The sequence below is a fragment of the Falco rusticolus genome, chromosome 5, assembly GCF_015220075.1.
Source record: "Falco rusticolus isolate bFalRus1 chromosome 5, bFalRus1.pri, whole genome shotgun sequence".
Taxonomy (NCBI): Eukaryota; Metazoa; Chordata; class Aves; order Falconiformes; family Falconidae; genus Falco; species Falco rusticolus.
Window position 1 is genome coordinate 1,566,748 of NC_051191.1, and position 69,566 is coordinate 1,636,313.

General features: G+C 41.6%; 4 protein-coding genes and 1 long non-coding RNA gene across 14 annotated transcripts; 3 read left to right on the top strand and 2 right to left on the bottom strand.

Moving 5' to 3' along the window:
- Positions 1-15,339: 15,339 nt before the first annotated feature.
- LOC119148639 (putative Dol-P-Glc:Glc(2)Man(9)GlcNAc(2)-PP-Dol alpha-1,2-glucosyltransferase) lies at positions 15,340-20,708 on the bottom strand. Of its 2 annotated transcripts, XM_037389091.1 has the most exons (4): positions 20,495-20,708; positions 19,451-19,648; positions 17,853-17,965; positions 16,925-17,022 (listed from the first exon to the last, which is right to left on the bottom strand). In XM_037389091.1, exons 1-3 carry the CDS (start codon positions 20,657-20,659, stop codon positions 17,948-17,950), a joined length of 381 nt encoding a protein of 126 aa, XP_037244988.1. In that variant the 5' UTR covers positions 20,660-20,708; the 3' UTR covers positions 16,925-17,022; positions 17,853-17,947. The 2 variants fall into 2 exon arrangements, with proteins under 2 accessions (XP_037244987.1, XP_037244988.1); XM_037389090.1 differs by lacking the exon at positions 17,853-17,965 and having other exon boundaries at positions 15,340-17,022; positions 20,495-20,706.
- A 36-nt stretch (positions 20,709-20,744) lies between these two features.
- On the top strand, positions 20,745-25,169 carry TPRKB (TP53RK binding protein). Its single transcript, XM_037389092.1, has 5 exons — positions 20,745-20,770; positions 20,957-21,187; positions 21,911-22,033; positions 22,318-22,494; positions 23,334-25,169. The coding sequence occupies exons 2-5, from the start codon at positions 21,047-21,049 to the stop codon at positions 23,418-23,420; spliced, it is 528 nt and encodes a 175-aa protein (XP_037244989.1). The 5' UTR covers positions 20,745-20,770; positions 20,957-21,046; the 3' UTR covers positions 23,421-25,169.
- Positions 25,170-28,488: 3,319 nt separating this feature from the next.
- LOC119149251 lies at positions 28,489-30,438 on the bottom strand. Its single transcript, XR_005104628.1, has 2 exons — positions 30,344-30,438; positions 28,489-29,103 (listed from the first exon to the last, which is right to left on the bottom strand). It is a non-coding gene; the product is annotated as an uncharacterized LOC119149251 (long non-coding RNA).
- Positions 30,439-34,449: 4,011 nt separating this feature from the next.
- GTSE1 (G2 and S-phase expressed 1) lies at positions 34,450-45,897 on the top strand. 5 transcript variants are annotated; one of them, XM_037389908.1, is made up of 12 exons: positions 34,450-34,546; positions 35,477-35,564; positions 36,288-36,345; positions 36,426-37,041; positions 38,260-38,430; positions 39,818-39,965; positions 41,173-41,550; positions 41,738-41,795; positions 42,209-42,457; positions 43,660-43,840; positions 44,447-44,587; positions 45,481-45,897. In XM_037389908.1, exons 2-12 carry the CDS (start codon positions 35,486-35,488, stop codon positions 45,562-45,564), a joined length of 2,163 nt encoding a protein of 720 aa, XP_037245805.1. In that variant the 5' UTR covers positions 34,450-34,546; positions 35,477-35,485; the 3' UTR covers positions 45,565-45,897. The 5 variants fall into 5 exon arrangements, with proteins under 5 accessions (XP_037245805.1, XP_037245808.1, XP_037245807.1 ...); XM_037389911.1 differs by having other exon boundaries at positions 35,477-35,546; XM_037389910.1 differs by lacking the exon at positions 34,450-34,546 and adding an exon at positions 34,579-34,652.
- Positions 45,898-47,695: 1,798 nt separating this feature from the next.
- On the top strand, positions 47,696-60,648 carry TRMU (tRNA mitochondrial 2-thiouridylase). Of its 5 annotated transcripts, XM_037389043.1 has the most exons (12): positions 47,696-47,806; positions 48,173-48,338; positions 50,496-50,602; positions 51,129-51,251; positions 53,070-53,242; positions 54,202-54,255; positions 54,803-54,869; positions 55,888-55,988; positions 57,061-57,205; positions 57,451-57,533; positions 58,731-58,880; positions 59,783-60,648. In XM_037389043.1, the coding sequence occupies exons 1-11, from the start codon at positions 47,722-47,724 to the stop codon at positions 58,875-58,877; spliced, it is 1,251 nt and encodes a 416-aa protein (XP_037244940.1). In that variant the 5' UTR covers positions 47,696-47,721; the 3' UTR covers positions 58,878-58,880; positions 59,783-60,648. The 5 variants fall into 5 exon arrangements, with proteins under 5 accessions (XP_037244940.1, XP_037244939.1, XP_037244942.1 ...); XM_037389042.1 differs by having other exon boundaries at positions 58,731-60,648; XM_037389045.1 differs by lacking the exon at positions 59,783-60,648 and having other exon boundaries at positions 57,451-57,543; positions 58,731-58,874.
- Positions 60,649-69,566: the final 8,918 nt, after the last annotated feature.

The following is a 69,566-nucleotide window of genomic DNA, read 5'->3' on the forward strand; positions in this document are numbered from 1 at the left end:
GAGTTGGTGACAGGATACAACACAGGGCGCTTTTTCCACTGTTCTGTGGATGATTAAAATAGAAGATACAGAGTGCTACTTACTATAATTTTAATCTCCCACTCGAAGACTATTTGTCTCTCTTCCCCCAAAGTAAATTACAGGCTTTGTTACTAAAATAGTGAATCAATTTGTAGCTATACCAGAGTCACTGATAACTTCACAATCTTCTAACCCAGTTAGGTTTATTTGGTGTGTATATATAGGCTCCTGGTTACTAAGCAGCATTAATACATGAATTCATATTTCTTGCAAATCTTTGTTATTTCATATTAGAATACAATTTTTAGACTTATCCAAGTCTTCCTTTGGGATCCTGATGCTATAGGCAAATTCTTTATTATTTTGGGGAAGGTGTGCCCTGTAGAAAAGGAATACTTTGGCAAAGTTTTGGTAAAAAAAGAAATCTGTTTTTTAGTAAAGAGAAGTTATAGTTTTGAAAGAGAAACAAAAATGAAAATACAATTATTTTTTAATTATAGAACGTAGAGTTTCTCTTTGCACTACGATTGGTACTAGATTTAAGGGTCCCATAAGGACTTGAGATAAAATAGATAAATTAGAATTAGATACAGATTGAGCCAGATACGGCAATATCCTCTGAATCCTTACAGGTGAGCCTTCAGTGAATTGATTCTGATGGATGCTCATAACATAAACAGTGAAACTCTAGGACTTTGTTGATCACTGTGTCACCATCAGCTTAATTTACAACAATTTGTCTCTGTTTGGGTGGATCAAAATCTGAGCAATTTTAGCTATGAAAAATGTGCATACATTCAACCAGCTGTAATTGAAATTCTAATGAAAGCTTGAGTACAAGTATACTCTTTTGTTTTAAATCCCATGGGATCAGAAAGCTCTTTCTCCCAGAGCTGGATAATCACAATTATTTGTGAGAGATGGATATACTTGGAACAGCTTCTGATCCATTGGTATGTCTAATGTATCAAAGGAGGAACCAAATAAACACAGGGAGGAAGGAGAAAGTTAAATTATCCTTTAAGATTAATTTCAAGGAACCTAATATCGATTGAACAACTTATTTAAAAACAAAATCAAAACCAAACCAAAGCTTTTGGAAACCACTTAAGTCATCGGCTGTTATCTCTCCCTGATTCTGACCACAAGAATATGACAGATTTTCCTGTGCATTTTGTTTAATTAACATGTCTTCGGAGGAGCAGTGGCAGTGGCAGTAGGGACCACCCCTGACACTCACTGAATTCTAATAAGCATCTTCTGTCCTCCTGCAGACAGGCTTTATTTGACAAGCTCTTTCTGGCTGACTAATGCGCCTTGGGTCATGTTTATGGTTAGCATAGATACTTGTAGAGCAGATATGACTTATTACAACATGTGCCACTTGTAATGAAAATCCCATACTCTGTAGGAGAGGCAAATAAAGAAGAAACAAGCAACAGCTTTATAAAGGAACATCTTTCAAGATGTTCTGCTTAGGCAATACCTAATTCCAAGCATACCAGCATTTTATTTTCATTCAGACAGGAAATTATTACTTTTTGAGGCACAATTGCTCAATTTGATCTCCACAATTGTTGGAGAAATGCTATAATAAAATGCAGTGTTTCTAATAGTAATATACCATAGAAATGCTGGGTATTTAAGAGCAACACAGCCCCTATTTGCAATGAAGTGAAAAACTGAAATGACAGAGTCACTGCTAAGGTCTCAGCTTTTTCCTTGTTATTTGTGTTGTACAGTAACAGGTGAGGTGAACAATGAAAAATGTCATTGTTTGAATCAGGAGCTCTCAGAGCTGTGGTTTTCATCAGTAGGTCACTACCTGCTTTCAGGTTTTAAATTGTCAGTAATTATTTTACTTTTCCGTGAAGGAAAATTGCCCCAGGTAATTATGGAAAAGGAAAACTTTACGTTTGCTAACACTGCATTGTACGGTTTGGTGAGTTTCTTGTATTCGCTTTGACTCACATCAGATTTAGGTTATCCCTGTATGGCCATTAAAAAAACCAACCGGACGGGAATCCTCTTTTTCACTGGTGGTTGCATTCTGGCCTAAATGAAATCTTCACTTACACATGAAATTTCTCACTGAGGTTTGTACCGCTGCCATATTATCAAGGAACACCACCCCTCTTACTGCCCTGCGCTAGAACTCATTTCCACCCCATGACAGCCTGTTGCCCCTCAGCCTCGGCCACAGCCCTTGTGAGCAGCAGCAGAGCCACCTCCACCCCTCCGTGCCACCTTGCCACATCTCCACGCTGCCTCCCCGAGCTGAAGCAACTGCGGTTGTACCTCGCTGCACAGAGCTGCAGACCCGGCGTGCCTGGCGTGCTCCCAGCTGGCTGCCTGTGGTCTGTGGGGATGATCTCTGCAGTGTATGGAGGTTTCCAGCTGGTTTCCAGCTGGTTTACCAAGTGGGCTGTAAAGCACCTGGAAATCCCATCTCATTCTTCCAAATCCTCTAACCTATGTAAGGCAGACTTTCAACTGAGGAAAGACGACATTCCTAGGAAAATTCAGGCGTGCTCTGTCTCCTCATTCGTCTGGGCTCCTGCATGAACAACAGCCCCTTCTGAAAACATTTTAAATTTCTTATCTACAACTTGACTTGTGTGAGGTGAGCGGTGATAACAGGTAGATGCAGCTACCCATACAGCAGCAACAGGGGTAGCTCCTGTACCCTATGGAGTAGCTATGTGCTTTTATCGGCAGGCAGCTAGTGTGCCATCAAAGCAGCAGCTCGGGAGCTATTGCAGCATTTTTAGGTGACCATTGTAAGAAATCCGTGCCAGAGCTTGTAATAATGATAGGGTTTTAACAGGGAAAGGCTGGGTAACAAGTCCTCCTAGAGAGGAGGAGCACAGGAGGGAGCAGAATACATTCCTCCCCTCAGGCTGCCACCAGCAGCTCCAACATCTAGTTCAAACCACAGCAACTGCCAGGCTCCCATTTCTTCTCCTGTTGTATCTCCCACTTCTACGTATAGTTATTAGCAAACGTCAGTCTAGGTCGGTCTTCTTTTCTTGTGAATATTCGGGGTCTGATGAGTTCTAGTTACCAACTTATTCCCCCAGTCTTTCTAATTGCTGCTACACGGTCCCCTCGCTCTGCAGCAGGCTGGTGTGGTTTGGAACTTGGATCTTCTGCTCCTCCCTGGGCTGCAGGATACTGAAGGCAACACCCGTTTCTGGGATGCTCTGATGTTCTTCAGCAACATCAAAGGTGCAAAGAGCAACTTTACTACCTATGGCAGCCTTTTGCACCTATCTTTTGCCTTATTATAAAAATGCATTGCCTCCAGTTGCAAGGTCTTTCATTCACATGGATATTTACATGGTACATTTTATATTTCATTACAGCGAAGCGTAATGAATTTATAATTCATTACATCATTAGTAAGAATTGTCATTGCTCATTTTTGCCATCATTTCAACAAGTCCAAATCCAAGCCTTGAAAGTGCTGTCCTCCTAGCAATGTTCTTCAGGCGTTTTAACATTTTTTTAACCCTTTTTATAGTTTTTCTTTTAACAAGTCTGGATAGCCTGGGTGCTCATTCGTTACTTTAACTTCTAACAGCCAAATCGTGATTTACTGTCTGCCATCACTGCAATGGGTGTGCCATGTTAGTAAATACAGATCTCATTCTTGAAATTGCTTATTTACTAGAGTACTTTCCAGCAGTTATTTCTGAAAAGTAGGAAAACCAATCCAGAATAACTATTTTTCTGTTAAAAAAATCCATGACAGCTTCATTTCTGATAAATCTGGAATTCCCACCAGAAGCTGCTCCTTTTCAGTAGCTTCATTCACCCATAAATGGGACCAAATACTTGCCTGAACCTTTCCAATGGTTTGCTGCACTCCGTACCATCCTCAGCTGTTGTAGAGCCCTGGTATGAGCCCCAGAGTCATGTATGAGACCCCACCACCAAGTGACTTGTTTCCAGGTGCTGGTTTTGCCCCAGTTCCAGCAGCAGATTATGTTATTGACCAGTGCTTCGCTACAATGGCGCAGCATGCCAGAGCAGAGCAGGGGCTACTATAAAAAAGCCAGATGGGTAACCTTCTGGAATTGGGGTGAGCGGGAAGCAAATTGGGCATATGGCCAGAAAAGCCAAAGTCTGGGCTCAGCTGATGGGAGCTCAGCTCTTCAGGAAACACAGGCAGTATGGAAATGGATGCCTTGACTTCTTGAGCACCATCACGGCACCACCACCACTCTGTGAAGGACCTCTTCAGAGAGAAGGAAGCAACCACCTCACTAATAATTTGGAAACTTAAAGATTGCTGTTGATAAACACTTAGTACCCTGGCTTCTCCATTTCGTTTACCCTCTTTGGGTTTTTCATATTCTAGAAAAGTTACTTTTATTCATGTTTTATTTTCAAATTATTTATTTAAATTGAACAATAAAGGGGAGGTTTAATAGCAGCAGCAGCAGGGATTAGAGGACATTGACTCTTGCTGTCCAAAATGGGAGTAATACCGATCTGTGCTTTGTAAGGGGAGCCAAAATGTAAAGGTTAATTTTTACAACAAAGATTTTACAATTTTTACATCACTAATGATAAAAGATTAATTTTCAGTTTAATGTATTTCCTTCCATGAGGACTTCTATTTTTTTTAAAAACCTGCAAAGAACAAAGACTATCCAACACAATTTCTTCAGGAAACACTGGTTATAATACTTTGTTGGGTTATGTGGATTCAAAATATATTTATCCAAAACAATTTTTAAGTATTGCAAATTATTTGAAGTATAAAATGGGAGAACAAGGCTGTTTCCACATAATTAATTCTTATCATCTCTTCATAAAAATGCTTTTTTGACACAAGATGCAGGGAAAAAATAAAGACAACACACGCAAAATTGGAAAAATATCCTTATTCAACAAGAGGAAAGCCAATGAGACTAGTTTGCCACATACCACAGATTCAGTACAATAAGAAGAAAGCAATTGGAAATGAAAGAAAAAAGCCGCTCACCAGTGCCACTTCATCACTAATGCCAGCTGCACTCATCCATTTTGAAGGACATCATAAGCCACCAGAGAACCTGTCTCACCAGCAGAAACCAGTGTAAGGTCTTGTAATCTTTTACAGGGATACATGTACATGGAAAGCAGCAAAAAGTGAATTTTATTCTGTTGCCACATGTCTAGCAAAGACTATCTATTTGCACATTATCTCAACCAGTCTCCACTACCTTCAGTGGGAAACTACATGACAAAAACAACGGAGCAGAGCAAGAGCGTTACAAGGTCAGCCGGGACACTCTGGTTTTTCCATATCCATTTCACTTCTAACAAAACTACATTTAGTGCACCTCTGAGTACGAGAAATTAGGAAAGCATGACAGAACTTGTCCCTTCCCTTGACTTTAAATCTCAGAACTTCTGGAGCCTGAATCATAATACTTAAGTGCTAGTGACTGGCAGGTCTGTATTTGTGGCTTTGAAAACATCTTCCACAGGTGATTTAGCGACAGATTTTATATTAGCTCGAATAATAGTCAAATAGTTTATAAGTTCAGAAAACATCAAAAAGCAACCTTTGGCTTTTGGGTTGCTAAAGAGCCACCCGTTCCCAGGTTGAGCAGATGCTGATACTGCAACATCTCAGACGAGGAAGCCAGGCTGGGCTAACAACTGACACGTAATTTTAGTGCTCTTTTTAACACTTCTTGAGCGTGGAGCAATAGTCTGCTGAGCTTAGTGGCTTTGTAATCCTGACCTCAGGACAAGGCAAAAAGGTCATTAACTCATCCTATCCGAAAAGGATCATCATCTGAAGAGGCCCTACTATGGCTATGAAAATCAGGACAAGCAAAAGTCCCCCTCTGCAAATTTTGCATCTGACAGGCAGGGTAGGATTATCACACACTCCTCCTTTCCCCAGGCAAGTCTTTTTGGTGCCATCATACCAAGCTGATGATAAGTACAGCCTACATTTAGAATTCTTAAATCCTTGCCTGAACGAGCACTGAGTTTTGGTTTTCAGCAGCAAGAATGAGGCAAACGACGAGTCTCAGCTTCCCAGGGTAGCCAGGACAAAGGCAGTTACAACTGTAGGTAGTCTGGCATGTGCTTATGTGAAGAAGAGAGGATGGCACCAAAGGAAGAACAGCTAAGCAAGAAGAGGAACAGTCTAGCGTGGGAGGGATGGGTTCATCCACCTTAGAGAGGGATGAAAGGGGAGGCTGAGGGGCCAGGCTGAAGTAGCGTTGCCATCACCAAGGAATTTATTCCTGGCCCAAGCTCTCTGAAAATGCACACAGCATTACTCTTAATCTTTACTCTCCTCCATGAGACCCGTCAGGCACAACCCTCACTTTGTTCTCTTATTTTTTAATCAAAATACAGAAGTCCTACCAAAGGTTCAAACAAAAAGATCAGATTTATAACAGTATTTAGGACCATAAAAATGCAGATGAGCACCTGCACGACGAAATTTTACCTTTTCAGATTTGGTGCATAGCTGCTTTCTACCTTATACAAGCTGGCAACAGAAAATGTGTTACAAAAAAACTTTTTCAGCTTTGTATTTCCCTATATTGTTTCACTGTTGCAAATATGAAATGGTAGCTTGGCAAAAAAGTAGTCACTGGTGTGAGGGGTTTTTGGTGGTTTTTTTTATCATTATGAATTCTACTGAATATACCAAATCCAAAAATCTGTAAGGTCTTTGTGTCTGTTCTTTCAGGTTGTAAGATTGAAAGCATGCAGCTGAAGTGTTTCAAGAGGGCATTACTTCTTTAGTGTGTAGTTCCTGTTGATTTAGATCCTCTAGATAGTGTCTTGGAGAATGCAGGATTGAAATGAAAATAGATCCATCTCATGAAGTTGTCCCTACTACATTTTCAATTAACTTAGTGTGTGGGTAATGGAAAAGAGAGATTGTAATTACTTTCTTCAAGTCTGCCTTGGAAGTAGATGTTCAAAGCACCGAAGAAATTGTCAATATCTATATACTTGCAGAGTAACACGAAAGGTTAAATCTGATACCAAATTATCCTGTTTATGCCAGATTTAATGAGAAAATAAAGTATTGAATGTATTCCATCAACACGTACAGTTTTCTGCATTTTGACTGCAGAATATGTCTATTTGGTCCTAGTACCACTCACTACTCATGTAAATGTATACACTTTAACTTAACAAAAAAGATATCCAAATCAATTTTTCATCTCAGAGCCAAGTCCAGAAAAGAGGATCTTGCATTGTGAAAGAAAACACAAAAAGGGCTGAAGAACATGAGATCCATCACAGCAAAAATTACCAAAAAACTTGTAAATCTCTTTTAGTAAAGGAACGGTGTTGACTACAAGCTGATTTTGATATGCTTGTGTTTTGCCAAGTAACTGCAGACTATCAAGATGTTATAACTGACCTTAAAGGCTTTTCTCGTTTGTTTGCTTGTTCTCTGACAAAACGGTGGGCAAGAAAATTCAAGAGCATCATGTACTCTGTTACATGTGACTTAAAGAGCAAGGTGGAACCTTTGCAGGTGCGTAACATCTTTGACTCAGATTCAATCACAACTTACATTAACTGACCATTGTCATAATTGTATGCTAAGGTTTATAGAAGCCTTAATTGCTAGTAGGATTGACATTTGTTTTCCAGAAAGGCTCTTTATTCACAGATTAGTTTTAATTATAAAGCTAGGATTTGAAAATGCAAGAGGAACGCGCCCACCAATTTTTGTGGCGGTGTTGGTGATTCGTTTTTAGCAACTAAAGGCTTCCTGCAAAGTTAGCTGATCTGATAGCTTACTAAAAGTCTAAAGCCTTCCAAGTCCTCAAGCAGATGGATTCCATAGATTAGAGAGTACCTGGAGCCCCATCAGGGCAACTGCAATTTGGCTTAGTCAGTCTGAGGAAAATGAAAGAAGGCCTCCTTGCACAGCCACCCCATTTTCACTATCTGGATACCTCTACTTCAAATCGGACAGAAAAGGAAAATTCTTGTGCTCAAACTCCACAAAGAAATCATGTCTCAAGGCAAACAGTGCCAACCACTCAATACAAAAGCAAGCTACTGAAGGTAGCCCTGACTTTACAGACCAAGACAGTAGTCAATCAACCAAATCTACCTCCATAAGCATTTAACTTCAAGGAGCACTACAGGAAACAGTAAAAATCATAAACTGCTCGGCCAAACTGAAACTTGACATACCTTGAGGCTGCTTGCTTCTCCCCGGTTATTCCTACAAACTGATGTGTGTATCTTTAGCCACTTCACTGACAAAGATGAAAGCAGTTGTTATGGGACTTGTTAACATTTATTTTTGACTGATTTTTCCAATAGTGTTCCTTCCCTATATAGAATATATATATATAATAGAAGTCAAAAAGTGATGCTTCACCTACAAGGTAGCCAGCATGCTCTTCAAATAAAGGGTATCCATAAGAGGTGCCACAGAGCTTGTTTTGCCACAACAGAGAAAGGCACATAGGTCTCGGTAAATGATACGTCTTCCCTATTAAAAAAAAACATAGAAGAGCTGAAAAGTGTTCAGCAGTCTTCAGTGCCGGTGATCATACTACTTTACATGCTGAAAAAAAGGCCAAAGAAAAACTGCAGAGCACAAGAGCCCTCATGTCTCTGTAGGTCGGTAGGTTGAAAGCCTGTTGGGTTCTGATCTGCACATACCAATACAAATGGTGTGTATCTGCACACGTAGAAGAAAATGGGGAGAATCATCTTTGTGCAGATGAAGCGTAAAGCTCATAACAAGAGAAAAAAAAGTTTCCTAAATGTAATTAATCTCTGAAAAAGCTTGTCAAAGAATATGGCAAATTCATCACTACTTGATGGCTTTAAACAGAGTGTATTTTCAGATGATGTGCTCCATTTAACCTACAAAATACTAAAACCTACAGGATTCACTTACATAACGTCAAAACAAATTCCCTCCTCGGTGGAAGTTCCCAGATAAGTTTTGTGGCCTCCCACCAGGCAAACAGCCAGATCAGGACATTGCAATGCTACCCCCTCCTCCACCCCCACCAAAACTTAAGCAGTGTATATTTTATAAGCACTAAAGGAGGGTGGAGGGAAGTTACTAGTCTTGAAGGCAAACTTAAAGCTCCTCTCAGATAACAGATGGATCCAAAATCCCAAAAATATTTTTTTTTCTTAAGAAAAGTGCAAGCACCTAATTTCGTTTTGGTTTTAAGTGAACTATCATTCCTCCCTGTTTCAGAAAAGAATGCAGAAAATTTCATCTTAGTAATAATTAACTGAACAAAACTCACTTTTTTTTTTTTTTTTTTTTTTTGAGGCAAACATGCATCGGTACCTTTTTAGCAAGGATGCACACAAGTCATTACTATAGCCAGCAAATAAACTCCTTTTCCTTTGACATGTTCCTGGTTCTTTTCCTGAGGGACTGGACCTGGGCGGGAAAGGTTATTCCACAAGGCTTATTGAGTCTTTAAAGCAGGTTAACACGTTGTATCGGGCTGAAACTTTTCAAATTTAGCTAGCAGAGTGGCTGCCAGGAAAATCAGCTCAAACACTGGTCATTTTGGCCTTAGTTTCAGATGATGCTTCCCCAGCTCACCTGAGTGTCCTGCTCAAACAGGCTGTGCTCCAGCCAGCAGATGACCCTAGAAGGTAGTTTTGACAAAATGTCTGGCAGTTGAATTCCCACCTTCACAACAATCTCAATGGACTCCTAATATTTTAAATAATCCTCTCTCTAATGATAAGTATATAGTGCTACATACAGAGAGAGAGAGCGTGCACAGGAGCACACAGAACAGCAAGCGAGGAATCCTACACACAACAAAGAAAATACTAGGTATAAAACACCCACACTGCTCTTCACCAAGACTACAGTTATGATGTGCTTACTCCCACCTACTAACAATGTCGTAGCATTTGCTCAGCACTGACACAGAAGGTGAAGCGGTATCTCTGAAATTGGTGATATGTCCTGACTGCACCTCCTTTGTTCTTTTGAAGCTTGTCATTAAAATTACAGTTCAGCCAGGCAACGTTTTGCTTGAGATTTGATGGCAACAGAAAAATGCAGCATGATTTACGTGTATTAGACTTGTAGGTCTGAAGCAGTGCCCTAAAATTAGAGACTCTTGTCAGCGATAATCTCTGTAACTATTCCTTTTGCATTGTACATTCACAAGATTATTTATATGACAATACTTTTAGGAGGGCTGATATGAAAACACGGAAACCTGATCTCATTAGAATAGATCTGAAGGTAGCTAAGGACATGAATTTTTGCAATTACATCTTTGAAAAGGCATACACTGCTACTATTAATACAAGTTCATATCAATTTGAATCAAAATGCATTGGATATTAATTTACATCTACTTAAAACCAGGATATAAAGCGCATTGGAAGACATTGCTTTAAAAGTGTTTATTTTTTAAGATAAGACAATTTTTGATTTATAAAAACACTAGAGTATCTGGGCAACTAACAGTCTGAAAATGAAAGCAACTCCTTCCCTATTACCGACACAGCTGCAATTCAAGTAAGCTCATAACATTTCTTGAACACAGAAGAGTTTTTATTTACAGATCCACAGCTAAGTACTAAAACATCTTTCAATAAACCAATTAGCTCACAAGTATCAGCAAGATCATTCACACAGTGATTGGCCCAGCTCTAGCAACAAGCAGCTTTCTCCTTCCAGCCAAAGACATTCCCACTCAAAAGGAGGCTCTGGGGGGACCTTATCGTTCTCTACAGCCCCCTGACAGGAGGCTGGAGCGAGATGGGTGTCGATCTCTTCTCTCAATGAACAAGCAACAGGACAAAAAGAAGTGGCCAGGCTGTGGCAGTGGAGGTTTAGATTGCATATTATGAAAAAGGTTGGATGTTAGGAAAAAAATTCTTCACCAAAAGGGTTGTCAAGCACCAGAACAGGCTGCTCAGGGAAGTGGTGGGGTCACCATCCCTGGAGGTATTTAGAAGACATGTAGATGCGGTGCTTTAGGGACATGGTTTAGTGGTGGATTTCACAGTGTGGGTTTATGGTTGGACTCTTACGATCTTAAAGGTATTTTCCAAACTTAATGATTCTGTCTATGACAAAGAACTCTCTCACATCACCACATGCTTTAGCAAGCCATGGTGCACTGCTAAATACAGCCATGCCCAAAAAACCCCCCAAAGCACCCCACTCATTTCTGCTCCTGGTAGCATTGCACACTCCTAAATATGGCAGCACTGCAGTATCTGTACAAATATTTTTCCTCTTGCTTCAAGCTCCTCATACCCCAACTATCCCTGAAGCTGAAGGAACAGCATGAGATCCTCAGCATATTCAGATCAAGCACAAAAGACTCGCAAATTATGGGCATTTTAGCTACATGTTGCTAGCTAGGCTAGCATTTCTGTCTCATGCAGAGAGACTTTTTGATTGCAAAATGCTGTTTGTTAGTAAACCGAGTTACCTGCATCCATCTAAAGCATACTTTTAAGAAGGATGTTTTTCTGCAAAAGATGTCTCAGCTGTAATACTAATGTCACCGAATAGAAAATGAAAACATATCCTATCTAACAAGAGAAGCCAGGAAAGCAAAGCTTTTCAGGGGGAAAAAAAAACAAAACATAGGACAATGAATATAGACAATGGATTTGAGATAATTGGAAGCAGTAATTTTCACGGACTCTGGCTTTACACTTTTTCATCACACAAAAACTAGATGATGCATTTAGAGTGCAGTATGTCAACTACTACAGGGCTAACAGCCATCTGAGCATTTAAATTTCATACGTGCATCATCCAACTAAAAAGAGTGACTATTTCAGAAAATCACCATGTGTCAGTCTCAAAAGTATAATTACTTTGGTTTCCTCAGTTTGTCCTTTTTTAATTTCTTTTTAGAGAGCAATGAGTAGAATGAATATGTGAAGAAAATGAGAATTATGTGAAATTTACTAATAAAACAGCAGAAGGGAATCTGCTAACTTACTAAGCAACATTGCTGTTTAAAACAATGACATCATTTCAACAGTAAGCTTTCAAGTTTCATTTTGTTCTCAGACCAGATCTGAGAATTCCACAATACCAAAAAATGTCAAAATGAGACCCTTCAAATATGAGCAAAACTTGCTCTTCTTCTAAAACTTAACATACAATAAAATTACATACAAGGATGTTTTAGCTAAACCAGTTACTAAAACAAGGAATCAGTCATAAGAGAAACTGAAGTTTTCTAATTGTGAAATAGCCTTGCTAAACACCGCATCGAGCAGCTGGCCACCTCAAGAAGATGGCATAAGACTACCACCTTGTGGGGAGGGGTGGGGGAGAAGCAGCAGCAGATCTGCATGAACAGTACAAAAATCAACTGTCAGTGCCCAGAGACTATGGAATACTTTTTTTGTAGGAAAAAGTAACAGATAAAAACATATTTCAGCATGCACATATTGCTTATGGTATAACATTCATCCTAATTTTGAACACGAACATGTGTTGTCAAAGAACTGAAAAGGAATGAAATACAGAATGCTCATGAATAACAGAAAATACAGTTCACAGCATATAGGATTATCAAACTTCCTATCTTCCCAAACAACTTATTTTTAACTAAGAAAAAAAACAAGTGTCAATTATTTGTCTTTCCCCACAACCACCTCAAAACAATTCAGCCATGCTGTGGTTGTTCAGCTCTCTATTTTTATTATTCTGACAGCTATTGAAAAATAATCTTTCTGTCTAAGAGAAACTGAACCTGAGCCTTTTTTTTTTTTTTTTTTTAAACAGTGACTATAAATATGCCAGTTACACTATTTTTGTTTTCATCTTGGACATTTCAACAAATTAGTGGGTTTTTTCCTAAATGAATAGCTGATTAATAAAATTTACAATAAATTATCATTTCAATGCTCTTGTAAATAATTTCATTGCCAAATGACACCTGCTGATGAATTAACCTAAAGTAAGCAATTATAGTTCTACTGAAACTAGGTGTTGGCAACATAAACCAGGGTAAATACAGACTTTTCTGCAGGTCTTTAAGACAAATAGGTAATAAATTACTAACAACTACAATGGAAATATTTCAAGAGCAAAATACTAAAATCCACCTACCAAAAGATACTTGAGTTCCAAGATTATAAAGTATGTTTGAATTCTTATATCTAGATTTAAACAATGCAACTACTACTGATATTTGTCAAATTTCTAAGATGTTGATGGAATTTGGAGACCTTTCGTCAAGACTATGATACAATTACAACCACCTTGATTTCTAAGACTGAATCAGGCTAACATTGAATATTACCTGCAAACTCCCTGTGGTTCATCAGCAAAAGTGAAAACATCGCCTTACTCTAAAAATTAATTCTTCTTTCCTGTTTTAGTAATTCATGGACTTTCCTCTTTAAATTAAACTTATATCAACTCAGCCTACTTTTAAATTAGCAAAGTATGTTGAGAATAATTGTACTCAAATTAAAATACATAATTATACTGATAAATCCCATGATAAAATATTATGACATCTTATAATACTGGTTAAAAAAAACCCAACAGTTCACAGACATCTCTCTACATGTAATTGTTCTAGTGTCTTGTGATGTGGAGCTCATTAGAAAGGTACTGTGTTCTAAGTTTGGGTGTTTTTGCACACACCTTTCTTTTTAAGAAAAATGCATTAAAATTGTATATATTTAAACTCTGTTCTTTTCACCTGAAACATGGCTGCTAACTCCGTTAAGAGTAAGTACAAAGCATAAACACTGTCTCTTAACAGCATTGATAACTGAAGGCATTTGGATACCAGTAGCAATAGACATGATGGACAAAATGAAAGTATCTGTGGACTATGTAAGCACAAGTATTCTGGCATCTTGTCAAGCAAGTGAACACCTGCTCCCCTACATAAAGCCAGAAGAAAAAACCAGATCTAGAAGATAATTTGGAATTCTAGCCAGAGACCCATCCCTTCCCATATTATCATTCCAACTCACTCAAGTACTGATGTTTCAGGACACAAATGAAGTTGTGCTAAAACACATATGCTCTTTACCTTGTTTACTTTTTTACAGGCATAGTATACAAAAACAAAATTGGAAGCAGAAGGCATGCAGGACTTCCTCTCCCAAATCTGTCATACTAAAAAAATCACAAAACAAGACAATATCCTGGACTGAGAGAACCATGCTGGACTTTTGAAAAAGCAGCCCTTTTCAGGTTTCTCTTGTCTCTTCAACTTGATAAAGCAAATAGAGAGTGCTCGAAAACGGCTCTCCCTGTGGTACACACATTATTAACAAATTACCATGCTGGCAACAGGCCAAGAAGCAAACAGTGACCTTGCAAACATCTGGAATTCAATACAAATAAACCTGCTCACTGAAGAGTGGCTTTACAATTTCCTTAGAAGAAACAGGGTTGCAAAGACATTGGACAGGAAAATCTGAGTTAACCACACTCTTCATAGTGTTAGTACAGAGAAGGAATCAGAGCCAGGACATTGATCTGCATACTGTAAAAGAAAAAAAATCAACACAGTACCGATGTGAGTAAATAACTTCACAGTACTGACCTTTTGTGAAACAATTCCATTTCAGAGTGACTGGAGTGGCAATCATATGATGTGTTTGCACAGGTTTGGCTGCAGCATTTTCACTACAGAACAAGAAAGAACTTAAAGGTGCTACACAGTATGTGAAGTTTTGGATTCCCACCCCCCACCCCCCCCATAATTTAGTTATATTTATAAAACGGCTTAATGGTTAACTTTAAGCGATCAAATATTTTTGAGTCTAATTAAAGTCATTTACTGACAGGAACCATTACAGTTTTCTTTTATTCTGATAACAACGCACTAGATGCTTTAAAAAAAAATTATATATATACACATTGTATTTTACCTTTGTAAAACAAAATATATACTTCCTAGTTCCATTAGATTTGTAGATATGTGAAAAACATTTTTAAGAACAATTCAGTAATGCCATTTGTATTTCTTTAAGATTACATGTCAAAGATCTTAGAAACACTCAGTGCAACTTGGGAGTGCACTCATATCCTACCTCAATACAAACCTGTGAACACAGAACCCTCAGGACATAAAAGCCTGATTATTTAAAAGGATATTCATCAGACTGCATTCCACTGTGTAACGACACCTTTCAGTCTGACACAGAAAAATTACTCCCTTTCTAATAGGTCACATTATCAACTGCAATTTATCTTTTGTTGTACAGTAACATTTACTCCCTCAAAGAAGGTACATGCACACAGCCCCCACTGTATTTTCTAAATATCAGTTTGAAATAAAATTTTCAAAAGGCTCTAATGGTTTAAGAGCCTACACTCTATTTGCAAAACTAACATAAGCATTTATTGACAAAAAACCCATGAAAATTCGGTGGGATATAGGTGATTTTGAAAACATTGCATGTTAGTAGTGGTTCACACCCTGACCACTAGCAAATCTACATGGAAGTGGCTTGATCTGAGTACTAAATATGTACCCAGAGGTAAAAAAAAAGGTTAAACACTGAAATACTTTGTTTTAAAGAGAAACCCCTTAAACATACTTACAAACTGTCAAACCTTCAAGGGCATTTTATTTGATATTTTATTATAATGAAAAATGACTGTAAACATCTCCCTTATTTCACATCAATTACAGAAAGGTGTTCTCAGAGTTCCCCTCATATTGAATTTGTTAATTCCAGGAGCTCATAAATTCAATATGTGGAGGATCTTCATGTTACAACATATCAGAACTGACATTCAGTTGCAAGAATATAAGCAAACAGCTTACTTCCCCAATCACAGCTGGGGAAAAAAAAAGTCCTTAAATAATGCAAAACATATTGCTTCACTCCAGAGTTTACAGTCCTTAAACGGAACTGGGTTTTCCTAAGGGTATGAAAGATTAAAAAACAAAAAAAAAAAACCAACAAAACAAAACAAAAAAACCCACAAAAAACCAAACATCACCACATAAACCTCTGGATTTCATCACTATTTGGCCATTGGAATGTTCTGTTTAGAAAAAGATAAAAAGTTACAGCATTCACAACAATATAAAAAGACAACTCCAGAAGTTGTCTATATAGAGATGGAAATGGAATATTAAGCCTGTATATTAAGAATGGCAAAATAAAGTAACGAAATTCTAGCAATTTTTGAGGAACTGTGACTGCTAATAAACATGTAAAATACATTAAGATCCAGAAGATTGATTTTGATTTTAGCATATCAACAAAACTCCAGCCCGCAAATATGTAGACTGGAACTAGTACATATTTTACAACCTCGTGTCTTTGGAAGACTTTTCTCCAGACGTAAAATGTATAATGTCTGTTATCTGCTAGTAAATACTTATGAACATAGGTAAATTTCCAGATCAGGAATAAAGAGATGACAGCCATTAAACAGTAATGCACAGGGTGCTTTCTTAATGACAGAAAGAATTTCCTGATTTTAGTAGGTGTCAATAAATGAGGGAATGAAAAAAAGACAGTAAAGGACAGAAAATAGAACAGCTGAGGAAAGTGCAAACAGGCTTCGTGGCTACTTCTGTCACCAACAACTATTCCACCATTGATGAAGACAAAACCAAAGAAAACAGTTACTAATATGATGTATGGCCATGTTAAACCAGTAAGTGTAATTAAGTTTTTAGGTGATATGAGATATGCGATAAGAAACTGCAACAGTCTGATAAAATCTGAAAATGATCCTTTCCGGGAAGAAATCTTTTCATCTTTCTTTTTCTGTAACTCCGTCTTCCAGGCTTCATTTAGCTTCTCTGCAACAACGTTTCCAGCACAAAACACTGTCCACACAATATTTGTCTGACGAAACATGAAGCCACAAAATCCAAGGAGAGCTGAAGTTTTATGGTTACCATAAAGGCACATTAAATAGGCAAAGAGAGTAAAAAATACTGATCCTGGGTCCGTATAATAAAGGAACGTAAAGAAGTAAAGGGTGGGAAACATTGCAAGAGTTAATGCAGACAAGATTCTCAGGAAACCAGACACTGCCTAGAGAAGAAGCAGAAAAATGTGGTTAGCAATGTTCAATACAAAATAAATAAAAACTCAAAAAGTATCATTTTGAGAATTCCATTAAGACAATATAACATTTCTTATGTTCTTTGGCTGCATTCTGCACAAGCATGCATGCTATATTTTTGACAACCTCCGGCTACATTAATGCAGAGTGTCCGACTACACAATGTTAAAATGCAAACAAAAGTATGGAACATTATTACAGGCAAGTTAAAAATATGGCAATGAAAATACACCAACTTCTTCCATATGTCAGGTGTTCACATATTTGTGGAATTAAAATCATTGTGGGAGTATAATTGCTTCCGTACCTAGGATGAGAGCTGCACTAATGGGCAAAGAAAAAAAATAAATAAATGTTTTATAGCCCTGCAATCTCATCATCAGATTCTCTTTTATTTGTGAGACAGCAGAACACATCATTCTGTGCTTCTATTCTTGCCTCTTTTGAACACAGTCCACAGAGCAACCAGTTCCAATTTTCTAATCTTTGGTGCAGCTTTTACTCTTTAGTTTATCTACATTATAATTCATGAGTTAGAAAAAAAAACGTTAAAGACTGTAGGAAACAATGCAGTTAGTAACTCCTCCCAATTATCCCACCCACTACACGATACAATGCAATTCACAACATTAAAAAATATTGCATGATGTTTCTGAATGATGTAGCATGGGGTGAAACCTCCAGCCACCAGCTTACAGAAAAAAGGAATAGAGAAAATGCTGAATTCAAAGAAGTACCAACAATACAACTACATTTTCTAATGCTTAGACTATAGTCATGAAACCTTTTGTTTTCTTACATTTTTATTTCCACCTCCAAGCATAAAATTAAGTGTTCCAAAACTGGAAACAATTTATGGAATTCGACCCAATTCTGTATAGTCTTATCATGTGCTTAAACATGAAAATCCTCCTGTAAGAAAACACATCAGAAAAAATTTTCTTTATAGTAAAGGAATCCTTCCGTTATCAGGGAACAGGAAAATACGTTGTTATGGTTAAAAGTAAAAGTAAAGAAATTTACTAAACTGAAAGATTTTGAATAGGCCATTAACCACTGAAACAATTTACCGACCACAGTGGTGGATTCTCCACCGCTTTAAATATACAGTAGTCTTGCATCCAAGTTGAACAGTTAAGGACTAGATAGGTGGAGAGCTAGACAGGTCAAAACTGGCTGGATGGTTAACTTGTCCCACTCTACCCAAATGAAAGTAACAACCAGAGTATCACAGGGATCTATACTGGGACCTGTCCTGTTTAACATCTTCATCAATGACTTGAAGGCAGCGAGAGTACACACTCAAGACTGCAGGTGACACTACACTGCGGGAACCAGGCAATATGCTGAAGAGCAGAGCTGCCATCCAGAGTGACCTAGACAAACTGGAGGAATGGGGCAACAGAAATACTAAGAAATTCAACAGGACAAATGCAAATGCCTGCACCTGGAATGGAAGAATTCCCCACGTTGATACAGGCTGAACATGGGAGTAGATGAGGAGTTGCTGCTCTGTGGAAAAAAGGACCTGGGGATCTTGGCAGATGGCGAGGTGAACATGAGACAGCAGCATGCCCTGTGACTAAGAAACAGCAATGCCCCCCTGGGCTGTATTAACAGCACAGCAGCAGATCAAGGCAAGTTATTATCCCTGTTAACTCTATTTGTTAGGCTGCACCTAGAATAGCACGTCCAATTTTGTGCCCTGTGATACAAAAAAAAGCATTAGTCAACTGGAGCAATGGCAGAGGGCCACCAAGAGAGCTGGGGGCTGAAGCGCATGCCCTGAGAGGCTGAGGGAGCTGGCCTTGTTCCGTCTGGAAAATGGATGGCTTGAGGGGGCCAACCCCCAATAGGTGGCCCCAACCCTGACCAACCTGATCTGACATCCAGGCTGGCCTGGGTTGGAAGGTGGACCTCCTAAGGTCCCTTCCAGCCTGAACCATTCTCCAATTCTTTCCAGCTTGAATTACTCTCCAGTTCTAAATATTGACATCAAACCTGGTACATTTCCAAAGAACAAATTTTAGTTTAAACACTGCTCACAGGGCTTCACTCAGGATTCAGTGGTTGAAATTCTGTGGAGAGTGTTAAGCAATTCCAACAAGATGAGCATTCAGACCTTTGACAGTAAGTCTATATGCGTACTAATTTTCAATGGGACTAGTTATAGCTGTGAACAAGAGTGTTTTTAGATAATTGCACCCTGAGGAAAAAAAAAAAAAAAAGACATAAAAAAAATTTAGAGAAAAGGAATGCGACTCCTTGGACAAACTGGGAGTAGTACTTGCAGTTAAATAAAACTGCGGACAGATCACATATGTAGTGAAGTGAACATACACTGAGCCATCAAAATTGCTTGTACAAGCACATACAATTATTCTCCTTTTATCGTACCTTATTTCTCTGATGGATCTTGAACAGAAGTAAATACAGTAAATAGAAGTTCCCAGCACTGAAAAGGAGGTTAATAAACCTAAGCATCCCCGCAGAGCACACCACGCTTCCCGTCCACCCGAAGAGCCATGCCGCGGGCTTCACTACTCCCACTGAGACCAGGTACAAGCCCGGGAGCGTGGTGATCATGGGGTCCCACTGGAAAACGGAGAGAGAAACAAGGTTATGGAGGTCCTACCACACAAAAAAGGGACCAGCAGTGGGTTACAATACACCATCCCTATCCATGCCCCTTTTTGTTAGCTTGGATGTTTAGCGAATTTCTGGCCTTTGGCGGAAGATTTTGAACACTTTGCAATCTGCCCAGTGCACCCCTGAGCCACCAAGTAATGGAAAGCAGAAACCACTGCTTTCAGTGTACAAGGTGTTTTCAAAGAAAGCACTTTGTACAACAAGAACCACAAACCATAGAATCATTTAGGTTAGAAACGACTTTAAGATTATCAAGTCCAACTGCTAACCCAGGACTGCCAAGTCCAACACTAAACCATATTGCCAAGCACTGCATCTACACATTTTTTAAGCACCTCCAAGGATGGTGATTCCACCACCTCCCCGGGCAGCCTGTTCCAATACCTGACCACCCTTTCAGGGAAGAAATTTTTCCTAATATCCAACATAAACCTCCTGTGGCACAGCTTGAGGCAGTGTCCTCTTGTCCTGTTGCTTGTTATCTGGGAGAAGAGACCGACCCCCCCTGCCTACAGCCCCTGTCAGGGAGTTGCAGAGAGCAGTGAGGTCCCCCCTGAGCCTCCTCCTCTCCAGGCTGAACCACCCCAGCTCCCTCAGCTGCTCCTCACAGGGCTTGTGCCCCAGACCCTTCACCAGCCTTGCTGCCCCTCTCTGGACACACTCCAGTGCCTCAATGTCTGTCTTGCACTGAGGGGCCCAAAACTGAGTTATCTTTCCAAAGCGCCCAGGCCGTTCACAGAAATCGCCGACCCTGACCGGCAAACGCGAGCCGGGCCGGCTCCCGCGCAGCACCTGGAGGAAGCGGCCGTGGCAGTAGGCCTGCGCCTGGGGGACGTGGAAGGCCTCGTCCATGTAGGGCCCGCGCTGGCGGCGGTTGATGGCCGCGAAGAGCAGACACGAAAGCAGGAAGGCGCCGCTCATGGCGGCGGAGAAGCCGTAGGCCTCGGAGCGATCCATGCCGCCGCCGCGCCGGCCGGGAAGGGCCCGCCCTTCCGGGAAAGGCTGGGCGCAGGGAGGCGGGGCCTGGCAGCGCGGGGCCGCGGCGGAGGCGCTCGCCGAGCGGCGGCGGTGAGGGCCGGGGGGGGGCGCGGCGGCGGTGAGGGCCGGGCCGGGCCGGGCCGGGCGGGAGGAGCCAGGCGGCGGCGGTGGCTCCTGGCGGCGCGGAGGGGCGAGCGGCGCGGGCGGAGGGCCGGGCTGCCTGGGGCCGCCGTGTGCGGGTTCCCCCTCAGGAGGCGTTGAAATCCCCCTGTGCAGGGTCACCGCGGTCGTGCCTTGTGCGGGCGAGGGGCGGGTGCGCCTGTGTGAGCGCCGCTGCGGCGGAGGCCGCGGGCCCGGCGCGGCGCCATGGACCTCACGCACCGGCTGGAGCTGTTCCCGGGCTGCAGCGTGACCCTCCTCCTCTTCAACCACGTGAAAAACGCCGCTGCGCTGAGGAAAGGAGCCATGGACGGGTCCATTGAAGGCGCGTTAATAAACCCCGCCATGGTGAGCGAGTGCCTGTGCCGGCCGGTCTGCGGTGCTGCGGTACCGCGGCGGAGGCGGCGTGGAAATCCTCCGCTGAGGGACCCTGCGAAAAACGGGGCGCAGTCCCCTCACAGCAGCTGCCATACACCTGCTTCGCTTTCTCTGCACAAATGCCCCTGCTTCGACTGCATTACGGTGTCCACAAGGCGAGGGCTCCTTCCTCTATGCAAGGGAAGGAGCCTTGGCAAGGTTGGCCAGAACAACTGTCACCTTGATTGCCTTCACGCCCTACTTGGTGGAGCTGTTTGGAGCTTCCACCTGTAAAACGTAGTACTAATTGCTTAATGCTGTCCAAAATATACTATTTGGAGCCTTTGTTCTGGTTTAAACCCGTAACTAGTTTTTGAATGTAGTCTTATTTTGTTAGAATCAGCAAAGCGGTAATGCAGGAAGAGGGGGGAAAATAATCTGATCAGACAGAGGATTCATTAAAATGATTCTTTTTTCAAAGATTTCAGTAACCTGATTGAGAGAGTGTAATCTTTATGTCACGTTTTACCCCATGCAGGAAATAATCACATTGACTTTGGAAGAGCAAGAATTGCTAGAATAGCTAGCAGAATACTGTTTTGCTCACTTCTACGATTGCAGACTTGGGCTATCAAAATTATGGGGTCACAATTTTTTCAGAGTTCAAAATAGTATGTTAAATTTCCATTTAACTTACTTTGTTGTGTTTTACAGGTTGTAGATCCTTTTCAAGTTCTTGTGGCGGCCAACAAAGCAGTTCATCTATACAAGATAGGTAAAATGAAGACCAGAACTCTCTATGCAGAAATTATTTTCAGCCTTTCACCAAACAACAATGTAAGATTTACTGATTAAATGTCTTTTTTTGCCAGAGAAGCTTATTAACATCCATGCAGCCAAACTAAATACATGCATTCACTTTACGTGGCTACTAACAGAAGCTACTGTTAGTTTAATAGCACTAACATGCGGTTCTCTCTTGTAGCTTGTCAGAATTCCATTAATGTAGAACATGTGTCAGTTTATACTCCTGCTTTATTTTGATCCAGTAACTGAAAAGGTTGCTTATATGTAGTGAGAAAGTGTTTCGTAATATTCTGATGTTTTCCATCTTTTATTAGATTTCAGATGCATTTAAAAAGTTTGGCATTTCAGACAGTGACACAGCAGTACTCATTGTTCTGGTTGTGGACAGAGAAAAACCTGTAAATCTGGAAGATATTGCATCTCAGGTAGAAGGCCAACAGGTTTCTCTAGATGAACTCCCCCAGCTAACAGACACTGCCAAAGTTAAAAAGGTATGTAGCCAAAAGAAATGACTGGCGTAGAGAAAACAGATAGTTTATTTAGTTGTCTGATGAAATATCAATGGACATAAGAAACTTAGGGTCTGTATTTCTTTAACACAACCGGAAACTTGTTTTAAGTGAACCTTGATTATTTCTTTCTTAAATATTTTTTTTTACTTGAAAAAAGTTCTAGTTGCCACACCCTGACATCACAAATTTTAAGTCTTCAAATTCTTAACATTGTCAGGAAGTCAGAACATCAAAATAAATTCCAGATTGCTGCCTGCCATTCAGGCACTTCTGCTTCCTGTTTTCTCAAGCGAATATCAATTTAATTAAAAATAACATTTTTAGTCCTGAACAGTTTCATAATCTTAAGCACAGAAATAGTCCCAGCATGGGTGGCTAAAATAAAAATGTGTTGATTAGCTGCTAGGAGTGTGTTAGGGAATGTGTGCTTTTAATAGATTACCATATGCTAGTTAGGTATCTTGAAGCATATGTGTTTCACTTGATAAAGTTCAAGTAACTTCAGTCATCTTGATCATGTCCTTCAAAGTAATGATGGGAGACAATCAAATTGGACAAATCATAGCATATTACATGTGGAGCTAAAAAGGCTGCTTTCATTCAATTTCTTAGCTTTCCTTTATGTCTTGCAGTTTCAGAACTTGCTTCGTTCCTTAGTCCCAATTTTCTCTTGCAGTCATGCCAAGACAGGAATTTCCAATTTAAAAAGTGGGGGAGAGGGGGAAATCTTTTCTTGTGTACACGATTTTGGAAGATACGTGATCACTTTTTTCTTCCTTATATAGCTTTTATTTTTTTCTTGTTCTTTTTTTCTGCAGATGTACAAAATTACTCCACAAGAAGAAAAAATTGGCACCTTATTGGATAGTATTGTTTGCAGAATGTCAACTAAAGATGTTTTATGAAAATGTGGAAATAAATTCTTTTAAAGGAAAAAGAGGGCTTTTTAAGATGTAAAAACACTTCATTGCAGTTCGTCTTGTGTTTCAGAGAAAGTGGTACTGAGTAGTTTGATGACATCTGAGCTTTAACCATAAATGAGCAGGCTTTGATACGGGGGCAATCTGAGCAGTGTTCTAAGCACAAGAGAGCAACTCTGCTGTGCAAAGCAGAATTTGCCATTGGAATTTCTGTCCAATTTCTTAACAAGAACTTTTGCCAGTACCTTAAGTTGACCATAAACAGAAGGCTTGGAAATGTGTACTTATGTTGCTCCTGCATCCGATGTCTTGCTAGTCCCAGATAGGATTCAAACATTGTAAGTCATTTTTACTAACCTTGCCTTGATTTGTTTTGTTTGGCACCCCTGATGAATACTACTGACGATACTACTGCCGAAAAAGGTGTCTCTGTGGCATGAAGTATTGCTGATGGACTACAAAAAGGAAAGTTTCCATAAACTATCAGCAGTGCCTCCCTCTTCCTGCCAATGGGATAGTCACTGCCCACCCTTTGGGAACTGGGAGGGGCGGGAGGGTCACCATGACAGCCAGGTGCAGGCAGAGTGGAGCTGGGACGTGTAGAACAATGAACAAGGTCAGCGTGTATGAGACGATGCTCTGGTGGTGGTAGCACCTGACAGTCCGATATCATCAGTACAGTGTACTGCTGGGGTACTGGTGTTTTGTTGTGGTGCTTCAGTATTGGCATTAAGGGATAATGAGAAGTGCTTTTACTTTGTAACACTGAGTTATGCATGATGATGTTGACTTCCTAGGACCGTGTTCCAGGTACAAAATTCACAGAGAAATTTGCACCATAGATCTGTTCGCTTAAATTGTTGATAAAGCTTACATAGCATTCTGAAAGGATCATTGCAGTCGTTAAAGCAGTGTCAGGAAAGGCCATCAAAGGGAACTAAAAAGAATATTGATTTCTAATAGTCACCAGGTCCAACAGCCCTGCGTGAGTATCATTTAATCACATGCAGGCATCTTGTTTAAGAAAAATTACTGTCCTAATTAGGTAGAAATCCATACTGATTGTTACTGTTATGCGGTATTGTTTTTCTGGTACTTGTGTAAAACTGTGTATCTGTGCCCATTTTTGGTGGTTTTTTCCCTAATGTTCTCTGAGCTATTACGATTTGTGTACTTAAAAGATATTTGGAAGAGTACGCCCCAGATTCTTACACATAGTGTTTGGGAACACAAAATAGATTTTGGGGGAGAGGCAAGTCTGAGTTAGAGTTGAAATGTTCTCCGCTACAGCAAACAGACCAGCAAACTGATACATAGACCTAGTATTGTCTGTGTTTCTGTGTTTAATATGGAAATCCCTAGCTTTTGTTTTGCATTTTGATTTTGGTTGTATTTTCCCTTGATTAAAACACAGTAGTACAAATACCGTCCTTTCCCTTCATTAAAGCATAGTAGTACAAATACCGTCCTTTTCTAACCAACCAAATCAATGGCAAAATACTTGCCAAGTACCAAAGGCATTTACAAGGTTTATCAAAAGAAATTGTTCAGGAGAAATGGCTGTGCTGATTTCTTGTTTTAAAGGTGGTTTTACAGAATGTATCATCCTCTCCGAAGGGAAACATGAAGCAGTAGTAAAAAATGGAGCTTGGAAGGGCGTGAGCCTTTTGAAATATAATGTGTAACATCAACATGTGAGAATGACCATGGAAAATAAAAGACTTGCTTTCCTTTTCTGATAGTCCATTCGGTACATGGAGAATATCATCAGATTTGTTGGCTGAACTGCTGACGTTAGTTTTGGTAGCTTAAAATAACAGCAGACGGGTATGCTTAAACCACAGCCTTTTTTGAACATGAGTAAAACATCAGTCTGTTCTGTTTAATATAGGAGAATAATAAAAAGATCACTGTGTAACAATTGGTACAGAAGTTACAAACAGAAATAGTCTGTTTCATCAGTGTAGAGACAGTAAATAGTTTGTTACTGTTGACAGGAGTTAAATTATGAAATTGTGATTTACTGTGCCACCCAAATGAGCTGTTTTCATGGGTACTGTTACTGGAAATTGTTTCGGGAGCTGAAGCCTCCATAGTATCATTCAGTCAGGCAGATGATTTGGGTCTGTTGACAGTGAAGACTATGCCATTGCCCTGCCAGACCACAGTTTTCCCATAGTCCTAGTTGCATCATCTTAAGTTAAACAAATTATTTACAAAAAAATGGTAATAAATGTAGATTTTTTTGACCCTCCAAAGTTATGCTTGTCTTTCTGAACACATTAAAAAATAGTAAATGTGGACCTACAAGGTTACTGTTAAATCAACCACCATTGTTTCCCAGCAAAGCAAAAGTTTAGGGCAAAAAGACAGGTTTTTCAATAAATTTGTTCTGCTGCTGTCTCCTCTGAGCTTTCATACCTCATCTCCTCTATCACAAGGTGGAAGAGCGGAAGCTGAAGCATTTTCAATACCTTATTTGGATCTCCAGTGCTTCAGAGGCTTGATTATACCTGCAGGATTTATAAATTTAACAACCAAGTCCAAAAGTATGATGTGTGGTCAGTTGTTCTAGCTCTTTTTTGGTTGTTGGGTTTTTTTTTATTTTTAGATGGGGTCATATATTTGGGGGTTTTTTGCCTGTGATGCCTTTTTAACATTGTGTATATGACAAAAATTGAGCAAAACCAGCAGCCTGTGCTTCTGAAAGCCAATGACAAAAACCTCGTCCACCACAGAACTCGCTCTCCTGCTTGAATAGTTTGCAGTACATTAGTTTCTTATGAAAAAAGCCACAAACAAACAAACAAAAAAAACACTCCAAAAAAAAAAGAGACCAGGTCAGCAAGGAAGAGACTGTACAAAGCTATCTTTTACAATGGACTTTGTAATATGGAGTAAAGCCAGCAGGCTGTTGCTGTTTGAGTCAAAGACAGTCTGCAAGCTTTCAGCTCAGGTAGTTCTGATGCATGTCCAAACTGCTGGCCTGTCCATCACAGAACAGGTATCCCTCTGGGCGTGCCGCAGGAATGGGGAAATGTACTCAAGGAAAACTTGCCCACCCTGTCATGACGGAGGCAGTCATCCTTCCCTCGGGGTGGACATCCAGTAGCACACCAGGATTTGCCAGCAGCCCTCAACTGCGGGCTGGTGCGTGTCTCCCGGTTGGGGGAGTATATGTTTGGCACATGGCAAATCTCTACGGTGATGTGAAAGGGACAGTCAGAGGTTCTGCAGGGAAAAAGAGAAGCAGAGGGTAGGCTGCCTGGCATCAGGATGAGTCCTGAGTGCTCTGCTGCCACATCTGCAGGCCACCATGACGAAGGTGGCAGCAGAAGCGATGCAAGTTCACTGATCTGGCAGCTCAATTTATGAGCTGTAGCCTGTGCATCTCTGAGCTGTGTGTTTAGTATTAGTGAAATATGTGTTTCTAAAAGCTATGTACGTTAGAACAAGAGCCAGTCCGATCTACAAAATCTTAAGCAAAGGCAAAGTCCACGTTAGCACCTGTTGCAGGAGTGAATTCCCCTCACTGTTAAGTGTGCCTCCCTCCCCAGCTCTGTTCACTGGCTTCCTTCCTTCTGTCATCCTGAGATGCTTTTACCTGTCTGCTTTTACTTCCAAAGCCCTTCACAGTTCACATTGGTCTCCTATAGCCTCAGCTTACCCTTTTGCCTTGTGTTTTCAGAGCAGCATCTGCAGGCCTCCTTCTGTGCCTACTTCAGCTAGGGCAATCTCCCTTTACCCTTTTCAAAATGAGTGATTATTCAGTACCGCTCTTTGATCCATTGTCAAAATTCCCTCTCTCCTGCAAAAGCTTTGATGACTGTAAGTTTCCAGCATGCTGAGGACATTGCCTATCATGCAGCCCCAATTGCCTGGGGTTTTTCGTACTACTGTCAGAATGTCTAAATCCCTTTCTCTTGTTGTGCACTTCAATGATACGTTACAAGGGAGGGACCATCCTTTTGCTTTCACTTGCAGTATTAGTTCATGCTATATGGTTTATGACTGGGGTCCCTACCTCCTATGACAACGTATTTAATGTGCTAATCATCCATTTTTTAATTATTATTCCTTTGTATGCTGTTCTTCAGAGAGCATCATCAAAGCTTTGCTCCCATGTTAAAGCATGACGAGGAGGTATCTTAGCAAGGGTGTGTGCCCAAGTCAGGTAACACTGGCAGAGTGCTGCACAGATACCGGAACGCTGATTCCAGCACCCACACCTGCCCATGGAGAGCTGACACAGGCATCTCTGGTGCTACCCTGTGCTTTGTAAACACTCCTTGAGGTATGCCACGTAGGTCTTTCCAGAAACATTTCCGTTTATGTAGCCCTCCTGATTATGGATGGATACCAAAATGGGGTACACGACACTTACAAGGATTGTGTTGCCCACAGGTACTTTGTAACTACAAACATATATCTGTCTGTTCCTAAGTGTTCAAAATGTCTTGCAGCTCTTCTCTGTTGGACATTGGGTTTTAGTTTAGGCAATGATGAAATTTGGGTTTAAGCTGAGTTTAAGCTCCAAAGGCTTGGACGACTCTTCCCAATGGCCACTGCCCCTCAAGAGTTGCCAGTCCATTAACCCAAGCTCATCAGGAGTAGACAACCATATAATTAACAAAGAGTTTAACAGAGACTGCCAACTGGCAGTATTTCCAGCAAGTTTGCAGGTTTTCTGATTGGAGTTACTTCCCTGAAAAAGTGAGAGTATGGAATGTCGCCCATCAAGGTTGGGCTGGTGTATGTAGAGGTTGTTACTGCCATGAGGTATTAATGAATTACGGAAAAGCAAGCAGCACTTGAGGATGAATTAAATATATTGGTACAAGATTGAAGACTGAGCCAGGTGGTTCTGCAACAAAGGATGCTTACAAATACAGTTTATTTCATGGTTTTATTCCTGAGTTTATAAAAGCATTACTGTAAGTTAAAAATACACAGATGCCAGTCCCACATAAACTCTCTTCAGCAACAGAGATGAGAATTTGACTTGTTCGGAGGTCTTCCTTTGCCTGAGGGACAGCTGCTTTTATTGACTTTCTTCTTCCTATGTTGTTGTGACATGGCAGATTATTTGCCTGCTTACAGTGTGTGTTTTACCACGGACAGGTGATCTTAGCAGAGGTAGAGACTGGACAACTTCAGTTCAAAAATGGAAAGCTGGGGTGGATATACAAAACACTGACCAATAAAAACATAAGTTGAACTCTTCTTACTAGCATATTGTGCTTAAAGTTTCATATACATGCGAAGGGTAATCTAAACACGTGTACAGTGCAAACAGGTATATTCATGTTCTGTACATTCCCTATTAAATTACTTCACAGATTCAGTTCCACAAGTAGCAATAGTTTAAGCAGTTAAGGACACTGCAATATGCTGAGACCATTATTTTTTTTACCTCCTGAGTATAGATAATCGACACAAATATTCCTTTAAATATTTGACAAAGAAAGCACGTTGCTGCTAGAAGGACGAATCCTTTCTTGACCAGGCTCCCCAAATTGCCGTTAGAAGGATCATGACAATCACTGTGTAAAGGGTATGGACTGTAGCAAGATCATCTCCGTGCTGGTGCTTGAACGCAGAGGTGCTGTGCCAGTTCTCACTTTTGTTCCCATGGGTTTTCTGTCTGTGAGCACGGAGAGAATGTATCCTGCCATAACAACAAGCAAGATCAAGATTAAAATTTATTCTTTTTTATTAACATTTCAATAGTGTTTATAATGAAGTCCTGAGTGTGCCTTGTACCATTGACTAGATTTGGGAAAAAGCTCTTCAAACTGGATGGGGCTAATCAAGTAATTTCCATAATTGGAAATGCAAAACATCTACCAGCCATTTGGTATTTCTCTCCCACTGACAGGCAGAGAGACTGGGTATGGGCTTGTTAGAGGACGCACAGTGCTCTTACTCTTCACTGTTGATACAGATCAGTTGTATGAGAAAAAACATACCCTTTCATTTCACATATTATGAAAGTGGCAGGGTTTTAAAAAAATTAGTAGTTTCCAAAGCTTTAATCCATGGGAATAAGCACAGTATATGCTATATGAACTTCGCATCCTGCTCCGATAATGTGTTTATATCTCTGCTCTTCAGAGGGGACTTCCCTCGGCATTCTATGTCAAGGTGAAATTCATTATCCAAAGATAACAATCAGGAGTAACTACACAAAGTGTATCTGCAGAATTCTCTGGAGTAACATTTTACATTGCTTTGCCACCTTTCCCAAATGGTTTGAGAGTAGAAGTGTAAGCCTGTGGTAACTGACCTCCAGTTACTGTTAGCTCCACTGAAAATTGCCTCCTAAGCCCCACTGGGCCTGCTGCTTTTTTTTTTGAAGAGAAAAAATTGTTGAATGTCCACATTTTCATCTGGACTGGAATGCCAAAAGGAAATCAATCAGCTTGTGATTTTCATGTAGCTTAGGAAAAGGTCTGAGAAGTATTAGATGTATTACAGCCTGGTTCATACATATTCCTGCTGTTATTATCACAGAAGAGTAAGAGTTACCAAAAATGTTACCACAGATACAGCTTAGAAGTAAAGAGCTTTTAAACACAAATTATATTTATATACTTATGAACATTTGGAATAGAGCTGTCAAAACCAATTCATTAAAAATGAAAGACTACGAAGTGCACTCTGCAAAAGGGAATTAATAAAACAGAAGTTCTGCAGCTGAGATTTTACAGAAAGTAGTTGCAGAATTACAAATACACATTTAACATTCGTATCAGGACAAGGGCTACCTTCTATCTAGTGTAACTGCAAATCAAGTAACGCAGTTCATGGTCATCTGGCAGCACCATGTGAAGACCATGACAGGAATATTCTGTCAGTAGTTTCCTTTCCTGTTGCTACCTGAGGGGAATGCAGTATGTGCAGCTTACCTCCTGGAAGCATTCATGGTGTTTTGGTGATTGGGTTCCCAATGCGTCAAATTTCTTCTTGCAGAGAGGAAAAACTCCTTTCTTATCCTCGTTTCTGTGCACAAAAGAGGAAAATCTTCACTCAGTACCAACAAAAATCATCTTTCTTCCAAGCCCACCAACTTGACCAACGCTATCTGGCAGCACTTGATATGTGTCAATCAAAGTTCTCAAATTACTGGTTTTCTAAAGCTGATTTTGACGTAGTTCTTCAAGAAATTCCCTGGAGCAGCTCACAAGGCAAGTAATGAGTAATCCCAATGACTGGCTTCTTTTAGATGCTGGGATCCCTTCTTATAAACAGTAGCTCACTGCTAAAGCGTTGCCAAATTCATAGCAACACAAGTAATGCACAGATGGAGGGTGCTAGTGATGAAAAATGCAGGATGAGCTGTAACTCAGAACTACTTTCTATTAGATCACAGGCTATTTTGGCATAAAACTTAGTTCCTTTCTACAATTGAAATTCGTTTAACTTGCCTGGAGTGAAATTTCAAGCCACCATCACTTAAACGAGCTCTAATGTTCCAACATTTCTATGAAAAAGTAGATGACTTCTGCAATAATATGTTGAATTTTATAACATAAATCATATTCAATAAGCAGTATATCAGCACAAAAGAAAGCATTTGGACATTTAGGGTTAGTAAGAAAGTCACATCTATCCTATTCTTCCCTGACCATCTGGAGCCATTAATTAACAAGAGGTTGTGCCAATGCAGAAGTTCTCTCACAAGTTGGGCATTGCATGATTAGCTGGGTTAATGGTGGTTTTAGTATAATAAATCCAATGGTCCAGTAACTATTTGTAGGGCTCGTAAATAAACATATTTGTAGTTTAGAAAAACAGGCCAAAGCCCTTCTTTCCCAAAACAAAAACATACTTACATCATCTTTAAACTGTCAAAAAACCTAACCCCAAACCCAACATTATTTCTCATTTAATTGTTACTTTAAAGTTATTGTCACATATAATTGCTGTTAAGATAAACCTGAACTTGTAGTCCTGGTGCATTTTGCCTTTTCTTCACATACCATTATGTTTTTATATAAATACATTTGGTTCCTTTAGTTTAGTAAAACAATTAGCAATTTCCAAATGTGCCTTGGGATATCACTTACACTCCGGAAAATTAAGACTGAAGACTAAGCTTGTTTACTTATACTCTCAGCAGTCTTTTAATTTCATCAACATCATGACTGTTTTACAGAAACTGATTTGAGTCTCCATTTCCATTAAGCAAACTGGTTCTAAGTCTAGCACGTCAGTATGCATTTCAGTAGAACTGCACTTGCTGTTTACTTCTAATGGCTAAGTAAAACTGTGTCAATGAAATCAGTGGAGCTACTGAGGACGTGATACCATTCTTCATTATTAGTAATATATTAAATATAGAAAAATAGAAATATTACAATGACCTGGAGGAAGAAATTTGGACATCAGTAAAGAATTACTGACTTGAATCACTTCTAGCTTTTTCAGACCTAATCCTTAGAATATAGGCAGCTACAACTTTTGGATTCTGTTTTCTTAAATAACATCTACAGAGTGGTAGGTGGTGCAATAAAAGCTGTCCAGTGTCTTTTTCCTGTATTTTTTTAGTTTTCTTTATACAACTCTTCTGTTTCAGTCCTAGGATCTGTAGCACTTATGGCCTGTTTGCTCCTTTCCCCATTAGTTTCATCTTGTTTTTCTGTTTCTTACAGACACTTTTACTTTTTGACTGAACTAAGCAAAAGGAGGTATGTGCAAGCCTGATCTCAAAAGTATGAGATTGTAGATTTTTGGTCATATAATACACTCTTGAGATCTCCCAACTTTTATTCTTCTAGCATTATTTTCTTTGTGGAATATGATCCTTTATCATGCACATGGACCCTTGCTCATCTTACTGAAAAAAAATTGCTGTTGAGCTATTAGTGGGACATTCTATAGGATAAAGCCATGCTAGAAAAGAGCAGTAAAAGTATAGAATTGAAATTTTTACATCAGTAATAGTAATTGAAGGATCCATGAGAAAAACACAGAAGAGAACAGCTTTAAAATCCTGAGATAAAAAGCTGGAAGATAGACACCCTGTAACAATGACAGTTGGCCTGTTTTTCCAGCAATGAAGTCTGACGCTTCCCCACTGGACTGACCACTTCCAGCCAGGAGGGACACCTGGGGTGATGGTGAGGGAGGAAAGGTGGGAGGTGAGCATGTTAATATTCAGCCTAGTAGCCTATTTGTCCCAGCCATTTACTGTGCATATTAGCCAATAAATGGGATACCTGCTATATACTCAAGTTGCATATATACTGCTTGCATAGCCCCATGACAGGTACCATAATATGTGGCCAAGTAGAGAAAGGGTTACAAAATATTTTGTCTATACGAAAATAGACAGGTCATTTTTAACGATTCTTATCCAGTGGCTAAATTCCAATCCAGTGATTGTTAAATCATCCCAAAATACCCACAATACATCACTCAACTGCAGTTTCTAAGGCCACGCATCAATTAAATGGAAACCTAAGCACTGCCCAGCATTAAATGTCAGAAGAAACGTAGAGGAGTAGTGTTTTCCTGTTGTTGCTTACTGCCATGGGTCTACTTTAATATCTATCAGTCAGTCCTTATTAATTCACAGTAGTGATTTAAAGAACGTAGTCAAAATTTCTTAGTGACTGAGTATCCTTTATTGGCAGCGCTGGATGCACGGGGGATCCTTCCACCTAACGTGCATGTCTAAAGTAACTAATTATCTTATATTTATACAATGAAACAATATTCAATTAATGCCTATACATATTCATTACACAACCCCGCCTACTCTCGCTTCATATGTTAATTAACTTTTCAGTCCTTTGTGCTTGCGCAAATTCCTCCAAGAATTGTGGGCAGGGGTCTTCAGGACTGGGCAGTGGGGGACACGTGGGCCGTGGTCTCTGGGAGGAAGGCCGTAGGTCTTCCATGTCATGGTGTACTTTTCACCTTTTGTCTGGTATGTGATGATCTTGCAAGTTTGCAGTGTTCTTATCAGTCTGAGCTAATTTATGACCTTGTCGACCATCTGTTTCTTCTGCTTGTTTCTTTTAGTCGCTCCCTCTGGATAACTTATAAACAGGCCCCTTGTTAAAGAAAGTTAAAGAAAGAGAAACAGACTCCTTCTTTCATCAGTTATTTCATTAATTATTTCTTTCAAACTATGGTCACATAACCCAATTACTATACCTACATCCTTTGAGTAAATATAAGTTCCTAGCCTTGGTACAGGGCTGCACGGAGAATTTCATAGTAGCTTTTGTTGTGCAACTACTAGTTTCGTTTGAAGATATTTCTTATATTCATTATATTTGAACTATAAGGTTTATTCCATCCAAAAGTGAATTCATACAATATCAGTAGCTGGGACTGACATCCAAGAATCTTGCTATTAAATATGTCAGCTGAGGAACCACTACATACCCCTTTCGGTGTAGCTGAGTTACTATTGACAATCACACCCAGAGAAGGAGTGGAGGAACCAAACGGAGCCGTCTGCACCCTCTGCCGCAGCCAGCACGGCAGCGGTGCCAGCAGTCCCCGCGGGGCCTGCACACTGGCAGGGCCCCGAACCCCAGGGCAATGTCCAGGCGCTCCAGCTGCCGTTCCCTTCCACTGCTGCCCCCACCGCGGCACCCAGGTCTGCCAGGCAATCCCGGCTCCGCGGCGCCAAGCAGCGGGGAATGAAACAGCCAGGCTGGAACCCTCCCTTGAGGCACGGAAAGCGCCGGAGAAACCCGAGGGCGCGGGAGGGCCGTGACCCCCCCCACGGCCACCGGCAGCCACCCAGGCTGCCTGCGGCAGCCTCTGATGGCCCTGGGTGCTGCGATGCTCCGGAGGCTCAGCTCCTACCAGACCGCGAGTAACCACATATATTTAATATATCAAAAAACCGGCCACGGTTCGCGAGTGAGGCCTCTTGGGGCCGGCGGTCCTTGGGGAGACCCAGCCTCATCCAGCGGCCCTTGGGGAGACCCGACCCACTACAAGCCCCAGCATGCCCCGGGGCAGGCGCGTGAGGGGTATCGTTCGAACCTGCCAATGAGGGCGTGCGGGGCGCGTCACGTGAGCGGGGCGCGATTTCAAACGTCCCGGCGGCATCACCGTGCTGCTCTGCGCTCTGCGCCCTCGTGCAGGTAATGCAGGTAAGCGGCGTGGGGTGGTGGCTACTGGCCTGGGCCTCTGGTGGTCCCAGCCGCTTCCCCCGCGCTGCGGTGTGGTGTTCGGAGGCCTTCCCTCAAGGTCCGGCTGCAGGGGGGCCGTGGCGGTCGGGGGAGGTCTAGGCGAGCCCGCCTGAGGTGGGTTAGCGGGAGGTCGGCGGGCGGCTGCTCGCGGGGCTCTGGGTGGTTTGTGGGCGGTTCCGCGCACGCCGGGCCGCCTCTCCCCCGGGAGTCTGGGGGGGGGGTGCGGAGCGGCCCTTTTGGCCCTGGTGGGCTCTGCTGAGCTGTCCCGCGAGGGACCAGTTCTGGTGGGCCCGTGCTCCGCATTAATAATCTTTCTAGCCTAGCGGCCCCGCAGGCGCTACTGAGGGTCTGCTGGCAACCTCATGGCAAAGCCTGGGCGGGTCGTGTTAAGGTACAGAAGATCGGGTGTGATGGGTTTCTGTCCGCAAGTGAAAGGCCCTGCCTTTAAGTACGGCACGTATTTGCTCTGCCGGAGGACGCCAGTCTCGAATTAGAGCTGTGAAAAGTTGGGGGTGGCAGTGTTCTGCTGCAAATGGCTAGCTGTGTTGCCCATTGCAGCTATGCTCATATGATGAATTTAGTTGCTGAACACAGAGTTTGTGTTAAGGAATTTAAGAAATCCTAGGCATCACTGTTTTATTTGAAGGCTTTTTACAGAGGTTGTAATGCCTCACATATACATAATCTCAGGTAATTTGATGGCATGTTTCGAGAAAGGATGGTGAGATGCGTGACATCCCATAGACCATGTTTGCATAGCTGTCCCTAAATGTAAGCCTTCAAAGGCAATGTTTACCACCTTGCTAATTTGGCAGTATCTGAAAACTCTGACCTTATTGTTGTATTTTAAACCTACTGCATAGCTAATAATATATTTTCCAGACACTCCAGATGGAGGAAGGGAAAGAAATGGCAACACATTCTCTGAGTCATGTGATTGAAGAAAAAACAGGTATTTGCGTGAGCAATGGTAGGTGGAGAACATGCTGGGATACTCTCTACCTGGTGTATCCCTTATTAAATGTTAAGACAGTTCAGATCAGTAGGCATTCTGTATCTGCTTTATATCTTGTTCTGTGTACTGGTTTCCTTGGATGGGCTGATGTTGCCACTCTCAGACTTACAAGCCTAGCCTCCTCGAGTGCTTGTGGAGCATTGGTGTTAGAGAGCATGCCTAGCAGCATCATGATGTCATCAGCCTCTCTTCTGTATATCTAATCTGAGCTCATCCCTTTTCCTTATTTGTCTGCTGCAGATTTGATTAATATTTGGTGTATACATTGGTTAACAGGAAAACTAACCTTTCTCACTGACTCCTGTTACTGTCCTCTGGTAATCTGAACCAGAAAAGAACTGACTTATAGGACAGCTGCATTGTCATATAGGTCTAGATTATATAGTCTCACTTTTCTTCATTGGAGGCTTTCCCACAGTCAGATCCCATGTTCCTATTACAGATGCACAGAAATTAGCATTAAGATCTTTCATGGTATTTGAGCATCTATCAAAATTATGGTCAGTCATAGTTTACCTTCAATTTGCTTGACCTAAGACATGTTTTTATTGCTTTAATTATTTAAACTAATTAAACTTTTTTTGCCATCTGACGTTAGCTTCACCAAATTGTCAAAGTATAGTGCAGTTGTTTTTATTGCAAATCCCTGCTGTGACAAAATCCTTGTTACAATTTCAGATTTTCCTCTTCTGTCTGATGAAAAGTTTGATTTTGACCTTTCACTGTCTCCAGCAAGGTAAGTGAAGGGTTTACAGGTAAACCTACCTTTAAAATGGACACATGTAAGGTGCTGGGCTGACATGTTTTTCTTTTTAGTGGAAGTGAAGATGAAGTTTTTTTTGGACCTTTGAGACACAAAGAAAAATGTGTTGCTGTCAATATTGAAGCAAATCAAATTGCTAAAAAAGAGAATGTGTCTGCTTCTGATGATAAACTCGCGTGGAGCCCACTTACAGGCGAGAAATTTGTGGAAATTTTCAAAGAAGCTCATTTATTAGCACTGCAAATAGAGACTGGAAGCAAGAATGAACAGACTAAAATAAGCCAGTCAGAAGAACGAGAAAACAAGATTATAGAAAAATTTGTGGAGGACTCAAAGTCAAAATTGAAAATGCTGAGAAATCAAAATATAGCGAAAAGTCCCAGGGCTGTTAAAAGGGAGACATACTGTGTGCAGGATAGCCCAGCATGTCAGCTGCCACCTTGTTTTCAGAAGGAATCGGATAAACTTTTGTCAGGTGACAAAACATATGTTCCTTATACTCCTCCAAACAGAAGCCCTGTTAAAAATTGTGTATCTCCTATAAAAATAACTGATTCACCTCTGACAGAAGAACAGAAAACTAAGGAAAGAAATATGAAGACAACTGGTGAACTGTCAATGGCAAAACCTTCATCTACTCTTGACAGAAGCAATTTGACTATTGGAAAGGTAAAGATAGCTTCTGGGCAACAGTGTTTTCTTTAAACATGGCCTTTGTGTGTTTTAAACTGTCTACATGCTTTTATTTTTAAAAGTGAACTTAATCTTCTGATGCTTATCTGTGTCATAAGATCCTTAGGAAGCAAACATTATTGTATATAAAAAAGAAAAGACAGGGTAGATACTATGGTATAGTAGCCAACTTGTTTAACTGTTAAGACAATGAAGAGCATCTGCAGGCAAATTTCTTTTCCACTGCATTCTGGTTTTGCGAATACCATCATTCCGGCTTCAGTTTAAACACTGATTTGTTGCTGCTAAAATTACTGCACTATTCTTAGTGACTTCATGTGCAAAAATGGCTTTGTTTACTGTTAACCCTTGTCAATGGAGGTGGTGGTGGGGGGAAACCCACAATTATTTCAATAGGACAGGAGAATCTTTTAACTCTAGTTCTGTCTGTGACTTGTCTCAATCACGAAAAGCACTGATTAATGGTGTTACATTTAAGATGTGGCTATGTGACCAGCTGGAAATGTTATCCTAGGATAGCAAGGACACGGTTGTTAGTGACCTTGTGTACTCAAATCCCAGTCTCTAGATATCTTCTGGATTTTGTTGCTCTACATCTTATGGCTTAGGGTCCAGTATGTACTGCAGGCGTTACTGGAAATGTGATATTAGCTCCTTGGAAACTTATCACCTACAGAAAATAGAGGACCCTCTGATTCCTGTATGACATAAATCTCCTGATTTTTTGGGTGCTATAAGAAAAGGCAGTCTTAATGTTTTAACTAGACAAATTGTAGCCCACTGTCTAAATAGACAGCTTGGATGATTCAGTCTGCTATTGTAACATCTCATAGTTTGGAAAGCTAAAGTGAAGCAGAAGAATATGAATTAAACTATGATCTCGTAGTTGTAAGGAACAGCGGTTACAGTATGTAGATAAACATGATTGTATGAAATCTGTGCTGATGAATTGTTGCAGTGCTGTCCTTAGGTTGATGCTCAATATCTGGGTTCAAGTATGTTCTAGTACTTCACAAATATACTCGCTAGACTAACCTTAAACTATATTAGTGTAAAGACTAAGGACTTGTCTGGGTTCAAAGGCTTCTTCATTGACTGTTGTTGTTTCTTAACAAAATTAACTTGTGTAAAAAAGCTTTATAGCATTTTCTAGAAACACTAGTAATTTTTAAACTGTTGCGTTGAAATTTGCAGCCCAAACCAGGGAAACATAGTAGTATTTCTACAAAAAGAGACTTGAACAGCATGGGATCATCTGAAGATCTAATTTCTGATAAATCTAGTGCTGCTTCAGATGTCTTTGAGTCTTCATTCAGTGGCAGTTCCTCAGTGCAAGGCAAAAAAGCCCTTCCTGCACCAAGTAAGGTAATGGCAAGCATTATTAATAGGGAAATAATTGTTGTGGTGTTCCAATAAAAAGAAACTGAATATAGTTTACCTTATAATTTAAAGCTATATCTCTGTGTATAATGGTTTTAAGAAAAAGTAGTTTCTGTTCTATAATTGCTGTTCTTGAATGTGTTCCACATCTATAATAGAATGAACATAATTAAGAGCAACTATAAATGTACTGGATTAATAAGCATTACCTTTGTTTTTAAAGCGCTAGCTGAAGGTCAGTGATCAGCAGTTTTCTGTGGGGAACAAAGCTTTTGATGTGTGTAGGTAACTAAAGCATATGAAAAAGCTGCCATAACTTGTATGAAGGTAGAATACCTGTAGCTGTCAGGAGTTGTTTTGAAGCATTAGAAACCTGCTTCCATGCTGCGTGCCACTTCAGTGAACCACAGGATGGTGACTGGTTGGAAGGGACCTCTTGGTTTGGTCCAACCCTCTGCTCAAGCACAGCCACCTAGTGTTGGTTGCCCAGGATCATGTCCAGACAGACCCTGAATATATCTAAGGATGAGGCGGCTCAACCTCTCTGGGCAACCTGTGCACAGTGCCTGGTGACCCTCACAGTAAAAAGTGTTTCTTGATGTTCAGAGGCAGAACTTTCTGTGTCTCAGTCTGTACCAGTTACCTCTGGTTCTGTCACTGGGTGCCACTGGCACTGCCCTTTCAGATACTTGTTTATATTGATGAGACTCACCTTGAGCCTTCTTTTCTTTAGGCTGAACAGTCCCAGCACTCTAAACCATTTCCTCAAATGGCAGATGCTTTGGTCCCTTAATCATTATCATCTTAGTGGCCCTTTGCTGGACTCTTTCCAGTAGCTCCAAATGGTTCTTATACTGGGGTGCCTGAAAGGTAGACACATCTTCATGTGTGGCCTCCCCAGTGCTGAGCAGAGGGGAAGGGTCACCTCCCTCAGCCTGCTGGCAACACTCTTCCTAATGCAGCCCAGGATACTGTTAGCATTCTTTGCTGCAAGAGCACATTGCTGCCTCAGGTCCAGCTTGTCCGCCAGCACTCTCAAGGGCCTTTTCTGCAAAGCTGGTTTCCAGCTGGTTAGTGCCTAGTGTACACAGGTGCCTGGGGTTACTCCTTTTATTCTTTAATCTCTTTTAAGTCCATACTCAAGTTTGTGGCAAGAATAAAAATAACAGTCTACCTCTTAGATCTGATGTTCCAGTCTGTATAATAACCCAGATGTAATGGAACTAAGAAAATCTACTTTTTAAACTTTAATCTGAGGAGGGAGATTCTCTAAAATTCACAAATAAAAAGCTAAAATATCAAGAAAAAGCATATCAAAGTATTATGTTAAATAGTGCTTTTGCTTTTGAATAAACTATATTCTCTGACTCAGCCTGGCTTGAAGAAGATAACACATATGAAACTTCCTGGTGTTGCCAGTGGTCTCACAACAAAGACTACTTCATCTTCTTCATCATCAGTTTTCAGCATGAACTCAAGTCTGGATTCAAGTTTACCCTTTTCTCCCATAGGAAAAAATGGTAATCACTCTTAATACCGATTTGTGCCACAAATCCATTTTGAATTGCTAAGCATATCTTGGACTGTGGGTTTGGATATGTTTTAATGGTGTCCAGTATATAGAAGCAGTAAGAAATGCTTTGTATGGGGAGTAAGATTTTGTAGGCTAGCCCAATAAACCCCTGTGGACTAAAGATAAATCTTAGAATTCTATGATTTGTAGAAACTAGATTCCTGTAAGCCTGATGCCTGTGTGGGAGGGTCTGACACAACTAGAAAGTAAGCAATGCCTCATGAAACCTGTTCTTCTTGCACATGATCTCTGTTATAGCCAAGCGTGTGAGCTGAGTGCTGCAAACTTGTCTAACTTGAATTAAAAAAAAACCCACAACAAACGACCACCACCAAAACAACTGAAATGGAGAAGGGAGGTGGAAGTCCTAGTTTGAAGTTTCTGTAAGCCTAATAAAATTATGCGACTTACTCAAGCAGACTGGAAAAAACCTCTGGGGAAATAACTGAATACAACCAAGAGGCTTATACTATGAGGAGGACATCAATTTGACCCTCTCAGTAAGCATGAAAGGATCAGAAAAATAGTCTCCTAAAAATACTGAGAGATGTAAGCATCACAGTTCTTGTAGATCTATCAAGATACCAAGTTGATACAAACTTTTATTTTGTGCTTTGTTTCTGGATGGATAATGTATTAGTAAAAGTTAAAGCTTAATAAGAATTATTTTATATGATTAGAAGCATCAGGATTCATCCTATTAATGGAAGTAACATACAGACTAAAAGCAAGAACCATACAGAAAACAGAAAAGCATGCGTGGAGTATTTCAGCCCGTGGTGTTAATCCCCATAACTTGAACTATTACCTTCTTGAATGCCTTTTTAAGGGAACAGAGTGAAACTATGCTGGGGGAAAATGTTGAAAATGTAACTTGAATCTGCAAGCTGTTCTGGCATTCCTTGAAGAATATTCTTTTCACTGATTGCAGTGATTCAGAAATTTGGTGAGGAGGCTTTCTAAAACAGACAAAACTGGTGGGCAATTCAGGGAGTAAGTTTTCAGTAGTTATTTGTGTTCTTAAATTTTTTGTTTGAACAAGAATTTAAATGCTGTAATTTGCTGGGTTTTTTTCCTATGTGAGCATAATTCCTCTAGTCAAAACCTTAGCAATAAGTGATGATTCGGAAATAAAACTTAACTTTCTATTTCAGGAAAATCAAGCACGTCTTCAAAAGCTAGTGTGAATGGTTCTAAGATTTCATCCAGTACAAACAGGCTGGCCCTTGTCAGACCTACCAGCGTGTCATCTCTGCAGGCTGCCAACACTGAGAAATCCAGGAAGCAAGCAAGATCTGTTAGTGCTCCCAGAATATCTAGACCTGTAAGCTTGTCTAAATCTTCAGCTTCTGCAATATCATCTGAGGCTGTAGGCAGTGGAACTCAGAGGCTAAGCTCTGTTCCCAGTCTGCAGAAGTTACGTCTGCAGAATAAAGATGGAAGTGCAGCAAAAGGAAGTCAATGTCCAAAGGCCAAGGCTACAGTTTTGTCCTTTCCTACAAGTCAGACTAAGGTTCCAGTGAAGACTGGAGGTAGGTGCATACTTTGCATGACCTGTGTTCTAGCCTGGCTGTTAAAAGCAAATGTTACTTTGAATGCTTTTTATTTGTTTCATTACACTCTTTTCCATCTCTTGAAAAGAATTAGTATTGTAAGTGCAAGGTATGTTACTAAAAAAAATATAATCTGGCTAGCAATTAACAAAACTCTTCTCTTTAGATACAGCACCAAAAGCAACATCATCTCTTGGATTAACATTTTGTGGCACACTTGGAAGGTAGGGCTTAACTGAAAATTGAACATGGCATACTTCTTTGAATGCAATGTGGTTGGGTGTTGTAACAGTTTTTAGAAGTTCTAACTTCATTATCTAGTCCCTTGAGTCTCTCCAGGTGAGCTGCGTTAATGCTTATTGGAATGGATTTAAAACAAAACCTCAAAAGTAAATGGAACACACAACACCCCAACTCTCTTCAGAAGAAGAGGGGTTTCTTTGCAGTGCTAAATAGACTAGAGCCATTCATAAAAGAATTATTGTGAAATAAAAGCTCTTGCTATGCTGTGTTTAAAACTTTATGATGATTACAGTTCTCTTACTGACCAAAGGGAAACTGATCTCTTTTTTTTAGTAGAATAGTTTGAATAGAACTGTTTCTAGAAGCTTTTGGCTAATGCATGTTCCTTTCTTAGTGCCATGGCAGTTAGCACTCCTGTGAAAGCCTCAGGAGATGACATCTTTCAGAATTCTTGTTTTCTGGAGAGTTCTGCCTCTGTGACTCCTGCCAGTCTGAAACAGTCTGGCTTACCTACACCTGTTCATCGTATCTCAGGATTTCCAGCAGTGACTCCTAAAACTGCACCAAGAATGGTGTTTTCTCCACATACTGTATCTGTTCACCGAAGTAGCAGCTTTTCTACCAAAAAGATGCTTATGGCTGGGTAAGACAGAAACCTTCATATATGAAATTAGTATTGTAGGCCAACTACTTCTAAATGAGTTTTAATGATGGCTTTCAGGTTTCAAGGACCTCTGCTAAATGTTAGAATACAGCATTTGAACATAGATGTTGTATAGGACTAATAAATATTTATATTTTTATGACTAGTAAAATACTGTAAGCCTTACTGAGATAAGTTGATATCTAACATTAAAGAATTATAACCTCTAACGGGATGTTATTTGTATTTATTGAGCTAGCAGACAGCCTAAAACTTGTATCTGTTGCTCTGACTGAAATCAGATTTGGTGTTTGTGTTGTTTTGCTATTGCCTCCTGATGAAGGAAGTAACTGGTTAAAATACGTATTACTGTTAACTTTGTCTTAGACTGTTGCCAATGCTTCTGCAAAATTATGCTTTAAAGCATCAGTCAAAAAGCTAAGGATAGTCAACTGAAGTTTAGTTTCTCAGCAGGCTTACCTACATTTCAATTGAATTAATTGCTTGCAGAATGGGTGAATCCTACACTGTTAGTTACATTTGTTTTCTGTGAAAATAATGTTGCCTTCATATCATCAGCACAACAGCTTCTCACAGGTACCATATATATGTATGCAGGCTTGCTTCATGGTTGGTGAAGAACAACAATATGAAAGTAGGAATGATTCATGGCTAGAAAGCTCTTCCTGTATGTCATGTTACTTAGGCTAAGTATCCAACATAGTGTTTTCTGCCAAGGAAAGACTCAACTTTACAATGATTTATCATATATCACATTACAATGCCTGGTCCTCCAGCCAGCGTCAGTATTTCCTCTCCACAGGGACTCAAGTGGGTTGCTCAGTGATATGCAGTATCAGTACTTGTTTGCTATTTGTTCCTTAAAAGTCTAAAAAAATCCAAAATCCTATGTGTGAACCTTGGGCTGCATGCATATTTCACTTAAGATTAAAATCTTCGTCATCCCGAAATCATTAGCTCTTGGGTTTTTTTGCATGAGTGGGCTATAAATTTATTGCAGCATAAAATATCTTGTATTTTGTAGGTAACTAGTATACTTTGGGATGAAAATATGGGAAGCCTTTTGGTCACTAAAACTTAGGGTAAAAAGGAGAAAATGATGCTAGGGTATTAGCTTGTGTGTCTTCTAACAGAGTTCTTTAATCAGTGTGAACTACCATTGCCAATGCTCTTTTCCCTAGCTCTAAACAGACAAAGGAGAGTAAGACACAGATGTTGTCTTCAGAAGATGATGTATTTCCTCCACCTGTGCTACCTCTTGTGCTTAACTTCTCACCAGACAAAACTGCTACAGAACTAGTAGAAAATGAATTAAAAGAGGTTGAAATACAAAAGCAGCTGGCTGAAGAGAAACAGACTGAGGTAAGAGCTAACATTACTTAGTAGTTCTGTAGAAAAGTGTAAACTGTTTGAAAACAGAATTATTTCAAGATGAGGGGTAAGTAGGAAAACCAGTTCAGTACACCTGAAGTTAAAAATGGATTAAGCATGGGCACCCTCTAGTGTCTTTTTTAGCACTGAACTGTTTCCATTAAGTTTGTTCCTATATCAAAGATGAATGGTCAAGTATTTGCAGATTTCATATTAAATTTCCACTTCTGGGTAAGTGCTGTGGAATCCTTGTGGATTTGATTAGAAAAGTAACATGACATAATAACTGTAGTCATTTAAATATTAAAGGATTTAAAATTTTACTTTAAGTGAAAAATTGTTTTATGCCTCAAGGAGCTTTTTTCTTTGTCTTGCTATATTTTCCCTATTTGTGATGTTCTCCATTGGCAGAGCAAGAGCTGAGGTTTTTACACTGTTTGCAAACAATCCTGCATGAAAAATACCCAACCTATACATTAAGCCTTTCCTGTAGTTATTACAGCTGTATAAGCTAAACTGACTGACTGCCTAAATGTTTATGAAGGAAACATGGAGAACAGGGGGGAAAACCGTAACTATGTTGTTTTTTTTTTTGAGGCCTTACTGGTAGATATTGGAGTAGACAAATCTCTCCCACATGCTCTAGAATGTGAATGTAGACCTCTGATTGACCTTTCCAATACTCCCGAAGTGAATAAGATTACTCCTTTAAAGCCTACACTCTCGGGGCAAGTAAAGGTAAGTTATATTCAAATCTTCTGGTGCAAATAGGCTAGCAGAAAAAGTCAACTGGCTCCACATAACTTGCCTACAAAGCAGCTCCCAATGCTGTGAGAATTATTTACTATTAGCTCAATATGTTCAGTATGATACTACATACTAAGGTGCTTGTAAGGAACGAGAACATGATGTTTCAACTCAGTGTGTTCTAAACTGGAGCTCAGTGAATCTGCAAATAGGAAGAGGAGGAGGATGAAGAAAGAACCTAATGTTTAAAGCAGTTCTTAAAGAATGAAACTCTTCTGAAGAAGGAAGCGAATGCTGTCTTCGGTAGAGTAGGCATGCTGACTCTTGTTTTTGTTTTCTTGCAAATTTTCAGTTCTATGTTTGACAAGCATTTCTGGGCAAGTGTTTTTTGTACACTAGTGGGTTGAAGGTAGATGCCTTTAGATGTTGTCAGATGAATGGTGCTAATGATGAGGATGTAGCCTTTGATGACATCAGGTGTAGCTGGGATCAATTTAGTATCGGGTCCTTCAAAGTTCCTCAAAAGAGGATCACAGAAGTCTGGCTTGTGGGGGCATGTTCAGAGATGTTCAGAAGTACTCTGCTCTGCCTGGATGACACTGTCACTTGAATATGCATAGTAGTGAAATTTAGAAAAGGCTTTTAGGCTTTTAAGGTGGGTACGGGCAATACCTTGTGAGAAGCTTGCACTTGTCTAAGAATGAGCTACATGTTTAAAAACCTGAAACTAAAAGTTTGAGTGTGGTGCTTGTATCTGTCTTCTGGATACTAATAGGAATCCTAAACAAAAAAGGTACTTGAAGGCTAGCAGTGGTAATATGTTATTATAGTAGTTATGTACAATGGCTGGCTACAATACCTAAATTTTAATGTTTTTCTTTCAGCTGATCGATTTCAGTTCGCCTCTTATCACTCTGAGTCCTGATGTGAACAAAGAAAATCAGGATTCCCCTCTACTCAAGTTCTGAACTAGAGATGAAATGAAGAATGCTTGGCATCTGTGATCTGTAAAGTGTTTAGGTGCTACTCTTCTCGCATACAGTTTTTTTTTTTGAAGATGGCTATTCATTATCTGATGAGCTGCATTAATACAATAGAATTCTAAGTCTTGATATAGTCAAGCAGAGTCTGATTAATGGTTCTGTCTATGGATGTGCTGCAATGGATGTACTTAAACTGTCTTGCTCTAGGGCAGAAAGGTATGTTCTCTGTAATGGAACCTTCCTACCAATTGTGTTTTGATTCTGTATCCCCTGTGTGCAACAAAGATTTAATTTAAAATAAATTAGTTGTTTAACAAACTGTTGTACAAAATAGCAACTTTTTTTTACAGGCTTTGGTTAGCCTACTTTAGCATTTCACTTCCAAATGTTAAGATGCAGGTAAAGGCTGGTAGACTTTTGGGCTAGTTTTGGTATGTAAAAATGTAGCAAGTTTGGAAATAAATGTTTTATTCCATTGTTGGAATAATAACATTCCATTGTTGAATGCTAGTGGAACACACTTAACAGCAAGAGCTGAACATGTGATTCAAAGGAGAAACAGCTTGTTAGTGTTGATATTTGAAGGTTAGATTCATCCTTTCTCACTGTCAAAGAACAGAAAACCACTTTCTTACCTGACTGCCACGCATAGATAATACATGGAAGTTAATGGAAATGAAAAGGCACACAGTAGTAGTCCATAAATGTGGAAGCAACAAGCATGTCTTGGAGAGCAGAGACTTCTAGCATAATATATTTATGAAAGTTTATCAAGAAAGGGAAATGGATTTTCAGCTGTTTAATTCAAAAAGTGGTGGTTGTTGGAGATGCTTGGTTGTTGGTGTTAAGTAGGAAGAAGTGTTCAGATGAGTTTGTCAAACATTTTGATGCTGAACAAGGCTGCTGCCTTGGCTTTATCTGAAGGCACTTGCTTTCTTTGCCAGCACAGTTGCCTTTTCTGTAGTTGACTGCAGTGTCAGACTGTTCTGAATGAAGGCCTTTGGCCAGATGGTGAAGACTCAAACTCAGAGGAAACAGCCATGTCACCTGATCCTGCCAAATGAGCCATAAAGATGTGTAATGTCTATGCTTTCTTTGTTCCTGCTTTCCTTCTGTGAAAAGCAAGAGGGTTGCTTCAACTGAGTGCTGTGCAGTTAAAAGCAATACTCAAACCAGGTCCTCAACTAGTCTTTAAACAGGGGGGAGAAATGAGCTTGGTCATATATTTAATTGAAACAGAGGGAGACACTTAAGAAAAAAGGTCATGTCTTGTGTGATGTATTTGTGATATCTTAAAAAAGAGGTAGATTAATTTATGCCCTAGACTTCAAGGGCTTGCAGAAGCGTCAAGAGTTCTGTGCCCGTTGAACTACCTTTTTTGAATGTATGCTTTTGCAGGCAGCAGATCTAAATCCTGGTTTTGAGTGTGACCATGACAACTTGGGAACCAGCAGGTGTTACCTGCCAGTTGAAACACCTGAATGTGGCAGGTGGGACCTGGCTGGCTCAATGCTTCTGGGATTCACTACTTCTATTGACTGGTCTGACTGGTCTAACTGCTTGCTGGAGTTCAGACACTGGTGGCTTCATGTGTCCTCAGCTAAGAGCCAAATCCCAACCTTCAAGGTATGAGTCAGTTGCTTGCGCAGCTGGAGATGCCTGAAGCGCGTTGGCCTGGGCCACAGGACTGCTCTGTGGTAGCAACTGGGCCAGGGGGACAGCCTTTGGCTTAAGAAGTGATAGCGCCCTTGAAGTGATCAAAGGGAGACGGATGTCTGGGTCTTCCTTTTTCCGTTCAGTTTTTCGAGTCCTGTTGTTCAGGGTCGGTTGCAGGGGTCGTGGCTGGAGGATGTGTTCCAGGGCTCTGGCTGCCCTGAAGCGCAGCGGCCGCTCCGGCGGCGTTAGCAATGCGGCGCTCCCTGCCCCTCCCCTCCTGCGGCCGCGGGCACCGGCCCCGCTTCCCTGCTGCGAGGGGCGAAGGCGGGAGGCGCCCCGGGGCGCTCCCCGGTACGGGCCTTTCCGAGCGGGCAGCGGGTAGGCGCCCCGCTGAGGCCAGGGCCGGGCCCCGCCACCGGAACGCGGGTGCCGCCCCGCGCCGCGGCCGCCGGAAGGGGCGGGGCGTGGCGGGCGGAAGCGGCGGCGATGCTGGCGGCGGGGCGCAGCGTGGCCTGCGCCGTCTCCGGCGGGGTGGACAGCGCCGTGGCCGCCCTGCTGCTGCGCCGCCGGGGTGGGTGGGTGCGGGAGGGCGGAGGGGCCGGGCACCGTCCTCCGCCGGCGCTGCCGGGGCCGCGCCTCCCCTCTCGGCCCTGCTGCCCGGCCGCTCCCCGCTCGCAGCCGCCTCCTGCAGCGGGCAGGGCGCCCCGCGGGGCGGGCGGGGAGGGAGGAAACCGGGGGGCAGGAGCTGCGGGGTGGGGCTGCCGGGGGGCTCGGGGTTGCGGCCGCCCTTAGCTGGCGTGCAGCGCCGCGCTGTGAGGCGAAGCAGGTTGTGGTACCGGGCTGCCTGCACCCTGTGAGGGAGGAGGTTACTCGGGTCTTGGGAAACACGGGCTGTAATAATCCCGCTTTATAATTAGTTCTCCCCTTCGTTTCGTAGGCTACCAGGTGACAGGCGTCTTTATGAAGAACTGGGACCCTCTGGACGAACAAGGAGCTTGCTCCGTTGACAGAGATTGCGAAGATGCTTACCGAGTGTGCCAGAAGCTCGATATTCCTTTTCACCAGGTTTCCTACGTGAAAGAGTACTGGAATGAAGTATTCAGGTAGAAACACGTTTAAAACGGGTGGCGTTTCAACATGTTGGTGTGGTACTGTGTTCTTGTGAAAAGTAAGGATGGACAGATCCTGGGCAACAACGATTTATTGCGGTGTTATCAGTGTTAAGAGAAAGTGCTGAAGCCTGAATCGTTTTTTCTTTCACTCATGTTTAAGATCAGAATTTATGTTCGTTTTAATATGTCTGTTATTTTTGAACTTAAGAGACTTCTCCCTAGTTATGAGCATGTAGCAGTTGCTTTGTTGTGGCTCATTTCTTCTGCTTCCCATATACTGGCCCAACCTTATTGTAACTTGAGAAAAAAAAAATGTAACGGGGTGCTGTTGTTGTCTCTGTGTGTAACTTACGCAGTGCATTTTACATTAATATATACTGAATCCAGTTTATCACAAAGCAGTTGTGAACTAGCCTTGCTGCTTTAAACTTGCAACAAATTTGAAAATGTTCTCTGAAGAGGGTGTCCAGATTTTCTGTTCCATTTTGAGGGAAGAAAGTTCTGCATAGAAAAATACGAGAACTTTTCTTGGGAGGTAGGAGAAGGGGGGAAGTAGTGGCATAACAACATAAATGTATCTTTTATGCACTCAAGTACATAAAAGTTTTTCCCTAATATCCGTCGTTCCCCTTTAAGTAATGCTGTTGTTACCTTGTCTTAGAAGAAACTGAGGAATAACCTGGTCATGCTAATTCTGCTTAATGTTGAAATGATACCAGGTTGAGCACTAAATTTTTGTATAGTCAGTGAAGCAAACAGCTCTGTTCTGGGAACATTCACTCAATTTTCCCTTCTGGTGTGACAGAATGAGTGAATGTTATCAAAGCTCCTGAGGAGTGTGGGGTGTCTGATTATAGAAGATCAGCTTTTCTTTTGCTTCTTGTCGTTTAATAGTACAGTCAGTGTTCCCAGACAGTCTGTTGCAAGTGTCTTGGTTTGTTTCAGACTCCCTTTTTCTTAGCTGTCATCACTGACCTTGAATTTACTACTCCTCTGGATCTCTCTTTAAAGGGTTATTAATCAAAACCACCTTTTATCAAGAGAACTGTTCCAGGTCTTGTCTTTCCCATGGTTTGTGCAAAGTCTGTTTCAGATCTTTACGTCAGAGAGAGACTCAGTAGACATCCTTCATTGCCTTTTCTCTGGTTCTGTACTTCACTTGAAGTTCTGAACTGATGTGAACCTGGCTTTATGCTGAGTATTTATTCTAAAGCTTTCAGTGTACCCTTGCAGTATTTACAAAGGAGTACAGTACTGAGCCAGCAACAGGGAGGCAGCTCTCGGTGGTGGAACCAGGTGATTTAATTATTGAGTTGTTGAATTCAGAACTTCTTTTTAAAAGGAGTTAGACAAAATAAAAGATAAGTTGCTTTTAACATGGCAAGCAAGAAGCAATTGATTCTGTTTCAGAAGGTGAAAAGTAAAACCACGTACTAGGGTTGCTGATGTTCTTTTGTATCCAGTCTATGCCCTCAGTTCACTTTGACTTCAGTGACTACTGAGGACAAGCAAAATAATGCAGTCATCAGGCCTTTTGGTATCTCAGTGCATCGCTATATGCTGATTTAATTTCATTAGTTATGATTCCAATGTTTGCAAGCAAATAATGCTAAGCACTTTAATCACACAACAGTGTAAAACTGCAGTATGACTTTGAGAGACTACTTGAGTTTCTTGAAGGAAATAAAAAAGACAGGAAAAATCTATAAAATTAAGCTACATGACTGCTTATGGTGGCATTAAGTTATTGTACATTCAGCTGAGACACTGGTAACTCCTAGTATGTCCTCTGTAACTCCACTGCACTGTCACTTTGAAAAATTAAAAAGGGTTTAATTCTGAAAGTAAGTATTTTGTAACAGATGAGTGAGATGGTCACAGTGGGCGGCCGTGTCTCCCCTGAGGGAGTATTAATTTAATCAAACATGGTTACAAGATTGTGAGTGATCATTTGATCATATCCTCAGTGCACTTTGGAGAAAATCTTCCAAGTGTTATGTTTACAGGTTAAAATTGAATGGGTATTTTATTTCTAACATGGAACACTTATGACTGGGTCTCGGGTTGTCATGTTTAAACAGGTTGTTCAGTCTTGGATAGTATCATGCAGTGTTAGTAATGTTACACATTTGAATCTTTATTTTACAGTGACCTCTTAAAAGAGTATGAATTGGGAAGGACTCCTAATCCTGATATTGTGTGTAACAAGCACATCAAATTCAACTACTTTCTTCATTATGCTATGGATAACCTTGGTAAGGCATTTTCACGTGTGTCAGTACAGACTGTGTGCCATGGAAATGCTTAAAGGATACAAACTCTTGAAAAGGTGGGGAAAAACATGAGTTCATATGCATGCCTAATTCACATGTCTCTGTGGCAGTATTTGCAAAGTACTTGGTTTTAAGTTTGCTTTTCCATATGAAAGATATTCATAGAAATGGTTCAGGTTGGAGAGGACCTTTAAAGGGCATCCAGCCAGTCCAGCTGCCCTGCTGTGGGCAGGGATGTCTTCTGCTAGATTAGGTTGCTCATATGTAGGAACAGATTTAATTCAGGGATGTACATTGACCTGACCATTCACTCTTAGGTGGTCCTTGAAGTACAAAAGCACAAGTGCTGGCATGCTGATGAATAGTTTACATTATTTAAATAGCAGGAGTATGATTATTGTCATTATAAAACTTCTCTCATTGCTTTCTGTTTTTCTTACTGGATGTTTATAATCCTGTTTTAAACTGAATTTCAAGTATGTGCCTTTGTTGTGTTTTCGCTTGATAGGAGCAGATGCAATTGCTACTGGGCATTATGCTAGGACATCACTAGAGGATGAGGAAGTGTTTCAACAGAAGCATATTAAAAGTCCACAAAGGCTTTTCAGAAACCGTTTTGAAGTTAGAAATAGTAAGTGGTTTCTTCACTTAATATTTCAGCCTAGATATGAAAGAGAAATTTAAACTATATTTGGTGTCACAGAGTCAGGGAGGTTTGTGACCTTACACACAAAGATTACCATTTAAACCCCAGCCTTTGTGGAAGCTTGATTGTGCAAAACAGGGGGTTGACATTGCTGAAAATATACCCTGACTAGTCAAGTATTATATTTTCTGTGTTAAAAGAGTTCTAAGCCAGGTGCAGAGGTAAGAATAAGCATTTCAGTAGTAATCAACATGCTGGAGGAGCTGTAATGTGGATTAAGGAGACAGGGCTATTATCTGTACCCTGGAGAAGGTATTTCAAGAAATCTTTATCAAGTATCCCTGTGACTTAAATAAAATTTTCTTTTTTAATATTTCTTTTATTTTAGGGAATGTGTTCTTTGGCTATTCAGTATATAGTGTAGATAACATTCATCATGGGAATTTGCTTAAGTGGAATTTTAGAATTAAGGCTTTGAAACGTTAAAATTAATAACATACTTCTGTACAGTAGTTGGGCTGTATATTATTTTAGTGGAAAAATCAGGTTCTCATTCAGTAATTCAACTGTTCTGCCTTATTTCTCTGTTCTCCTATAGAAGCCTGGTTTTCCCAGGCAGGTCAAGGTTCAGCCTACACTGCAATTGAAAAGTCCAAGTGCATCATGGGCAGATATTTTTAAGGCTATGATTCTCAGGTCAGCAAAGGTACTAGTAGCAGTGCAGGTTTTGCTCGTCACTTTAATAAGCCTGCCCGTAGCTGTACATAATTGGAGGTTGTTCTCAGCACCATAGTGGTTCTCTTGTCACTACCAGAGGCAGCTTGATGAATGCTGTTTTGGATTTCTCTTTTCATGGCACTATCGCAGCTTGGATGGCAATGGAGAGATTTCCCAAATAGCTCTGCAGTGGACCATAATGCAGTAAAGAAACTCAGATGAAGCTCTGATGTATAATGAGAAGTGTGAGGGAAAGAATCTTGCAAACTACTCCTATGCAAAGCTGCTGCTGTGATGTTTTCCTGTTACAGCTTCCCTCTTTCATTTGTTTGTTCTGGACTTAAAGGGATTTATTCATTCCTTTGTTTTAATTTTATTTCTGAAAAGTTGGAATGGCCCCAGCAGGACCAACAGTCTGCCTGTGACGAGCTGTCAGTCAGAGGTTTTGTGATGTTCAAAACAGGCTTCCTGCCCTGTTCCTGAAGTTTCGTATTACTGCTTGTGACTGAACTGTTGGCCTGTGGTTAGTGTTTGTTTGAGTCAAGGAACAGCTAAGTAGAGTCTGTACAACAGCAGAACTATTGGCTCTTTTAAAAGAGTGGGCAAAACATAACTGGAAAATTATACCAATTTTATTTCATCTGGGCAGTCAGGAAACTTAGCTATTTAAAGAAAAATAGGTCAAACTCACTCAGATCATTGATTTATAGCAGTGTGATTTCAGCAAAAACCTGAATGTCTTTTTGAAGAACAGTATACTCTAAGATAATTTGAGTCTTCATTCTCTCTTTCATGTGAAATGTGAAAGTTGTTTTTCATGTGGAAGTTCTTGCCAGTGACACAAGCAGTGTTGTAATAGATGAGGCAGCGTAAGACTTTGTGAGATTCTTCATTGCACGAAGTCAGTATCTTCCTTGATGTTTTTTAGTGGTGAGAAATTACCCAAACATTTTCAATTAGATTTTGAAAAACCTGATGAATACTGTCTTTAAACGTGTATTTGGAAATAATAAAACTAAAATGTTGTTTGTAGGAATTATTAAAGGGGATTATGTTGTGATGCTTTATGTTTTCTGCACTTTGCAGCGGTGAAACTCCTTCAAGGGGCTGACCTCTTTAAGGACCAGACCTTCTTTCTAAGTCAGATCTCGCAGGATGCTTTGAGGAAAACCATTTTCCCTTTAGGGGGTTTAACAAAAAGTTTTGTAAAGAAGATAGCAGCGGAACATGGCCTTCATCATGTGCTAAAGAAAAAAGAGGCATAGTAACACTTACAGTCTTTTGATTTTTATTTTTCTCTGAAGTAGACTTCCCTGAAATTTTTGAACTTTAATCTGTGACAACTTGTCTGTTTCTGAGCAGCATAACAGAATAGGTTGGGAAGCAGTTTTATAGCTACTTGTTTATAAGTACTTTTATGAGCTTGTGGTTAGTTGTGTATTTTAGCTTGCAGATAATTTGTCTACCATTGTATCTCAGAAGAACTAAAGGTGAAGTTGTGAGTGTGTTAGGGTGCTGTGAGCCTTAAGGAAAGCATTTTCTATCACAGCAGGTGAGGAGCCCTTGATCTTTGTTTTCCGTAGCTTTTAAAGGCTTCTTCACTATAATTGGTTTTTGGTATTCTTTGCAGAAATTGGATGTTACTGTTTTTCCACAGTTACTCTTCATTTAAAAAAAAAAAAAAAAAAAAGTTGTTTCTCTGAGAACTAACACTTTGTGAGTTGATCCCAAAAAATGTAATACAGATAGCAATTGTATTGCTTACACTGTTCTGATTGCTTTCAGTGTTTATATTCATCCACTGTAAATGTGTGTTTGAAGAAGGCAGGCAGTAACTGAAAGGAAAGGAAAGCCTGTTTGTTTTTAAAAGTTTTTAAGGGATGATACCGTTACTATATAATTTGTGTTACTTTTGTACTTTAATCTGAAAGTACTTCTGTTTTTAATACACATACAATAGAGTCACCAAGGTTAATGTATTTATTCATTGAACACGTGTTCTATTTCCTGTTATTTCTCTTCTGTGCTTACGACTCACTGTTACTGTATAGAATTAGTTTACCTATGTTTGAGCAGCTGTTGTGGATTTGTTTATGAGATGCCTAGCATAGTTTATGATACATGGAGTAAGGGATCCATCTTGGACAGATTATTACTAGACATTATTTCAGATGTTTTTCTCTGCTTTTATGGATTCAGTGCCATGTTTCCTTTTCAGAGTATGGGAGTCTGTTTCATTGGTGAACGAAACTTTGAAAATTTCCTTCTTGAGGTGAGCAACATTACATCTACAACAATCTTTATGTTCTGTTCTGGTTTTCAGTAGTAATTTATACCACTGTCCACAGAAAAATCTCTAACAGCTTGTGGCCACACTGAGTAGCAATGCCCCATCTGCCTTCACAGTCCCAAGCCTGCCCAGAAGCTGACGCCAGCAGCCCGTGGGAGGTGTCTTGCCCCTCCACCAGCAAACAGTCACTTTCTGTAGCAAAAGGAGTGCGTGACTTTGTACCACTCCTACGCCTGCCGGGCTCTGACAAGCGGTTGGGATGTGAGAGGGACAAATGGCTGAATCCTGCTGTCCCCTGCCATAAGTGAGGATGGGGTGAGTGAAACCCAGAATTACTGCTGACAGGGACTGCCCTTCATACTTTTCTCTCTAAAGCAGCATCAGGGAAGAGGCAGTAAGCTGCTTGGGCGGAGTTTGCTGCTTGAAAAGTTATTTTCCAACTTCAAGAGATTGTAATGACAGAACCTGAAATATACTGAGGTTTTTTTGGGCCATCTTGTGACTTAAACAATCTCTTCCTATTTGGTAGTATTTAGAACCTCAACCAGGTAACTTTGTTTCCATTGAAGATAAGAAGGTGATGGGAACACACAAAGGTAATTGGCTAACCCACCTTAATAACTGCTTTTAGATAAATGGAACAACACTGCTTATATTTGGAGAGACAAATTTAGTGAAATTCCAAACCAGTCTACAGGTTTTTCCCAGTTTGATAACTAATAACCATGAAAAACCTGCTTTATGCAATAGTAGAGCCTTGACCTAGAACTGATTCTCGATTATTTGTTCTGTGTTGCAAGAAAGTAAATTATAATTATTAGGGTTACTTTGTTGATACTAAGTGGCTGTTAATTTAGTACTGAGACACCATTGTTCATTTAATTCTTACGAAATGACTGTGCTTCAGTTCCATATTCTTTAGTACCTAAACTTTGCAGAAAAAAACCACCATGCACCTCAGTGATGCTCAGTAGGACATCACCAAACATGGGCAGCTTACCTTTTGCTTTACTTGTGTGTGTCCTTCCTTTGCTTCCCTCAGTTGTAGCTGCCAGAACTGAGTTCCTCTCCCAAGTAATTCATGGAAGTAGGGTGTTCTACTGGTACATAAAAGTAAGGGAAACTGGTTAAGACTTGAGTGGTAGCAAAACCACAAATTGAAGCTGAAATAAAGAAGTGTTTGTCTTTTATAAACCCTAAGAATACCGTAATTGAAATTAATTATCACAGAATGGTTCGGGTTGGAAGGGACCTTAAAGCTCATCTTAGTCCAACCCCCCTGCCATGGGCAGGGACACCTGCCACCAGACCAGGTTGCTCCAAGCCCCATCCAGCCTGGCCTGGAACACTGCCAGGGATGGGGCAGCCACAGCTGCTCTGGGCAGCCTGTGCCAGGGGCTCACCTCCCTCACAGGAAAGAATTTCTTCCTAATACCCAATCTAAATAATGAAAACTTTGAAGTAGATCTTATTTTGTAATTGACACACCTCTCTAGGATAACTTAGTTCATTATTCTTTTTTAGTGGCAAAGTTTTAGGGAAGTGATGTTAACATTTTTCTGAAAGTAAAAGATGAAAAATTGCTAGCAGCTTTGCATTGTCCTATTTCTTTAGGTTGGTTCCTCTACACAATAGGCCAGAGGGCTAGATTAGCAGGCCTGAAGGATCCTTGGTTCGTTGTAGACAAAGATGTCAGCACTGGAGATGTCTTTGTGGTAAGTTTATTAACACTGGTATTGCAAATAACTAATGCAAGCATTTTGTGACTCCTGCTATACAGAATGTGATTCTAACCTGGGCAGAATTCTTGGCTTTCCTCTTGGGGAAAACAAGACCCAGCTTGTGTAGCATCAGCAGATTTGAAACTTCTTGTCCAGACTGGCTTCTCTTGAGTAGAAAATTGTTCTAGATCTTGGCATAGAACTTTTCCAAACAAAGGGTGAATACTGAAAAGAATCAGCCAATCTACTGAGCTCTCATTTTCTACTCTAAAACATGAGGGTTTTTTATTGTAGTTATTACAACACAGTATATAAAATATGTATATATTACACACAGCATATAAAATGTGTATTATCTTGGTTTACGATGTATTGCTACTTTTTTTTTCTAGAAAAGTAGTAGTAGCCAGTAATAGGTTTATCATTTTGAAAACTGATAATACTGCAAATAATTGATGTGTTAATGACTAATCATATGAGAGGACTGAGAGTTCTGCAGCTTGCTGGCATTGTTAATGTTTCTTGCTGTTCATGCAGCTGTTACTCTTATTTGATATTGATGTGATTATAATGAGGTGTTCTGCTACTTGTTAATGTGCCTGGGGGGGAAAAAGTCATAATCAAATGAGAGTTGAGAGGAAACAGGCAGGACTTCTAAGAAGTGGGGTTTATGCTCTATAGTAAGATTGTGTGTGCAGCGCCTTTGTTGGGGAGGTGCTGAGCTGGGAAACAGGAGAAGAGGGAGGTAGCATCTTGTTGAGGTAGGATGAGGGCAATAGCTGTCTGAACTCAGCCTGAAGAAGGCAGAGATATGATTGGAGGGAAAAGTATACAAGTAACACGATTCTGAGATGTAGAAGACTAACAGATAATTCAGGCTTGTTTTCGCCTATTTTTTCATTAAAGGCTTCCACCTGCAAGCTGAGTAAGTGTTACTAAATGCTTGCTTTCTTACTTATTTTGCCTTTGTTTTGATGTAGCTTGATGCTGCTTCTGTATTTCATGCTTTACAAGTTATACGCTCTCTGGCAAAAACATCAGCATTAAATAAACGTTGTATTTTAAGGCACCGTCAACAGATCACCCTGCTCTGTACAGAGATCTATTGCGGACAAACAGAGTGCACTGGATAGCAGAGGAACCTCCTGCAGAGCTTGTTAGAGATAAAATGATGGAATGTCATTTCAGGTTTCGGCACCAAATGGCACTGGGTAAACAAATCTTGTTTTATTTTTTGTTTTACTCTGTTTGTGAAACTGTAGCAGTGTGTTCAGTGTAGTTTTGCAGGAATGGTTGAAATATTTTGGCTGCCTTTCTGTTTCTGTACTGTCTTTATAAAGCAGTTCTGGGTGGTGGTATCTTAACTTAGATCTGTTTAACCTAGCCATGAAGGTTTTTCTTTTTTAATGCGAACATAAGGATTAACTGGCAGGTGTTTGGCCATTTTCTGGTCTAGTGCCTTGTGTGCTGACTCTAAACCAAGATGGGAGTGTGTGGGTGACACTAGTGAAGCCAGCAAGAGCTATCACACCTGGACAGGTGAGCTACTATAAGTTATTTTCTTTCCTTTTTTGTGTTTTGGCTTATCTGGCTAATAAAATAGCTGGAGCAAAATAGTTAATTTGTTTGCCTGTGAGAGCACTTAGCTCTATTTTGACTAATCATCAGCTGTTTTGAAGGAGAACATTTAAAAGTAGAAACTGTTGTTATTCATATAGTCTGAGAAATTGGCTTAAAAGTTTTAGAAGCACATGAAAACATCTCTGATAATCAATTGTATACGCAGAAATGGAATCTGTTGTTGTCTTCAAGAAATAGATTTTAAAAGACATTAGTTTGGTAACTGGCTGCTTGATACGGTTTTAGTGTTCAAGTTTGTTTAGTGAGGATCTGTGTCCAGTGAATTTCATTGTCCCGGAACAGTACTGAGGGGAGGTACTGTGTAGTGATGTATTTTAACGCTGAGAATATATAGATACTCCATCACGTTGTAAACCAGCGGTCTCAGACATTTTCTGCATGCCTTCTCCCAGCATACATTCTACCCTCGCTCTCCCTCCCCAAGACTTGAGGGCCTGTGGGATACATCAGGAGGGAAATTTTCTGAGAACTATTTGTAACAGAGAGAGGGATACGCTTCAGAGGAGTGAGCTGAGAAGACTCCAGCCAGAGCTGGTGATGGGCATGAGAAGCCCCTGACTGCCAGGAGCTGCTGAGCCTGTAGCCAGGCTCTTTACTGCGAGGTAATGAGACAAAGCCAGGAGGTCTCTGCTCCTGCTCTCCTGCAAGAACCTGCTGAGCACAGCAGGGAGCCTGAGTCGCTTCCTTCCAGATGGTCTGCTCTGGTAGTCCTTGGTCCCTTTCCTATTTTGAGAAGTGCCGCTGTAGCCTGGGCACAATTGTCTGGGGAAGGTCCAGTGAAGATGCAGGTGACGTTACGTATGTCATCCCCTTTGGGAAAGGAAGCTTTCCAGCACAATCCATTCCACCTCAGTAACTGAAGAGCTCTGAGATAATCTTGTAGAAGTTTATGATGGAATTTCCACCGTGTTTATATTTACACTCATGTGAGCAAATGAATCCCCTGCATTTTTGGGGTTTTTTTTGTCTTTTTAAACTTCTAGTCAGAACAAATATAAATTAATACACTTGCTGTCCAGCAGGTCTTGAACAGTGTGCAGTTGCTCACCATGCCATTTGCAGCTGCTGAGAAGACTTCCTGTGCTTATCTTCTAGTTTGCCGTGTTCTACAAGGGTGATGAGTGCCTGGGCAGCGGGAAGATCCTAAGGATAGGCCCATCGGTGTACACCATGCAGCAGGGCAAAAGCCGAGAGGAGGGTCCGAAGAAGGAAGAGGTTGACAAGATAGAACCAGCAACATAACATGTGGGTTTGTTTATTGAAAGACTTCAGAGAGTTTGCTGCCTAAGAATAATGAAAACAATAAACTTTTGGTGGTGGTGTTGTTGATCTGTATGTTCTAAAGGTCAGTTGAGCATTGAGTCGCAGCTGTTGACTGTTAAAGCTGGACAGGTTTAAAACTAAAGCCAGTTTGGTACCATTTTATTGGACTGGGTGGTGATATTTATGTTAATACATATGAAGGGATGTCTTAAAGTTGTTCTGTAATAGTAGTTACACACACAAGAATTTTAATATAAAAGTCCTGTCTGAAATCTTTTATGTGTAACTGAAATACTTTTTCTTACTTGAAGACACCTGTCCCTAGGTAAAGTACATATGTTGCTTTACAGTAAATGTATGTTTGCGCTTTGAACTCTGGAAGAGGAATGAATGATATTTAAGTTTAGCGTCTTGAGTGAACTCCAAACAACAGATATTTATTTTTCATCTGAAATAGTTTTATAAGAAATGCTTTAGACTCTTAAGCTGTATTAAAGAGTGGGTTTAGATGTTTACGTAATTCAGAATTACAAATCTAGGGGCTTAAAAACAGTCTTGATTGTGAAACTGACCTAATTTTTTCTTAAGTGCTGAGGCCAGAGGCTGTTTGGTTTGTCTCCTGGAGAAGAGAGTGCATTGTTGGGCTTCAGAAAAATGCAAATTCATATGCATTTCCTTACTGTGTAGCTAACTTAATATAGACTTGAGAATAATTGGATCTTGCCAGGTGTCAAAATGGAATGTTATTAGGAAGAGCTGAATAACCTTGTCCAAATTATCTATGTTTATAAGGATTGGATGCATATTGAGGACACCCTAAGGTTGTAATAAAACTTTATGACAGCAAGTCAGCAAAAATTAATTCCTGTCTGTCTCCATGGTAGGAGAAGGTAACTGTCCCTGAAGTACAGCTGTACAAGAGCAGGACTTGCAGATGGATGTAGAATTTTGAGACTTGCATTCAATTTAGGCAGTAGGAAAGTTGTACCATGAACAGGTAGGTCTTTTTAGCAGATCTGAAGGCTTGGATTTTATGTACATCCTTCTCTGTTGTTTTAGTATCTTCTAAGAACTCCTTTTATATATAATCAGCATTCCTGGAAGTGTTTAAAAAACCGCGTAGATGTGGTGCTCAGGGACTTGGTTTAGTGGTGGACTTGACAGTCCTGGGTTAACATTTGGACTTGGTGATCTCAAAGGCCTTTTCCAACCTAAATGATTCTATGATTCTGTTTCTTCTGGTAAGAAAAGTAAAAGTTGGTCTTTTTTCTTCAAAGTGTGGAAGTAAAAGGGGGAGAAGACACTCTTCAGTGTCTACCTGCTAGTCTGGCAAAGCTAAACACACAGTTCAGGGAGCCCTGTGGAAAAAACCCTAGACTATTAAAATCTTATATATTTATTTGGCATTACAGTAAATGAGCTTGAGAGGGGAAAAAAAGCCATCCTTTTTCACTGGTGCCAAAATCAATTCAGTGTAAAAGTCTGTCTTCAGAGTGTCTATCCACATGCAGGTTAACTGTAAAGACTGTTTGTGCTTCACATAGGCTCCTGATTTGTGTTAGGTTAGTTTGTGTTGCAGGTCCTGGTCATTACTTTTATGTGGTTTTCCTAATATTTTGCTTATCTTTCCTGAAACTTTTGTCTTTGCAAAATGTAGGATTCATTACCAAGGAGTTAATGCTCCATGTTGTCCTCATCTGAGTTTTCCAGTAAATGTCCCAATTAAAATCTTCACAAATGTTTTCTGTTATACTAGTGTGGTATTTATTACTACTTCATCTCTCAATGGTCTCAGGTATGTTTATGTTTGATGTTGTACTGGCAGTGGTAGGCTCAACTGTGAGGAGATGAAAAAGGACATAGCCACTTCTGTGTCTTCAAAATTCACTTTCTTTTTAAAATTGACAGAATTGCAGAGGTTGGCAAGGACCTGTGGAGATCATCTAGTCCAACTCCACTGCTCAAAGCAGGGGCAGCTGAGCAGGTTGCTCAGGGCTGTGTTGTCAGATTTTGAGTATCTTCAAGAACACAGACTCTACAACCTGCATTGATAAGATTCCCATGAGCCTCCTCAAGGCTGAACAGTCCCAGCTCTCCCAGCTTCTCCTTGTATGACAGATGCTCCAATCCTCCCTTATCAGCTCCTCTAGGAAGCTTCCTCCAGGAAGTTATCAGTGCTCCAGAGACCTCCTGGGCTCTTGTGCCTTTCTGTGTTGTCCCCTCCAGCAGGTATCAGAGTGGCAAGTCCTCCATGAAGAGCAGAGCCTGCAAACATGATGCTGCTTCCAGTTGTCTTTCTTCCTGATCACATGGGCTGCAGCAGACACGCGTCATCCATGTAGGTTGTCCTCATCCTAACCCGTGTGCTCTCAGCTGGTCACTACCCACCCCCCGGAGGGCTTCATGCTGTCCTGCTGCTCCCTCGCACCCAGGATGACACCCCTGCCTCCCCTTCCCATCCTGTCTGTCCTGGAGAGCCTGCACCCATCCGTGGCAGCACTTTGGCTGTCCCACCATGTCTTCCTGATCCCAGTGAGGTCCACCCCTGCAGCTGCACACGCTGCATGTGTAGTGTATGAGCGTTTCAGGGGGCATCTAGGGAGGGCTCTCCTAGCTGTTTTGTTTTCAAGGTCTCTCCTGCCCAGATCACTGCTGCCTTAGCTTGCCAGCCCACTGGGTCTCCCCACGATATCCTGGCTCCAAGTGCCCGGTGAGCAGCAAACCTCCCTGGACACCAGGTCGGGTCAGCAGCTGGAGCTTTTGTCCCCCGTGGCAGGGAGTGTGGCACGGCTGGTGCTCTGCCTGTGCCTCCTTTGGTGCAGTGACTGGTGTGGGCTCTCAAGGCTGCAGTGTTTCAGGACTGCACCCTCCCGCAAAGAGCTTGGTCTGAATTGAACGTGCTGTTAGCGTTTCCTCATTCTTCAAAAGAATGAGTTAGCATTTTTTTAAGTCCTGATGTTGCTGAGTAGGTACTGTTGCGGTTGCTACCACCTGGAAATGAAAGTCAGATCCTTAGAGCTGGTAAATGACTGCAGAACCAGCACCCCAGCCGGTAATTTTGTTCAGCTTTAGGCTCTGTTTGACACCGGTAGTTGCCAACCGTTAATACTTCTCTTGTATAAGAAGTCTTTGCTTCCTCATTACTTTCCTGTTTCTACCAGGCAGTGTTTCCTTTGTGCCTCCGAGGATACAGGTCTTCCGGCTGTAAAATTCCGAAATTTAGCTATTGTATAGCCTCCTGTGACCCCCAGACTTTAAAGCGCCCACAGTGTAAGTTCTCAGAGCTGCCTAAAAATGTCTGCTTCTGGGCCTGCCCGAAAACACCGAAATCACATCAGCTTGGGGACACCGAGGTACTGAGCTCTGCTTGGAGCGCAGACTGGAGGAGCTGAGATCCGTGTAACTGCTTCCCCTTGTCCTGGTTTTAAGCTCACTCGCTCTTATGACAGTCTTTGAGCCTGCTTGCAAAAAGTTTTCTAGGGAAAAAACTAGTTGATCAATTTCAATAGGCTTTGAAACACTTTCAGAACAACAAAAAAATCCCGCAATAATTTTGCTAAATTTGCTGGATTTTTTGCAAGAAAATGTTCATCCTGTACTATAGGCTTAGTAGTTACTTGTGCTTTTCTGAGTGTGAGCATTACTTCAGTGATGGATGGAGCTGCTGGGTGGTTTGAGCTCTGCTTTACCCATGAGTAAAGTGCTGCTGGCTACGAGCACAGTGGGAAAGCACCGAACTCCAGGGGATGGCTCATGCCAGCAGGGTGATGTGTTCCCTGCAGCCTGGATGCGTTTCCTTAGCCTTTGAAGGAAAAAAGACTTTTTTCACCCTTCCTCGGCTGCTTTTTTTGGGTTTTTTGTCTGTTATCAGATGGGCTTGCTTTTTATTAATCCCATTCTGAGGACAAATTTTCCCAGTTCATTATCCCAGGAGAGGCTTTGCTGCTGCATTGCTGGTATGATGCCAGGCACATCCCAAGGCCAGGTGACTCGGTGCTCGCTTGTCTGGCTAAGGCACAGTCGGTGCGGAAGTCGTTAGTGCTTTTAACATTGTTACGATGAATTTAGGAGTTCTGGCAATGAGATCCCAGGTTTGCTGAGAGCTGCTGAGTCAGTGCCCCATAGCAGGAAGGTTTAACCAAAGCTGTTTGTAGCATAGCTGCACGGGGCTCAATGAGCGTCTGCTACAGCTCCTCTAGGATGGAGGCTTTTTAACAAATGCTCCGCTTCCCTCTTTTCTTTAAGCATCCCTAAAACTGGATGCAGCAGCAATCCAGGATGGCTAATGCAGAAAATTCATAAGCTAACATGCCGCTCTTCAGTGGAAACCTCTCTAGCAATGGTCTCAATTCACTTTTGGGGCACAGGGACTTTGATTTTATCATCAGAGCTGAACCTCATGGTTCTACTGAAGAAACCTCATCTGAGGAAGAGGTGAGTATGGACAATTTCTTAGCAGAGGCTCACTGAGGAAGGATGGAGGCTTCTTGGCGTCAGTGCAGCTCAGCCTCTTGCCATGATGATGAGCAAAGACCTTTGACAAGATAAAGCAATTGCTGCTGTTGTTCCCGGTGAATCTTGCCGTCCTGCTGGGAGCTAGGAATTAGCAGGCATTTGTGAAATTCAACTTGCAAAGAGCTTCTTGCATGGGATGTTTTACCGCAGGTTGCACAGATCTGGCGACATGGAGCTTGCACGTTTAGAACAGCGTTTCCAAATAGTTCTAATGTTCAGAGCGGGTAGTATGTTTCTCTTTCCATCCCATGTGTCTCTCCTGGGTAAGGGTCTTAACTACTGACCTGCTGTGTGAGACCCTTGCTCCTCTTGTACGTAGAGCCTTTGGCAAGGGGAGGTTTATTCTGTCCTGCACAGGGACACGGCTTCTCAGGGGAGTCTGGCAGAGCAGCCTATATAGAGGCGCGTTTCTATTGCTGGATCTGGCTGTTACATGCAAGACGAGCAGCCCCACCACCAGTTCTGACTGTGTACGTGAAGAGGACGGTGGTTTCAGTAGCATCAGTCCCACCCAGCCAGCGCGCAGTAGTGTTGAGTTGAGAGTGGTGCCTGAATCCCACGCTGCAGCCTGCCCTGGGGCTTGCAGCCCAGCCCATCACAAATGCTTCTGAAATTTTTGCATTTTGCGCAGGGGCACACCTGTCATAGCCTGGAAACAGGGAGGCAAAGGGGCGAGGTGAGAGCGGAGGTCAGCGCCTGGGGCTGGGCAGTTGTGCTGCCCGCGGGGGACCATCACTGACACCATCTCTCGTGCAGCCTTTGCCAAGGCTGGAATTTGGCCAAGATTGGGCTTGAACTGGGTAGGAGCAGTCTGACTAGCAGGTGAATTTTCTTTTTTTCTTTATTGCAGAAAACTAGCGTTGACATGCTTTTAAAAATTCGTTGGCTTTTCAGTTTGTTGTCCTTTTTCTCCCACTTTGGGCAACAGCTTGCAAGCAGCCGATTTCACTTTCAAGTTGTCATTAAGCTTTTCAGGTCTTGAAATATTTGGTTTCAAAGGCTGAGGTGAACAACTGTTTACAAAAAAGGACTTTTCCCTTCAAAAGTAGAGAACGTGGTAACATGATTTGGATCATGTAACTGAAAAAGTATGACTCATGTCAGCTAAAGGCTGGGACTGAATTGGCATTTCTGTTGTACCCTGTGAATATGTTTGAAACCTTTGTCGCTGAGTGTATAATGGCTGAAAACTTGCACTCCAAGTACGGTTTTATTGCAGAAGTACTTGTGTAAAACCTGTCTTAATTGCTCTCCTGGTTTAGTTTCTTCTTGGCAGTGTTCCTGCAGCTGGTCTGGCAGAGCTGGAGGACAGGGCTCCCCCCGTGCACGGGGGGGTTGTCGCAGGGTTGTCCTCTGATGCTGTTTGCACTTGGACAGCTGCTTCGGGAGAGGTGAGGTGTTGCACAGGCATTGTGAAGGGCTTCATTCGCACTGCGGCAGGTCGATGTTTATGGTCTGGCAGTAAAAGCATTGGCTCTTAGTGTTCACATCGGCTGGTAGGACTGAAGGAAGTTTTCATCCTCCAGCTTCAAAATTAAGTGTTCATGTGCTTTCTCTCTTTAGCTGCAAACCACGGGCAACAAAGCTGATGTGATTTTATGAAGCTTTCTTTTCTTCCTTTTTAGAATAGATTTATCTTTTCAGCGTAATCATAAATTAGTAAACAACTTTTTTTTTTTAATGCAACAGTTCATACATATATAAACACACACACATAGATATTGCAGTTCAGCCCCTGTGGACGAGGCTGAGCCCTCCCTGGAAGCTGGGCGAGGGCTGTGTGCAGCCGCCTGTGCTCGCTCGCCCCACAGGTGACGGGATGGGAGCGGAGTGAAGATTCGCAGCACAGAGTTTCACAGCACAGCCTCCCCCACCTGCATTTCAGGGTCACGTCATTTCAGCGGTAAGGGTACAACTTCCCCGTCCACCGTTATTCCCAAACCAGAATTTTCAAACCCCTCTTTGATCAAAAGACCCCTTTCAGCTCGGAGAGTTCAGCAGGGAAGTCTCTGCTGTCCCTTCTTTACCCAGGAGGGTGTTGGGTCCTGCAGCCGGCGGTGGCAGTGAGCTGCAAGGGGCATCTGTTCTGCCACCGAACAGCCTCGGGGTCAGGCCATGGGAGCGTGCAGCACTGTCCGCTCCGTAGCAATGGGGGGTGCACGGCAGGGTCTCCTGGTTGCTCTCCACAAGCATGTGACCCTGTTATCGGTCACATTTATGGTACTGTCAAAAACAACCCCCCAAAAAACAGCAAACAAAAAGAGGCCGAGATTTCATTGCAGCTGTAAACCAATCTTGGTGGGAACTGTCAGCAGAGATGAAGCCCTTCTATCCGCTGCCCACTGCTCCTGTGGTTCGTCAGCTTCTCCAGAGGTCTGGTGAGCTGGAAGGCAGGAGGAAGCTTCTGAAGGCAAGAGGCTGTTCCAGGGAATGGGGCAAATGTGAAAAGTTGATGAGTGAGGCTGCGGTGAAAACATCGTGGGTGGGCTGGGGAGGTTGGAGCCGACTGATCCATCAGTAAGGATGAGAGCATGGATCAGAAAAGGTCAGGTTGAAACTGCAGATTTCTCGGAAAGCCTTAGGAGCTGGTTTCTTTAAATCGAGGTAGTTTAATTTCTCCAAGCAAAGGAAGACCAGTAGCCCTGACTACTACTAAGGCCAAAAAAAAATAATACCCAAACCCAAACGGGTAAATGAATCAAAAAGATTTGTTTTCTGTGTAAGAAACAGGGAGAAACATGAATGAGGGGATAGGTACTGGCCGCCTGGCCTGGGCAATGGGGGGGTTATGAGCATGGCGGCAGCACGCACAGCTGGGAGATGATGGTGACAGTAGGTGAGGAGGATGTCCCGCTGATGAGGAAAGTACTTGCAACACGCACAGTTTATGAATAGCGTTTCAAAACGGCTTGCTCTGCATTTCTACGTCTTTGCATGCTTTAATGAATTAAACATAATGAAATTATCTGTTAGAAATGCGGTAATCGCCCCAACGTTGATGCAGCCAAGGGACATGCCGTTTCCAGCTTCAGCACCAGGAGGCACCAGGACATCGCGCTCACCCCTTCCAGCGGTGGGCATGGTCGGTGGTTGTGAGAACAGCAATTTACACATCCCTGATTCTGAAGTTTTCCCCTTTTATTTAGATTTTTGCTGAGCCAATGCATCGGAAGAATTGCCACTCAGTGGGTTTGCTCAAGGCAGGGGTAAAGCCACACTGCCACTGCAGCACGCTGATGAGCCAGCGGAGAAGCAGCAGCTTTTTAGAGGCCAGGGCAGCGATGGTGGGATGGTGGTACGTGGTGGGAGCCCAGGCAGCAAGGCAAACACACGCTTTTTATTTAGAGCTCAGGCCCTGCCTATCCTCCATCCCTGCACTGTGCTGCGCTGGTCATTTGCTTTCACTGTCAGTCTTAAACTTCATGTAGTTCTTGAATGGCTGGAGGTAAAAAAAATTGTTGTTTTTTGAGAACTAGCACCATATTCTTACACTTACTTGAGTGTGTGTGGGGTCTGGTGAACACTTAACTCCTGGGTTTGGTTTGCTCGATCTCTAGGATGTTTTTTTTTCTAAAATGTGTTTTACTGAACGTAATGCATCAGTTAGAGAAACTTGAGAATGGAAAAAGTTAACGTACTCCTCATTCTATGCAATTTTACAGCATATAGAATAATTTCTTCAACACAAAAGAGCTTCAAACTCACTCTGAAAGTTTAAGGTCCTAGAAAAAATGAGCTACATGGAGATGTTCCCCTTAATCAGACCCTACCTGCAGAAATGAAATTTTCCCAGGGGACTGCCCCGCTCCAGAGTTTGACAATTCGGTGGCACCATTTCCATTCAGTAGCATCATCTTTTGAAGATGCTCCCAGGAAAACACCAGCCTTGCAATTGCAGCACATCCATTCCTGTGGGGAAAAGCAAGAGGAGGCCTACTTCCAGCAAAAAGTTTTGGCAACTGAAAACTGACCGGACTGCTCTGTCCTGGATTTTTCCAGTGGTGCTGTGGAGGCTCGTGGTGGAAATACCTCTGCTACTTGGTGTCCCTGTGGGGCTCCTGGGTTTGTCTCTGGGGTTGCAGTGAGCTGGACTTGCTCTGCCAGCAAGTGCTGGTGGTGGCTGTTACCCAGCAGTTCTGGCTGGCGGATGGGTCATCTACGTTGTCCTGCCAAACTTCAAGTTGGACTCTTGGAGAAATGGTGAATTCTTTTTATTCTTTTTTTGCTCTGAGAAAACCCCTAGGTAGGAAAGAGGAGACTCAGAGTTATGTAGCGCTGACTTGATGGGAGCCAGCTGTTTCATCCCTCTGTGCATCCAGTTCTCTTCTGATTTTAATGAAATTTGGTCAGAACAGAGAGGAGAGGGTCCCCCGCATCCTCTGCAGCAAGGAAGGTTCCCCGGTGTGTTCTTCTTCCCTGGGGCAGGTGCTGTAGAGATTCCCTCTCTCTGTTTCCCAGCCTGCTGCTTTCTGCAGGGCTGATGAATGCCAGCACAGCAGGAAAATCCTGGGCTGTGCCCACTGCTCGTTGCAACCGAGGAGGGGGGACTGAGGAATTAGAACCAGCAGAGGAACGCTTCTTCTCTTATTTGAAAGTCTTCAGGGGAATTTGGATCTAAATAGGAGATGAGTAGTAGCACACATCTCTTTTGCAACCTGTACATCTCAGAGGCTTCGTACCCAGCCCTGCTGCAGCTCCCGCCTGATGGCAAAGCAAACTCAGCTGGTCTGGTACAGCTTCGTTACACTGGACAAGGCTTTGTATAAAATGATAAACATTAAAGAAGGATGGATTGTAAACATAAAAAGGACTGGTATACAAAAATGAGATAACTAGATATGAGGCATCTGGTGGATTTAAGATCTGTAATGGATTAAAGGTAGTTTTTATTTTAATCTAGCTACTTAAGGTGGGGTTTTCTGCTGTTTGCACATTTTTATCTATAGTTCCTCACTAGGAGTTCTTGAAAGGCTCCTCTACAGCTTGTGCCACACCAACCAGCTCCATGGCAGGGGAGAACTCTATTAGCAAATCTGCTATATGTAGTAAAACTGTGTGATGAATTTATTACAAATTTGAAAAGTTTCAGGCATGACTGAAGATCACTCATTTTATGTGCTACTAGTGCTTATTGCTGTTGTAATACCTAGAGAAATAAATTGGAATAGCCTACATGTGTTTTAAGAAGGTGTTTTATGGTATAAGATTTTTACACCGAGCCAATTTTCCACCTAGGTTTTAGGGCGAAGGAGATAGCGCCAGAAGAATATCTGTGAACTGATTAGTAGCCAGGTCTTGAACCTTATTTAAACCACAGGGCCATTTCATGGAGCAGTGACTGTCCTCATCTGGCTCTGCAGTACTGCAGCAGTACTTGAACTGCAGAGAAAGCAGAAGGGTTTGCTACTGAAAGGGGTTGAGACTGGTGACTTCTCAGGTAGCTCCCTGCAAGTTACCTCCTTTCTGAGTCCAGAGGGTGAGCATCACTGAAGGATCAGGAGGTAAATACTCTCTAAGTACAAAAGGTTTATCCTGGGAATTGGAGCAGGCAACTCCACTTGTGTGCTGCTTGCCACGACTAACGCCCTGACTGCAATGGGCATCAGCCGTAACTCATCCTGGTAGCTAATGCTGCTGTACTGAGCACCTGCCGTGACAAGCCAGCCCAGTGGAGGCAAGGTTCCTCTCCAGTTAGAAAGAGGCAGGCTTAACGCAGATGGAGCTTGCAGCAAATTCCAAGGGATGCACCGCACGTATCTGCATCGCCCGCAGAGGCAAGCTAAATACTCTGCTAGAAACAGGAGCATCCTGCTGCCGGCGTGCTCCAGCGAGAGGAACCAACATCAACAGAAACCTCTCTGGGGCCACCTCGGTTGCGCTGGCTCTGCTGCAGAGCACAGTGCCGCCGGGAAGCCATGCCCGGGGCAGGTGGCTGCCCGGGAAGCTGGCGTGTCACTCGAGTGAGTGAGAAAGAAAATATAGACGCTGCTTTTGGTTTGTGCTTGGTGTAACCCAGGTGAGATCAGCCAGGAAAGTTGGTCGCTTCCCTTGGACAACCTGGTGGAGAAGAGCCGTGTCAGGCGTGCCTTGTGGGCACGGCAGCTCAGCCCCTCCTGACCGCCCGCTCGCTCCCGTTCGTTTGGCCATTTTGTG

Excerpts from the sequence above, each read along its gene's own strand:
- TPRKB (XM_037389092.1), top strand. The coding sequence starts at position 21,047 with ATGGACCTCACGCACCGGCTGGAGCTGTTCCCGGGCTGCAGCGTGACC. Across the intron at positions 22,034-22,317 it reads GCCTTTCACCAAACAACAAT|ATTTCAGATGCATTTAAAAA; the intron begins GTAAGATTTACT and ends ATCTTTTATTAG. Across the intron at positions 22,495-23,333 it reads ACACTGCCAAAGTTAAAAAG|ATGTACAAAATTACTCCACA; the intron begins GTATGTAGCCAA and ends TTTTTTCTGCAG.
- TRMU (XM_037389042.1), top strand. The coding sequence starts at position 47,722 with ATGCTGGCGGCGGGGCGCAGCGTGGCCTGCGCCGTCTCCGGCGGGGTG. Across the intron at positions 47,807-48,172 it reads CCTGCTGCTGCGCCGCCGGG|GCTACCAGGTGACAGGCGTC; the intron begins GTGGGTGGGTGC and ends TTCGTTTCGTAG. Across the intron at positions 57,206-57,450 it reads TCGGCACCAAATGGCACTGG|TGCCTTGTGTGCTGACTCTA; the intron begins GTAAACAAATCT and ends TTTCTGGTCTAG.
- GTSE1 (XM_037389908.1), top strand. The coding sequence starts at position 35,486 with ATGGAGGAAGGGAAAGAAATGGCAACACATTCTCTGAGTCATGTGATT. Across the intron at positions 36,346-36,425 it reads CTTTCACTGTCTCCAGCAAG|TGGAAGTGAAGATGAAGTTT; the intron begins GTAAGTGAAGGG and ends TTTTCTTTTTAG. Across the intron at positions 43,841-44,446 it reads CTGAAGAGAAACAGACTGAG|GCCTTACTGGTAGATATTGG; the intron begins GTAAGAGCTAAC and ends TTTTTTTTTGAG.
- LOC119148639 (XM_037389090.1), bottom strand. The coding sequence starts at position 20,659 with ATGGATCGCTCCGAGGCCTACGGCTTCTCCGCCGCCATGAGCGGCGCC. Across the intron at positions 19,649-20,494 it reads GCCACGGCCGCTTCCTCCAG|TGGGACCCCATGATCACCAC; the intron begins GTGCTGCGCGGG and ends TCCGTTTTCCAG. Across the intron at positions 17,023-19,450 it reads AGATCCATCAGAGAAATAAG|GCAGTGTCTGGTTTCCTGAG; the intron begins GTACGATAAAAG and ends CTTCTTCTCTAG.